At 40.5% G+C, this 71,499-nt stretch overlaps 4 protein-coding genes across 6 annotated transcripts; all 4 read left to right on the top strand.

Moving 5' to 3' along the window:
* Positions 1-2,728: 2,728 nt before the first annotated feature.
* Positions 2,729-6,736, top strand: rcan1a (regulator of calcineurin 1a). The gene is made up of 4 exons (XM_018757740.2): positions 2,729-3,448; positions 4,169-4,342; positions 5,007-5,166; positions 5,789-6,736. Exons 1-4 carry the CDS (start codon positions 3,362-3,364, stop codon positions 5,953-5,955), a joined length of 588 nt encoding a protein of 195 aa, XP_018613256.1. The 5' UTR covers positions 2,729-3,361; the 3' UTR covers positions 5,956-6,736.
* A 2,148-nt stretch (positions 6,737-8,884) lies between these two features.
* Positions 8,885-11,044, top strand: dnajc28 (DnaJ (Hsp40) homolog, subfamily C, member 28). Its single transcript, XM_018758158.2, has one exon. The coding sequence runs from the start codon at positions 9,399-9,401 to the stop codon at positions 10,551-10,553; it is 1,155 nt and encodes a 384-aa protein (XP_018613674.2). The 5' UTR covers positions 8,885-9,398; the 3' UTR covers positions 10,554-11,044.
* A 6,852-nt stretch (positions 11,045-17,896) lies between these two features.
* Positions 17,897-24,564, top strand: mab21l3 (mab-21-like 3). The gene is made up of 7 exons (XM_018757997.1): positions 17,897-17,944; positions 18,711-18,917; positions 18,996-19,067; positions 19,964-20,255; positions 22,583-22,764; positions 22,879-23,073; positions 24,152-24,564. The coding sequence occupies exons 1-7, from the start codon at positions 17,897-17,899 to the stop codon at positions 24,383-24,385; spliced, it is 1,230 nt and encodes a 409-aa protein (XP_018613513.1). The 3' UTR covers positions 24,386-24,564.
* Positions 24,565-45,301: 20,737 nt separating this feature from the next.
* On the top strand, positions 45,302-71,131 carry atp1a1b (ATPase Na+/K+ transporting subunit alpha 1b). Of its 3 annotated transcripts, none has more exons than XM_018758296.2 (22): positions 45,302-45,481; positions 48,041-48,145; positions 48,395-48,454; positions 48,748-48,951; positions 49,459-49,572; positions 49,984-50,118; positions 50,219-50,336; positions 50,519-50,787; positions 51,107-51,415; positions 51,646-51,780; positions 51,887-52,079; positions 52,665-52,840; positions 52,932-53,068; positions 53,297-53,447; positions 53,747-53,915; positions 54,000-54,154; positions 54,260-54,383; positions 54,841-54,986; positions 55,103-55,233; positions 55,376-55,477; positions 56,010-56,101; positions 56,352-56,582. In XM_018758296.2, exons 1-22 carry the CDS (start codon positions 45,470-45,472, stop codon positions 56,378-56,380), a joined length of 3,066 nt encoding a protein of 1,021 aa, XP_018613812.1. In that variant the 5' UTR covers positions 45,302-45,469; the 3' UTR covers positions 56,381-56,582. The 3 variants fall into 3 exon arrangements, with proteins under 3 accessions (XP_018613812.1, XP_018613803.1, XP_018613796.1); XM_018758287.2 differs by lacking the exons at positions 45,302-45,481; positions 48,041-48,145; positions 48,395-48,454; ... (17 more) ...; positions 56,010-56,101; positions 56,352-56,582 and adding exons at positions 56,750-56,954; positions 61,380-61,493; positions 61,598-61,657; ... (17 more) ...; positions 68,535-68,626; positions 68,876-71,128; XM_018758280.2 differs by lacking the exons at positions 45,302-45,481; positions 48,041-48,145; positions 48,395-48,454; ... (17 more) ...; positions 56,010-56,101; positions 56,352-56,582 and adding exons at positions 56,750-56,954; positions 61,380-61,493; positions 61,598-61,657; ... (16 more) ...; positions 68,535-68,626; positions 68,876-71,131.
* The last annotated feature ends 368 nt before the right edge of the window (positions 71,132-71,499 follow it).

Genomic DNA, 71,499 nt, shown 5'->3' with positions numbered 1-71,499 from the left:
GGTAACCTTTGGTCAAGCCTTACGGGGTCAGTTGTTTGCATGTTACAAATTTGTCATAAAATGCTAATGGCTCAAAGTGGGAATATGGCTGGAAATACTGAGCGTGTTAGCTGGGAATTTGGGGAGAGCTGCAAACTGTGATTCATTTCCTGCTTTACGAGAGGGCGGCGCGGTGGCACACCGAGTAACGTTGCTGTCTCACAACACTTGGGTGCTGCGAGAGGACCTGGGTTTGACCCTCCCCTTAGTCTCTGTGGAGTTCAGATGTTCTCCCCGTGTCCACGTGGGTTTTCTCTGGGGTGCTCTGGTTTCCTCCCACACTCCAAAGACATGCTGTTCAGGTTCCCCATAGTGTGTGAGTGACAGAGAGAGTGTGTGTGTGTTCCACTGATGTATGGATGAGTGACCCAGTGTAAGTAGTGTATCTAGGACTGTAAGTCACTGCGGTGAATAAGGTGTGTGGGCTGATGACACTACATAGAGTTCATTGGAAGTCGCTTTGGAGAAGAAGCGCCTGATAAAGGAATATATGTAAGAGTTCGGCAGGGGGTGCGGTGGCGCAGTGGGTTGGACCGCAGTCCTGCTGTCCGGTGGGTCTGGGGTTCGAGTCCCGCTTGGGGTACCTTGCGACGGACTGGCGTCCCGTCCTGGGTGTGTCCCCTTCCCCCTCAGGCCTTACGCCCTGTGTTGCCGGGTAGGCTCCGGTTCCCCGTGACCCCGTACGGGACAAGCGGTTCTGAAAATGTGTGTGTGTGTAAGAGTTTGGGTTTTGATCTGAGCATGGCTTGGTAAAGGACCTGTACTATGTTTATTACTGCCACACACTTACATACATTTACAGCCCACAGATGACAGAGGCAAAAGCCGCAAGGAAAACGGTGGATAAGAACTGTGGATGTTTCGGTGAGCAAAGCATTAACCGTTCACATCGGTTATTTTTGCACAGTCTTTTTACAAGAAGGTTTGTATCAATATACCGCACACAATAGAGGGGCAGGAGTGTACTGTGCATTCAGTGACACACTAGATGACTCACCGTTACTGCGGCACGCAGAGCGCTTCTCAGAAAGCACCTACATTCCCTCGCCGGCACGAGGAGCCAGGCACAGTCCGAAAGGAAGGCGCACTTCGCTCTCCGTAAAATAACAAGGTCTCCGAATGCTTCCGGGCCTCGGAAAGCCCACTTTTAAACCTTCTGCCCTTGCCATCGAAAGATTTCAGTTGCTCATGTGGTGGGAGGTTCGGCCGGTTACTGGTAGTCTAACGTTGTTTCCCCTGCAGTTGCTAAAGACGAGGGTGGTTTTCGTGTGGAAGTGAGTTAGGAAGCGTGTTTGAGCTCAGTCCAGACTGTGTCATGGGCCAAACGGGCCTAGCGGGTGTCCTGTTTTAGTGTCTCATTCATTAAAGACGGCAGGTCAGGTTACGTGGAAAACGGCGAACTACATTTTTTATGCCGACCGGTTTCCCACAAGTTTAGTCTGAGACGTGTTTGCGAAAATTTCGGTCAGCCGGTGCATTAATTAGAATAAATCGGCTGGTGTTTACCGGCTGAATAATACACCGGTATTCAGTCAGGCCTTAAATTCTGAATAATATGGAAAGTGGAGAGGTGCCAGTACAAGCAAAAGAAAGTAAACCAATGACTGCACTGCTTTCCTCATGGCCATGTACTTGCATTTCACATTATTTTACCTTCTTTCCAACCTTAATGACGATTTGCTTCCCCCGTCGATGCAGCGAGGCACACAGACGCAGTAACGATGCGCCCGTCGAATCGGGAGGATTCCCACACGCACGCACACACGCTAAGCACAGGCACTCCGAGGCTCACGTTTGTTAGAGGCCTGTGATGTCTGAACAATTTGCCTTCTCCCCTCACGCACACAAGTGCTTCATTGTGGAACATAATCTTTTTTGTGGGTAATTTGTCACGATCCTCCTTAAAACCTCATTGAGAACAGAAACGCTGTAATCCGTGCGCTTCATTCCTTTATAATTAGCGCGCCACTGTTGTTGTTGCCCGGGGCGCCACGCTGACGTGTCTGCGCCGGTGCGATGGAGCGACGCGAAGTGTGAGAAGCAACGTTTCTGAGGGTAGCAGGCAGAACTCATCTCGTTCGTCTGAACGCCCGACTGCCACTCCCCGAAACCTGCCAGAGACCACCGGCTGGTGAAAAAAAGACATCGGTCCCAGTAAAATGAGTCGGACGGTGACATGTCACCACCTTTCAAGTGTAATCTAACCCTTTACCCCATTCGTAACCGGTTCCATTTACACGCTCGGCCAGAAAGAGACATACGTGAAATATCATATCTGACAATCTGTAAATGCTGCCGAAAGCACGATTCTTTTTTCAATTTTCCATTTTTTTCCTTTTTTTTTTTTTTTTTTTTATTTTAGACATTGCCTTCTGCTTTAGAAATGCGGAACAATGCCAGCGTGTGTACAGAACAAATTCCAAGAGAGCGCGGGTCAAGAATGACTGTAGTCACAGCTCATGGAAAGTGTGCTGGCAGGCACCTTCCTAACAGCTGACTCTCTGTATAGCTCAGCTGATTTGGATTTTCCATTCGTAGGAAAACATGTGGGGGGGGTGCGGGGAGGGGGAGGGGGAGGGAGGTGACAGAGATTAGCGGCGGTGATGATGAGGTCGTGTCACTTTTTTTTTTTTTTTCCCCTGGCTGTCTTGCCTTTCTATCGCTTCCTCTTCCTCTATTTCTACAGTAGAACTAATTTTCATTTTTTCTCATTCTCTCTTTCAGCCTGTGGTGTGTGTGTGTCTGTGTGTGTGTGTGTGTGTGTGTGTGAGAGAGAGAGAGAGAGCGAGAGAGAGAGACAGAGAGAGACCGTGTGTTTCGATAGAGAGCTCTTCCATGCGACAGCCACGAATCGCCGCCCCTGGGGGGAGGAGAGCGGCTGTCTCCGGGTGAAAGGGGTGGGCCTCCCACTGCCTTTTGTATAAGAGGCGGACGGCCGAGGCCTGCTGAGGATGAACGCGGCACCATCCTGTCACTTGTCGGCAGCGTAGGAACCCCTCTCCGGAAAATTCACGAGACGTATATGTGCCGCACGGCCTCGCCGCTGCAGAAGACTCGGACGAGACGCGACGCGAGGCCTCCGGTCAGCGGGCTGCAGCACAGCTGGATTCTTGGCACCAGGAAAAAATCCCATCTCTAAGAGACGGCTGCAGATATTCTTTTTCTCACTGATCTGTCACTTGTGCCAAAGGTGGCCGCGCAGCTTATTACTATTATTATTATTATTACCGTGTAAAGCAGAGCACTCGTCTCTGCTACCTTTGCCTCCCGCAACCTTTGACCCGACATACAACCAGGAGAGCGGTGTGCCGGAGCACCAACCATGCACTTGAAAACCATGAAATGGAATCGCCTCTGTCTCATCGGCTACACGGAGGACCAGGAGGTGTTCACCAGGCCCGAGGCCCAGGTACAATAGTAACACAGAATAGTCCCAGCATAGTCAAACCTGTGTGCTTTTCCAACAGATGGAGAAGAAAAATGATCTCTTTTTATTGGGTGCCGAGAGAAGATGAGCGAAGGGAGACCTGTGACTATATACGTGATGAATAGGATCGGTCCGTCTCGTACACGCGCGGAGGTGCCGACGTTGCACAGCCACGTTTGCAGACAGGTGTTTGCAGACAGGGCCGACGTTACAGCAGCTGACCGAGCAAGGGATCGAGAAGCCAGCGATTACTGATGACGACTGCTCTGTTTTTTGGCAGGAGTGTTTTTACGTCCAAACGAAGGACGCACATTTGTAATTGCGGTCAGGGACTCGGGAGGCCCTGTTTTGGAGAAGGTGGTAATTTTGTATTTGCGGTAAAGCCGGCGGTCGATCCTGACGAGCGCACCGTGGTGATCCTGCTGGCTTAGCGCTGACTCCAGCGCGCTAGCGATGCGGACCAAGCGTCCTGTCCCCGGCCAGCAGCCTGATCCGATCTGATCTCGTCCGTGACCGAAATGTACTGTACGGTTCAGTCATTTTCTCGCTGGATCCCATGCCACTTCACATAACAGTTTTATTAACAGGTGTCAGACGAAGTAAACGAAAATTATGAGAAAAGAGAAGGCGGAAGCTGGTTGGAAAAACATCTTGGTCAATGTAAGGTGATTCACTTGTGTTTGCGTGTGTGTGTTTTTTCAGGTCAGCTTCGAGGCACTGTTCCGCTCCTTCGACAGCAGTGTCACGTTCCAGTTCTTCAGGAGCTTTCGACACGTGCGCATCAACTTCAGTAACGCGTTGGCTGCCGCAGAGGCCCGAGCGAAGCTGCACAACAGCGCATTTAACGGCAAGGTGCTGCGCTTACATTTCGCCCAGGTTCGTGTTCTGCGACTCCTCCGCTCTACGGCGCTCCGCCGGTTTGAACGATGCTGCTCAGGTGCGATGGGACTTCATCGTTACCGCTCTGTGCCGGTCAAGGGCATCTTGTTATCCCTATCTAAGGAAAAAAGATTTTTGCGATTCCCATAATTTACACATCTAAGTTAACTCGTATATTTTTGACACCTTCATTTACATGGGTAGGGTATGTGTTGCTGCCCTGCTCCAGAGGTCTGGAGAGCTTTGATACTGACCTGCTTTGCAGGACACGTCTAGATATTTCATCTTCCACAGAACAGAGACATATTACATTACAGTCCTGTACTGTATAACTGGGTTTTTTTGTTGTTGCTTCCTAGCTAATTGCTTGCAATCAGATATTTAGCGGCTCTGTCTGTAACTGGATTCCTAAAAACTATCTGCGAAAGATAACGGATTCTGGCACGATACTAATTAAGTGAATTTTAAGAATGTGTTTTTGGTTTATATGAATCATAATTGCAAGAGTGATTCTAAGTGAAAAATACCTAAATAAGCAGGATTTTCCTTATTTGATAAAAAAAAAAATCTACATCATTATTTATACTTTGAAGTAACAATGACTCGGTGGCAAGAACTGCATAAATGCTTATTTGACCCTTTCTCTGTCTGGTTTACCCAGTACGTATATATAGGAAGCCCTCGACTGGCACCCCCGAAGCCAGATAAACAGTTCCTCACATCCCCTCCTGCATCACCCCCTGTGGGCTGGGAGCAGGTGCAGGACGCAACGCCCGTCATCAACTACGACCTTCTCGGTGCCATCTCAAACCTGGGTCCAGGTATTATAACACACACATCAACAATCACTCCTACATAATAAATAAATACAGAAGGCATGAACAAGTGTACAAATAAAGCCTGCATACACAATAGAAGGCAGGCCAGTGGTGTAATGGCTAAGGAGGTAAGACCTAAAGGTCTACCCAAGTCCAAACCTTATTTTCCCTGCTGTCTGAAGAAATGTACTTTCGTTATATGTAAAAGATGACATGTAAAATGTGATATATGTGGGGTAGCTGGTTGTGTAGTGGTTCGAGCTGCTGCCGTTGGATCCAAAGGTCACAAGTTTTAATCTTACCTCCAGCTGTAGTACCCTTGAGCAAGGCAATTACCCTAAATTGTTTCAATAAAATGACCTAGCTCTATAAATGAGTCAATAATTGTAAACAGATTAACATTGTAAATCACTTTGAATAAAAGTATCAGATTAAATGTATAAACTCTATGTTGCTGCTCGATTTGTATAAAAATGGACATTGGAATAAAAAAGTGAACAGTTAATCCATTTACACGCAGCTTCTATGAACACATCCTGCTCTACAAGAGATCTTAAATCGCTCCTCTGAACTCCAGCGACATCAGCTTGGTGTTTCAGCATTGCTCTTCATCTCTTTCATTTAGGTGAGAAATACGAGCTCCACACTGGGACTGCCACCACCCCAAGTGTGGTCGTACACATCTGCGGAGGTGACCAGCTGAATTCTGAAGGCCAGGAGGAGGGGAAGCAATGCCCTTCCAAAATCATTCAGACAAAGCTCCCTGACTACGTGCCCTCAGCCGTGCACTGAATCTATCCCACAGACGGCAGGTTAAAACACAGACCTCAACCCAGCAGTGGGAAGGCCTGCAACTGAGATCCAGCTGAAATGCTAACACTACTTACTGCCACAACAGGAGCTTTTCCATAGCATCTCTGCATTTGGATCAAATCGGCACTAGCGAAAGGACAGTTCTTTTTTGCCGACTTACTGTTAATACTTCTCTATCTTGCATGCAAAACACAAAGATGATGCATGGGATTGAATGGAGAGGTGGGTGCTGACTGAGTGTTTCGGATGATGATTCCTCACTTGCGTGACGAGATCGTGGGATTCCAGGAGGGGTCTGAATGGAATCAGGGAAAGGACTTTTGCTGGTGGTAGATTTATGTATTTATGTGACAAATCCTAGATGTCTGTACAGATTACACGTTCATTTTAATGAAAAGCTGCAGCTGCAAAAAGATCAGCTGAAAATGGCATTTAGAAAACACCTTTTTTTTAAAACAGATCTTACTCATACTTTCTGTACTCCACACAACAGAAGAACTTTTTAAAATTATTTTACACACTTTTGTACCCGCAGAACAATTCTAGTAAGGTTCAAGTAATGCATTTGGAGTTCTAACTCATTTTGTCTAATACTAAAAAATAAAATAGATGTACTGTAAAGATGTTTAGATGAATAGTTTGCATTGGAAATGTATGAAAACATTTGGATTTAATTACTCTGTATTTTAGAGTCTAGCAATGGTGTGTGCATTCTGAAACATGTGCAATACGCTTGAAGTAAACAGCCAATCAGATAAAACAAAATTTGGACATTTTGTGTGCATTGTTAATATGTAACCAGCACATAAACATAGACAGGAGCTCAGGCAGGGCTGCCTCCACTGCCATCCTCACCTAACCATCAAAATGCTGGAGAACACCTTTGAGCAACATCACTGATACACAGAACCAGGACATTTTCTTCACTTAGTTGATGCTTTTTTCCAAAGCGACTTGCAGTGTTAAGCCGTACGCGAGCCGGACAATTTTTTTATTGGAGCAATTTAATCAAAATATTAACAAATACAAAGTCCAAGGTGTTAGTTATAATGACAAAAGCCTGTAACAAAAGGCATTATACTGCCCTCATGCTGCAGCAGTGTACCGCACAGGCACGTAAATTGCTGAAACACCACTTACTGCAAGGCTCTTATAACCAACACACAGTCCTTGCACAAAAGCCCATTTTCTCCGAAGGCTCAAGCAGCAATAACATACTGATTTTGTAATGCCTGCAAATTTAATAAACTGAGCAGTGACTGGGTCAGGATTATTAATTTTTTTTTTAAAGAAAGTTTTTTTTATTCTGACCATCAGTCATCTGTCTTAAATTCGTTATAAAGAACCATGTTGAAAATTGAAAGCAGAAGAATCTGAAAAGAATCTCTGAACTTCTTTCACATTTATATAATCAAATGCCATGTAGTTTATAAGTGTTCAGTTCTTTGAATAGGGTACTTCACCTTAACAAGCAACAATCTCATTGCTGGATTGTGCTATACAGTATTGTCTGTATTTCCACAGTAACAAGTAGGATATTTTAGTGAGTTTTTTTTTTTTTTTGCAAACAGCTTTTTCTCCCAAAAAGTAAACTTTAGAACTGGCCACAGTACTTTATTTAGTCCCAGCAATTGTAAATAAAATGCATGTAATCCAGCAAGGTAAAGATGCAGTTTTGCAGGAGTCAAAATCTCCTGAACTAAATAGTGATTTTCAGCAATAAAACTTTTTACAGTGATAATCTTCACAATACTGAACACACCCAGCACTGTTAATGTGCAGAGATGAAACCGATTTCATTGAAATAGCTGAAAATTGCTGTCACTTTATAAAAAAAAAAAAAAAAAAAAAAGACAAATACTAACAATATGGGAGTATGGAAATTAGAGGTACTACTGCTTCTGCACCTTAACAGAGGCCACCCATCGCGCATTAAAGTATTTCTGTAGAAACACTGTGCCATGTGCAAAAGGCGCTCCTGACCCCGACCACACAAAGGCATGACGACAACGGACTGCACGAGCGGAGAAAAAGGCGGCGAGCTCGAGCGCGCGTCACGTGCGCCAGTGTGCGGCCAGCAAGCTGCGCTCCTCGCGCTGCCTGCGTTTGCATCTGCAGCTCTCGGGCTGTTGTGAAATGCACTTTGGAGAAAACTGTGCAAATAGAAGAAAACACGCGGTGGCATTACCGCCACATATATAAGTTTACACGCAACGAGATCGCACCTGGTAACGAATCCTGAGTAAAATTATGTAAGCAAGAATTACTTCGTGCCACAGTAAATCCAAAACTAAATAATAATAATTCTGACTGACTAACAACAACGGTAACATTTAAACAAATGAAGCGTTCTAGAATATCTCCGCCCTACAATCCCTTGGGAAGCAAAGTGGTCTCTACACGCCAGTCTAAGGAATTATTTCAAGCCTCAAGGGTCTACTGACGAAGAGGAAAGCTACGGTGCTTGAAGTACGTCATAAGTTGTTCTTCATTCCAAATTTTCGTCGAGAAAATGGAAAGATATCTATGACCTGCGGTCAGCGACTGCTATTATTATGACATAAACCAAAATAAACTTTAATACATAACATGTAATCAAATTTTACGTTCAAAACCGAGATCAATTTGATCAATCATGGATTCATATGATATTGCTGAGTAACAGTAAGGCAGTCTGAGTCTCTGAAGCCGCGAGGCCACCGATTATACCATTTATTAACGGGCTATCAGTAAAAGCTGTTCGTTCTGCCAAGCTACACATGTGCTACAAAAACACTTTAAACAAAGGAGGACGCAAACGCGCGACCTCCACTCCTTCCAAGCAAGCGCGCTCCCACAATGCACCGCGGCTCGGAGGGAAAACATATCCCATCATGCATTGCGTCTCCCATTACCATAGACGGAAAATCTGAGAAGTGAATCGTGTTTTTACCTACGTCTCGAAAGCGGCGGCTTTAAGGTTACCGAAAAATGTGGTAGAAAAGGGTTGTGGGAGGGGGCCAAGCTTTGGAAATACAGGACGAAAACACGGCTAAGCAGAGAGGGCGTCGATATTATGTCATATTATGAGCTCTCACTGTCTGCGCTCACAGAAAACAGCCAATCGGACGTCCTTCCTTCGATTTACTTACTAATAAAGTTTCCTTCCTGGGGAGACTGGGCATCAGTTTACCATGTTCCAGCCTATTAGTGTGCATTCGTAGGCATCTCTATAGTGTCCTTACTTCCAGTAGTGTAAGTGTATACACTGCGAATGTGCAGACTCTGTCACAAGTTCTTTTTGCAATGCAGGGAGCCGAAACCAGGCGTGTCTTTTAGTACAAAATAGACTTAGGGGTACTTGTCCTGCGAAGGAGGGCTTCTGTGGTCCTCGTACTGAGATCTGAAGCTGCACACAGGTGTGTCCCTGAGTGTCGACGGAGATGAGCCGCTGTGTGCTACTGCGGCTGTGTGCTGGAGAGCCGTTCCGGGCCCTGAGACCCCCAGGGCCCATGAGTGGCTGCCCCATGCGCCACGTCGCCTACGCTCACCGCATAAGCCACAGCCTGAGGGAGAGCTACCGCCTGCTGCAGCTCCCTGAAGGTGTGGAACCAAGCCATACCCAGGTGAGGGAGGCTTACCACCGCCTGGCCAAGCTCTACCACCCCGACTCGGGGGTACCTACGGCAGATGCTGTTGTTTTCTCCCGAATCGAAGAGGCCTACAGAACGGTTATGGCCCACTTGGCAAGGCATCAGAAAGCCTGGCAACAAACCAAAGGTGTTGGTGAGGCGGAGGAGGATGATAAAATGAGAAGGCAGTCTCCCCAGCACCGACAGTACCTCAGTTACGAGGGCGTGGGCTTTGGCACGCCCAGCCAGCGTGAGAAGCAGTATCGACAGTTCCGCATGGACCGGGCTACGGAGCAGGTGCTGGAGTACAGGAGACGAGGATTTGAGGGGGCAGCGGCGAACGACGAGGGTGCTATGGTGACGCGGGACATGCGCAGGCGCAGCCGTCAGGTCAAGATCACTCAGGCTGTAGAACGGCTGGTGGAGGACCTCATCCAGGAGTCCATGGCTCGGGGAGACTTCTGCAACCTCCAGGGCTCTGGCAAGCCCCTTAAAAAGTTTGATCACAACCCATACGCAGACCCCATGACCCACAACCTCAACCGCATCCTTATAGACAATGGCTACCAGCCACAGTGGATCGTGGCACACAAGGAGATCCGGGAAACGGCAGACAAGCTGCGGACAAGGCTCTTGGAGTCCAGAGGGAAAATGGGGGATCCTCCGAGTGCAGCAGAAGAGGTTGAGTGGGAACAGTGTTGCCAGATCTTCAGCAAAGAGCTGGTACAGCTCAATAAGAAGGTGGACAGTTTCAACCTGATCGTGCCCCTGCTCAGCAGGCAGATGGTCCACTTCAGCCTCCAACGAGAGCTGGACCGGACCGTGAGACTCGACCGCGAGAGGAGAATTGAGAGACAGAGGAAGCGAGAGATGGAGCAAGAGAAAAGGAAGCAAAGTGAGAGCACTGGGATGTCCCAGAAATCCAGTCCAGGACTCTTTTCTTGGGTACAAAATCTTCTCAGATAATCATGTCTTTATTTGCACATTCATACACTGGTAAGATTTGCACTGAGAAAATGTGGTTTCTTGCAGTTTCTGGCACCTTGCTATTTGTTTTCAGAGGAATTGTTGTGTTCCAGTTGCAGATTTGAAAATATGGTTTTTCTTTACACAAGCCCCATTTCCGGAAAAGCGGGGATAATTTCCTAAAATGCAATAAAAACACAAATCTGCAATTTGTTTATTTAATATTGTTAATTTCTTCGACTGACAGAAGTACAAAGAAATTACTTAATGTTTTGGGTGACCAACTTTATTGTATTTTGTAAATACGTATAAACAAATTTAGAATTTGATGCTTGCAACACACTGAAAAAAGTTTTTTATAGAGGCAAAATAAGAGTGAAAAGTTAATAGAATATTCAAGTAACACCATTTTGGAAGATTCCACAATAAGCAGGTTAATTGGTAACAGGTGAGGGAATCACAGGGCGCGGTGGGTTGGTCCAGGTCCTGCTCTTCGGTGGGTCTGGGGTTCTAGTCCCGCTTGGGGTGCCTTGCGACGGACTGGCATGCTGTTCTGGGTGTGTCCCCTCCCCCTCCAGCCTTACGCCCTGTGTGCCGGGTTAGGCTCCGTTTCCCCATGCCTCGTATGGGGCGAGCGGTTTGGACGGACGGAGGGAATCATATTTGGCTATAAAAGGAGCATTGATGAAAGGCGCAGTCTTTGCAAGCAAGGATGAGTCTTGGCTCATTGCTTTGTGCCAAACGTCATGAGAGAAGAACATTTCTCAATGCAAGATTGCCAAGAATGTAGGTCTTTCACCATCCACAGTACATAATATTGTGAAAAGATTCAGGGAATCCAGAGAAATCTCAATGCATAAAGGTCAAGGCCAGAAACCACTAATGAATGTGTGTGACCTTCGAGCCCTCAGATGGCATTGCATGAGATGTGATAAATATAACCACATGGGTTTGGGAGTACTCCGGAAAACCGTTGTCACTTAACACAGAATCCAGAAATGCAACCTGAAGCTCTGTTACGCAAGGACTGAAGCCATATGTCAATTCTATGCAGAAACGCCACCGAGTTCTCTGGACCCAAGCTCGTCTCAGATGGCCTGAAGGACAGTGGAAACGTGTGCTGTGGTTAGATGAGTCCACGTTTCAGCTTGTTTTCGGGAAAAAACAGACATCGTGTTCTCCGTGCTAAAGATGAAAAGGACCATCCAGACTGTTATCAGTAAAAGGTGCAAAAGCCAGCATCTGTGATGGTATGGGGGTGCATCAGTACCCACAGCATGGGTGACTTGCATATGCGTGAAGGTACCATTGACATGGAGGTGTATATTGGGATTTCAGAGAGACATATGCTGCCATGAAGACAACGTCTTTTCCCAAGAAGTCCATGGTTATTTCAGCAAGACAATGCCAGGCCTCATCCTGCACGTGCATCAACAGCGTGTCTTTGTAGACACAGAGTGCGTGTGCTTGACTGGCCTGCCAGCAGTCCAGATCTGTCTCCTACTGAAAATGTATGGTGCTTCATGAAGAGGAGAATCGGACAGCGGCGACTACAGACTGTTGAGCAGCTGAAGTCTTGTATCACGCAGGAATGGGCAAAATTCCATTTGCAAAACTACAACAAGTAGTATCCTCAGTTCCCAAACGATTAAAAAGTGTAATTAAAAGGGAAGGTAATGTGACACAGTGGTAAACATGGCTTTGTCCCAACTTTTTTGAGTGTGTTGCAGGCATCAAATTCTAAATTTGTTTATATATACAAAATAATATTAATTTGGTCAGTAAAAACATTGAAAATCTTTTCCTTCTCCCTTTGTCGGTTAAGTAAAGGTTCAAGAGAATGAACAAAACGCAGATTCTTGTTTTTATTGCATTTTAGCAAATATCCCAACTTTTTCAGAAATGGGGTTTGTACAGTGGTTACTTCTCAGCCATTAAACAACAAACAGTCCTCAGTTTGACTGTGCCACTCTGCACTGTTTATTCTCTCACATAACTGTCTTTGCTGTATGAACAAGATAAATTTTAATTTAAACGTGTTTAATGTTTGTACAATAAAAGGGTGAAATGTGTTTCGAAATATGATTGAAAAAATGAGTTGATGTGTCACTTTCCTAAACTGCCTTTCAGAGTTGGGCTGTTCTGCCTAACAGAAGATGTTCTCTTCCCTAAAATATAGTAATAAAATTAGCCTGAATGTAAAAAGATAATACAGCAACTGTAATTTGAAACTGCTACATATCACACTACTGCATATTGTGCCATTCAGTTCAGAATTACTAAGGCTTTTAATTCTTCTGACACCAAGCTTTCTACTTTACCTTGACATGTTCAATATGCCCTCATAAATGCACATACTGTATCATCTCTTGAATTAAGATGTTGCCATATTGAGTGTAACTGGTCACATTTCTGTTGAATGGACATATTCAGACAGCTTTGCATAATGAGGTTGTTGGTTGTTCACTGATGTTATTTTTAAAAAAATCACTTGTCATTTGATGGCCGGTGCAATAAGGAATTTGGAATAAAACAGCTGTAAGAGAATAATAATGGCCAATCCAGATGTTACCTCTATTTACACTTGATACTTTTACTCTGTGTGAAGCTACACAAAGAATGTCGGGTCATACTGTATGTATATCCTCAGGGTGTAACATCCAATTAGGATTTTCTAGTTATTTGCAAGTCCTTCTTTATATCATCTGATGACCATTTCTAGGCATCCCTGAAACTTTAATGTTTCCATAGCTTGTGTAACATGAGAGAATTCTCGCAAAATCAGTTGAGCAAATCAAAATGTATATTCAAGTTTTGAGTTTTTATCATATACAGCAGCAAGCAAATTGAAGAGTTGAAAAAATAAGTAAGAAATGTCTAAGAATCAGAAATAGCCAGCCTGACTATGAGCACTTTTCTGATTGACTCCGCAGCAGAAAGACAGAGAAACTGCTGACACTTTTAAGCCCACTCTGCTTGCAGTTTGCCTGCAGATGTATCATTTACTATAGTACTAATGACAGTCATGCAATATTACCCTCCTTTCTATAGAGGGAGACAAACCTCCACAGCTCCATACTGTGACCACTTCATTTGTCGTACTTCAGCTGTTGTTCTGGATAGGAGCGGATGACATGATGCCAGTGGGCAGGTCTGTCCGCTGTCCATGTGGACTATATGCATGTCATTTACCGTGTGCTCTATTCGAGATAATGAGTTTTACCTGAAGATTGGATCCGATGCAAGGGTGCCATCGAGTTTCTGCTCCTAAGCCCCTTAACTCAAAATCCTTGCTACACTCCAGAGTCAAATATAGACGTGTGTGAAAGTGCATTTGTTAACGGTGTCAGTGACATTTCGTGTGTGACAGGCTGCAGCCTATTCAATGGTGTGTTGTATTTCAAATTGTAGAGCAATGTGCTCTCTTCCATGAGAATTCTGCTGCATGAACATAGTCGCACAGCAGATGATTTTATCCAAAGGGACCTCTAAAAATATTAGACTTCACATGTTTATGCAGCAGCTACTATATTATGCTGAAGTAATTCCAGGCTTTACTCTCCCCTCATTAAATCATCCAGCTTCCCACACAAACACAAGGAAACATCAGAGAGTGGCAGCTGTGCAACAGAGGAGCAGACGAGAACAAATGAATACACACACACACACACACACACACACACACACACACACACACACACACACCTGGATATTCCTTGTAAGGAGCTGAGGAGCAATGAACAAACTTGTGTAAGATTAAAAAAAAAAAATTAAAAAACTGGTGGTAATGTTGTTGCATTTATTGTTGTCCAGCTACTGCTATATATTTGCACTTGTCTGCCTGCCTGTCTGCACTATTTTGCATACCGTGTTATAAGAGAAGTGGGAGGATGATCAGCTGCATGTCGATGTCATTGTCCACGTCAGGTCACATCACTGTGCTCCAGTTATGTCATATTTCGAGAACAATCCAGATATTTCAGGGCAGTGGAATGTGTATAAGAATGTGTGTGTGTGTGTGTGTGTGTGTGCTGTGGGGGAAGAGGGGGGTGCCTGGTTTCCATGGATATGTGTTTCTGCTGTGGAAAGAATGCAATAGCATGGGCATCGCCAGTGCCCCAAGGCAGAATTTGGAGAAATAAGGAAGAAATTGGATTAGAACACAACTGATTCAACTGCATTGTGTTGCCGCTACAATAAGTGCAAGCAAAATAACAGCATGTAAAACTCTTTGTCTGCTGTGAAATGCACTTTTAAGAAAAGTGGCTATTAAATGAGTAAATGTAAATGTAAATGCCAATGTAGAACTGGCTTTAACAACACTTCTACCGTCTGTTCAGGATAATCAGAAATACTTCGAGAAGTTGCATGTAAAAATGCTGCACAGCAATGTTTTAAAATGTGTGTTAAATGCACAGTAAACTATTGTTTTCAGTCAGACGAATCTTTTTATCCTTTGCAGTGAGAATCACAGCCAAATCTAAAAGCAGTAGTTGTTATAAGAGCAATTCCCATGCTTATGTTTTTTTTTTTTCCTGTAGCAAAGGAGATGAAAAGGAGGGAGGCAGAAAAATATTCTGAAACAGTCTTACATTACAGGGTCTGACACAGTTTTCAGTGAAAAAGAGGGCAGTCTGGATAAGAATGTCTGTGTCGTTCAGTTTCAAGTTTTATTAGGGAGTTGTATACATTTTCTGCTCATCTACGGAGCTTCTTCCTTTTTGATAGCAAATTAAGCACTATTTATTCACACAAATCGCAATGTTGAAATGACACTACAATAAACTGTAAGCAGCTGCTCTGGGGATTAAAGGATTTAAGCTGTGTTATATCTTCCGTGCTGGTCTATTGTGACATGATGCCGTGATACTACTCCATTAGCACAAATTAAACATTGTGAAATTTTGGGGGAAAAACTGCAAGCTTCAGGCAAAAATACTGTTTAATGCAGAAATTCTTTAAAGAAACTTTGTAATGCAAGAACAATCCAGTGCAGATTTCATGCTGATCAGTTCAGCAACCATAGTTGCTTTAGGGACATAGAAAATGATGGAATGTAAGGAAAGTTGGGCATCTGGTAGAGTAGTGGTTAGCTACTTTTAGACCCAAAGGTCGCAGGTTTGAATCCTACCCTTGAGCAAGGTACATGTCCATAATTTTATCTATAATATAAGTATTATGGATAAAATGTCATGACACCACACACACACACATTTTCAGAACCGCTTGTCCCTTACGGGGTCGCGGGGAACCGGAGCCTACCCGGCAACACAGGGCGTAAGGCCGGAGGGGGAAGGGGACACACCCAGGACGGGACGCCAGTCCGCCGCAAGGCACCCCAAGTGGGACTCGAACCCCAGACCCACCAAAGAGCAGGACTGCGGTCCAACCCACTGCGCCACCGCACCCCCGTCATGACACCATTAACTTTCAAAATGTGAACATTTCAAAATTCAGTACAGTACCACTCCATCACATTTGCATATGCAAAGTAGTCAGCTTTGCAGGGTATATGTCAGGTTTTTTTTTTTTTTTTTCCCTCTGAGGAACAACATGCAAAACTGAATATTCAGTTGTGTGGTGTAGTGCCACCATACAGTATGTCACAATGAGGTTAAAAATGAGAAACTGTTGTGATTTACTCAGAACGAAATCCCAGGGAAATTTTAATAGAACAAACTCAGAAAAAGAAGAGGAATGCTTCATGTGGAAAGCAAAAGGTAGAATCTGAAGCCTTGGTACCAAAATAGTCAATAATCATTTCTCCATTAACTTCTGTTCCTTCTACTCTTCAATTTCTCATAAACTTTGAAATAATGTTTTCAGCAGATCTGAATAATTTTGATGGGTTTTTTCTTCTAGCCTTACCTTGCTTTTACTATTTAATTATATGCACATAAGAAAGCACATTAGTCTGGAGGATCTCATTATGGTCTAAATTTGTACAGTGTTTGTATAATCACCTTCCCTACAAGCACAATGTGTGTAATCATCCATCAGGTGAAGCAGAGCAGCAGCAATACATTTACATAATGACTGGATGATCATACTGCACCCTCATTATCCTGATTGAGTGAGAAACTTTGATTTTATTGGATCTTAGTGAGATTCTTATACAATACTGGGCAACTCATTTCTGTTCTTTCCAATGAACAAGTCAATGTCAGGTAATCATTTTATCTGTTTCCATGGAGTGCAATTAATAGACAAGTAGTTTTTACAGTTGGATGGATGGATGGATGGGTGGGCACACACAGATACACAAAAAAATTGCCTTATTAACATGTGTGTTATATACAGTCCTGCTTGAAAGTATTTGAACCATTTGTGTCCCTTAGTTTTGTCACAAAACTGTTCTTTAACAAGAAGCACTCTTTCTCATCTGATGCAATAGGTGTGCAATTAGTAATTTTATATGTTGGTTAGAGGAATTTATGCATGTGGTAGAAAAGCAGAAATAATGCAGATGCAAAAATGAGTGAAGCCCAAACTGCACTGATAAAACCGAGTAGGTAAGTAGAATCAAGTGTGTAAATGAAAAATTGATCAACTTTGTACATTTATGTCGAGATTTAAATTTTATAAGTTTGTTTTAATATTGGGGGTGCGGTAGTGCAGTGGGTTGGACCGCAGTTCTGCTCTCCGGTGGGTCTGGGGTTCGAGTCCCGCTTGGGGTGCCTTGCGACGGACTGGCGTCCTGTCCTGGGTATGTCCCCTCCCCCTCTGGCCTTGTGCCCTGTGTTGCCGGGTAGGCTCCGGTTCCCCGTGACCCCATATGGGACAAGCGGTTCTGAAAATGTGTGTGTGTGTGTGTGTGTGTGTGTGTGTGTGTGTGTGTGTGTGTGTGTGTGTGTGTGTGTGTGTGTTTTAATATTTTATGAAAGAATAATAACCATTTCTACATTCCTATAGGGTTCACATAATTTAAAGCAACACTATATACTGTATTTAGTTGTTGGGACACTGTAGATCTAGAGGACCATGGAGGCTTTTTTGGTTTGTAAAATCAATGGTTTGAAATCAATGGTTCTATTTTAAAGGGCTCAACCCTCAGTCCTGCCTGTGTCATGTGAAATTATACAGTGAAGTGGAGAGACACACAATAATTTCTATGTGGACCTAAATGTGTCACCTGCTGTTGTTAATGGACTGAAGTAGTGCAGCGTACAGATAAAGTGGGCTCTGGAAAATGTAAGAGGTGACCTACTGGTGTGAGGAGTCCTTAGCGTGACTGAACAATTTACTTATAGAGACGAGAAAGTTGCAGAGGGAGAAAGAAGTTCCAAGAAAAACTAAATTATTTGGATGGAAGACAGGGAGCAAAAATCGAATGAATACCCAAAATGGCAGAGTTCACGGATGAAGACCTGGACCACTACTTACAAAATCAGGTAATCGTTACAAATACTAGCAATAATTAGTAATTGTTATAGCTTTTCCACACACTTCTTGAGCAGCATACATTGTATTTGGTTGTAGTAAAGATGAAATAATGTAAGTACTGAAATTCTTGAGGCAACTGAAACCGAAATGATTTTTTTCTTTTTTTTTTTAAATTTTGTCTCACAAAGTGTAGTCTCATAAGAACATAATGGAGTTCATGTGGCACATCAGTTTTTCTGCTATATTTAGAATTGCGTTCATTAGACAGAAAGCTCGAGAGACAGCCTATGCAATAGCCCAGGAAGACATTGCGATATGTGTATTTACTGTCTCTGTGATTTGGACCCAGGCCCCTTTGGGCCTCATGTGGTAGAAATAAACAAGCTCCACTTAAAACACCTGAGCTCAGGTTGATGCACCAGCTGGGGTTTGAGCCCGAAAACCTTAATAAAACACGATCCAGGTGGTTTAAACCTGTCTCAATTAACTTTGGGGCATCTTTATTTGTTCATTTGCTTTCACTGCTGGGATTCAGATGTTTTGATTGATTTAGGTATTTATTTGAGCCTGCTAAAAATAACCAAATAAAGTCAGGTCATGTCCAGTCAGTTGCCTTTTAATCAATCTGGTGCTTGCTATTTAATATGCACTTCCATCATGCACCCAGATAGGATATGTAATATTTAGTGAAGACAAATCTGCAAAGTTATCAATTAGGCAGCCATGCTTTTTGTCTTCCTAAAGGTGCCAACGTCCTTCTCCTTTAAATGGTAACACCACACTTTTCCTGTTCATTTTGCAGTTTTTCGGAGCCTTCACACTTCATTTTGTTCTCCGCAGGTGGACCTCAGACATCGGCAGGTCTCCAAATCAGTGGAGGAGGTCCAGAAAATCATCAGGGACCTGACTTCTGAGGTCAGCAGCAAGGACAGTCGCTTCCAGTCGATCAGCAGCTCGGGCATGTACAATGACAGCCTCAAAGTAGGTATTCTTCACAAAAGGTGTCAGTTTCTACGCCATTAAAAGTATACATATATTTATTTTACGTATTCTTTTCAGGATCAACCTGCATTAGTAGCCAAATGGACCACTTTGCTTAGGGGAAGGTGTACATACAGTCCTGCTATTCAGGTAGGTGGAAACAGCATTGCTAAGCAATATCCTTGGAGAAAAAAAAGTTGTTCCTTTAGTGATCTGATACATTTAACAACTGAGAAACATTATGAGATATACAGACAATGGTCATCATATCTTACACTCTTTGAAACAACCACTGGGATGCACATTTTCAGAACATTTTTCAAAATCTTATCCCTTCACGATATTCCTTTTGGGTTGAAACAGATGCATAATCCATAACTGTTTTTAACGTTGCTCAAGCATGTCTTGCATGTATTCACAGTCCATACTCAGTTCACATTTAATCTTTTTTTTCTGTATAAAAGAGTTTGGATGTTTTTTTAATATTTGTGAGATATTCATGTTTTTGTACATGCATGTGTGTAAATTAAAAAAAAAAAAAAACCTACCTTTCAAACAGTGGTCCTGTAATAAATTCTAACACCCTTACTATCTTTACAGTGAGTATTGTTAGGAGAAATTAAAAGTAGAAGAATTACATTAAAGAAAAATTTTAAAAAAAAAATTGTTTCAAATCAATGTCAGGATTATGATTACCACATGGTCTTTTTTCAGTAATGAATATGGAAGAGTATTGATGGTAGAAGGTTAGACACTGAGCATCCTGTTAGACATGAGATATAACAAAAACACTTCCACAAAACCTACTTCATCAAATGGAACAATCTGGCGGGAGACCCAAGAAACAAGCAGACAGTTTGCTCTGTATCTTTCACTGGCACCCTGGTAACCGCTAAACAAAGAACAGTTTGTTTGGGTACCTGCTGGACTGATATGAGACACGAGGGTTCTGAAAGAGGGATCAAAGTCCATTTTCTTGGATTGCAGTGTTTCATAAGTCTATACTTATTGATTCGTATTAGATAATTCACTGCATATTCCCCCAGGTGCTGACGCCCACCTTGTACCTCATCACTGTACCGCTGCGGGGGTTGGTGGGATACAGGGAGCGCCGCGCCCAAAAGTGGCGCTACTACACGCTAAACGGCTCGCGACTGCTGTCCCCCGTCAGAGAGCCCGAGAAGCTGCACCAGTGGCTGGAACTGGAGTGTTTCCTCAACTCCTCCCAGGAATGGCATGACTCCCATGTCACGATTGAAGGGGACATTGTGCCTGCCAAGTTAGTGAGCATCTTTAAGGAGCACCTGGAGGAAGCCATCAAGGCCTGCAATATGTCCAGTGAGTTGCCCAGAGGATCCAAACCCCATAACATACACACACATTGACTGAAACCGCTTGTCCCAAGTGGGGTCACGGCAAACCAGAGCCTAACCCGGCAACGCAGGGCGCAAGGCTTTGGGGGGGCACACCCAGGACGGGACACCAGTCCATCGCAAGGCACCGCAACCGGGACACGAACCCCAGACCCACTAGAGAGCAAGACCCGGCCAAACCCGCTGCGACACCGCGCCCGCATCTTCCCTATAACATGCTGTATTCAAATCTAAGACATAAGGATGTGAGGTTTAAGTGTACAGTTGACATTTCAGTTCTCCATATTGTTTTCCTTTAATGTCCGTACATTAATATTGTCTCTTAGAACTGCATAAAGCATAAGGAACATGACCTATAGGGAAGACCAGGATGACTGATATGCAAAGAAATGGGCCTCCATGGGTAAACGAAGTATATAAATAGAGTGGACTGGGGACACAAACCTTTATGGCTAAGCTCAAAAAGCTTTTAGCAGCACTGGATTCAATTTCAGCCCTCGGGAGAGTTAAAACGAAGCTGCGTTCACCCAGTATTCCTATGTGGTTTGTGTTAGTTCAGTGGTGCGAGAGAACAGTATCTATTGACTGACCCTGACAAGTCAGTGTGATCACTGTGGATGTGTGAACTGAGCAGCTCAAAAAAAAAGACACACACACACACACACACACACACACACACACAAACAACGAAGCACAATGAGAGATTTGTGTTCCGAAAATATGATAGAATCCTAATTTTATTCCTTCTAACCTCAGTAAATGGCTTCATTTTTATCGAGCACACTGCGAACAAAGAAAATCCGAAACAAAAGCCGGTTGTCAGGGATGACGCGAGCAGAAAGGAAACCTCAACGTGTACAGACACTATGCTTTACCAAATGCGAAAGTGTTTGGTGCCCAGTATAGATGTGCTTAAGAAAAGTTTATCCGAGTGATACTGCAAGTGCCAGATCTGTTCACATTTGGGTTCCTAGAACCACAGTGTGATCTCTAATAGGAAAATCGAGTTCCAAAAACAGTGGGAGGTGCAGCTTATTCACTGCATATTTAGAGCACATCCTGCTGTTTCACACGCCCAGTGCAGGGAGCGGTGCAATATGAACATTTCAGGTCCTGTTACTTTTGTTTGTTTTATTCTGTCACAAGCTATAAATCATAACAATGAGCAGTGAGGGTGAAATAATGTGCAACCCAGAGCCAGAGTGGTACAGTAGAATCAAATAAATGTTCCAGGCACAAATATGTGATCTTTAATTGCACCGTGTGTCAAAGTAGCATCAAATTAAGTGTGGTCGTGCCACTTTGTGCATTTTATCTCAATATTTTTCTTGTGGCGTACTGCTCAGCCTCAGGGAACATTTAGTCGAACACCGCTAATGAAGTATGCTGGTGTCCCTCATGGTCCCTCTCACAATCCATATATCCTCATAAACACATTCACAATTTATAGGTCCCACCACTGTGTGCCAGCGTCAGCAAGTCCAGAGGCATAAAGCCAAATATACCTACAAATATAGCACTATATACTGCAACATACTAGTTATGTATATATACATTTATGTATAGATGTGGTCAAAAGACCACGTTAATTAAACACATTATTTGAAGTCCTTGAAAGTAAAATGGCAATTTAATCACTCAATCACAGTTTACTCCCAATTTACCCCATAATTCCAATAGGTGCAGGATTTCATAGATTCCCTAGCTAACAGGCTACCTGGTTGATTTTTTTGTCGGTTGACGATGACCAACGAGACAACCTTTTATATTCTAGATGGCAAATATTGCTTTAAAAAGAATTCAGGTGCGCAAAAGAAGAAATATGGAAAAATAGGTTGAAGTTTGTCCTAAAGGAGAATGATTAACTTTTGTCTTTAGTTATTGTTCATTTTCAAAATGCTCACTGAAGTTCAATGGGGAAGAATTAATAAACCGTTTCTGACTGGATACCTGTTTACATTCACTAAAAATAAGCAAAGCTGAGGTTTTATTTAATAAAAGTCAGCTTTTTGGTGATTCCTCTAATTGGTCACAGATGACCTTCTAGTGCTGGTAATGCTGTGCAGATTATGTAATGCTGAGAGAGAGTACATAATCTTAATAAGATAATCAAAATACTTACCACTAAGCTTTTGATTTAGAAGCACGCACACACACACACACACACACACACACACACATACACACGCACACCATGCACAAATGGTTGATCCACGTGCAACTACATTCATGTACTGACACACTGAATATCATAAATGCATAATAATGCTAATGGCTTCATTTCTCCTCAAGACAAGGTCACCATTCTGGAGACATTGGGCTCAGTGGTCCGTCTTGCAGTGGATACATCTGAGGCTCAAATTGAGGTGGAGTTGGTGCCAGCTGTGGAGCTGATCAACTCTTGGCCTCGAAAGGCTCACTGGCCCAGACTGCTGAAACGTTGGCCCTCTATGGAGCGAGCTCGCTGCATTAAGGTAAGAGGATGCATATCCAGTCAACACTGAACAAATGTTCCTTATCAACCAACATTGATTTTCTCACATGAAAGCAAATGAATGGTTGTACTTCATTGTACTTTCCCCCCACAGTCTTTCGGATTCAATCTGTTGGCCACCTCCAACTACCACTGGCTCCTGTCCTTCTCCCGAGCTGAGCAGGTACTCCTGGGAGGCGCCGATGAAGATGGTGGTTGCCGCAGAAAGTCTTACCGTATTGTTCGGCAACTGAAAGAGGACATCTGGTGTCCAGGCAATAAACCTGTCATCACAGCCTACCACTTGCAGGTATCTCACAAGCTTTGGTCATGAAACTTCAGTCCTTGAGGGCTAGAGTTTCTGCATGTTGTTCCAGTTACCTTGAGCTGCATTCTGCAACTGGTTCCCCCAAGTATCTGAAGATGATGTTAGTTCCCAGCAAAACCATGATTCTGACAGCAGTCAGGGGGAAACCAGCATGCCCATTGCCCCACTGTAACCGGAGCACCCACAATGTAGAGCTTTTACACTTACTCCCAGAATTACATTTACGTGTGCATTCATTCAGTAGGCACTTTTCTCCAAAAAGGTGTACAAGTCAGAGTAAGCAAAAGTCCATTTAACAGACAAAGTGCTTTAGACATAAACACAGCATTATTAAAGCACAGCTTGTTTGTTGATAAGGGTATGACTTTAATTTAATAGACTAATTGGGGGGAGGGGTTGTCTGATATTGTTAAATGTCGGTTAAATCTAAATGTTTCCACAAGAGTCTATATGAAATCTAAAGTCTTTTAAATAATATTTTTTTTTGAAGAGGAATGATACCTACATTTTGCCTAAGTGACAAATGACAGATTTTGCCACGCATATTACGTATCGTTTACTTGAAAATAATAATAAAAAAAATAAATCTCTGTGCTAGATATGCATCACATTGACAGCTGGCGTGACAAAGTACATATCTACTAACATATCAAATGGACTATTACGAAGAAGTACCTAAGTATCAATATGAAATAATGGGAAGTAGCCTGCAAACATATTGACTATAGAATTTTGTCCATTACATGCGAAATCCATTTAACTCTGATCAATTAAATTGAGGATCTACTCTTCTGCCACTTTCCTGCAACACATTGCTGCATTAGCTGCTTGTAGGATTGAGTCACATAGAAAACACCTAGATGATCTCGGCAGATACTGTGGTACAAATTTATGTAACTGTTAGGAAGCACAAGCTAAGTAGGCCCAAAAGAGATGAATTATGGTCGTCATTGTCAAACCCCTCCAGGAACCAATACAAGGATTCATGGCACCAAGTCTACTCTTAGAACACAGAATTCATTGGCCACTAGCCTTAACACCAGTCCCTTTTCCCTGACAGAATCTATTATTCTGGACCTGTGAGAAGTACCCCTGCTCCAAGGACTGGAGGAGCCTGAGGGAGAGCGTACTGCGACTGACCAGAAAGCTCTTCAAGTGTGTCAGCCAGCGTTACCTTAGGCATTATTTTGTCCGCTCATATAATCTGCTTAAGTATACCAACACCAATGAGCTGGATGATGTAGCCAGTAAGATCTCCGTCTTCCTGAACAACCCAGGTGCCTATATACACTGAGTCCTCTAGCATCTTTCAATATTCCTTTCCTGTTTCCTTTTTTGCTTCATAATGCCAAATATCGCTACCCCAAATCCAACCAATATGACAGGATTAAAGACAATCATTCATTTGGTGAAACCCTTCTGGTCCTTAAATTGGTTCTCAATTTAATGAAATGTGAATAAGTGAAAAAGCAAGAGCTCCACAAGGTCAGAAGTGCAAAAGCTTCATCTTGAAACACTGATTATGCCAACTGTTGCATTAATGGTTATGATAATAATTATTCTGGTGTGGTCATATATATATACTATTTGGTCCACCTATTATCGCTCAATGTCATGTACGTGGATTTGGCTAAAATCTTCTTCACTGATTTCATACATTCTTTCCCATAACTGTCATGTGCTGTCTGTAGTTTTAGTCAGCAGATTGTAGCTATCTGCTTGTATAACAGCCAGGCAAAAAACCATTATACTCTGACACCATGCATGGAGCATACCGTTCACAGGGTTATTTATGGATGGCTCAGAAGACATCATGTAGGATCATGAGCTGTATTGCACTTAGGCATGGTTCAGCAATGACACTCACAACTTACAGAAATATGACCATAAAGAGCAACAAGTTGGTCAGCAATCCTCCCATAACTGCCCAACACCAGTTGCACATACTCTAACTATTTACAATCACGGAGCACCGTTACATTATGGCAGAGCCACAAATCACCCACAACTGCTGGAATATTAAAACCCAGTGGTTGATATATAGTATGCATTTTGTTTTACATTTTTTTTGTTTTGCCCCATGTGAGTATGTACATAATCTAGGTCAAAGCTGTCCTCAGGGAATTTACTGAAATTTGAAAAGGTCATATGTTCTTTGCGTTTACCATGGAATGATGATACATCTATAATTGGTTGTTGTATTCTCTTAAGTACTGGTCCTTTCTTTGTTTCTGACAAAGGACAAACCTGGAAGTTTGCAAACTCCTGTAATAAGTGAGCATTTTTATCAACTACACTATACTTTTTCTTTTGATGAGTTCAAGAATAAATGTGAAACCGAGGCAGGAAACCTAGAAAGTGACTTTCCTTTTTAAAGTAAATGTATAATTTAAGAATTCTGTTGTAACATAAATGAAGACATTAACTGACGTAAGAAAACAAGGATTGCAGGTGAGATACCACAACATATTATGTAAATCAATGCATAAATTCTGCTTCCCACTGAAATTCAGAACCAACATGAAAGAAATTTCTTGCAAAGTAATTCTCTAATCCAAGAGCATTTAAATTCCATAGTATTTGTACAAATCAATGTGATGATGAATAATACTAATCATTTTTATGTGAAATTCCTGTTTTTAAAACCTGTGGCATAAACCCCATAACCAAATAATCAGACAAAAGCTACCAGTATCTGCTGTTAAACACAGGGACAGCAAAAATTGTTTTTTTTTTTTTTTAAATTTGATCTTTATCTAATCACGAAGCTTCCGGGGCTGAGTAAATATTAATACTTTCTATGTTGCCGCGAATAAAATTACACCTGTAAATAAATGTACTGAAAATGATGTAACACCATATAAAACGTAATACCTGATGAGTTTTGCTCAGTGTTTAATCCTTTGAGACAGTGCATAAGTTCAAATAAGCAGCAATTGCGGTGAGCACTCATCAATTCTGAGTTTGAAAGGATTGATGGACAAAAAGGAAAGTTTTATGTATTTTAATATTTTCAAGGACACCTCTCCAATCAAAAATGAGTCAAAGTAATTAAAAGGTTAAATTCTGCTAAATGTATTCCATATTTTATTCCCATAAACACACAAAAAAAAAACACAAAAAGAAGATACATAAAAACACAAAAATGTAGAAATACAGAGAGCTGAAATACTGATATTAATATAAATATTGTTATTAATATATCTGCTCTGAATTTAGATTTAAAAGCTTACAAATTTCATTTTGTTAATTAATTAATAAAAGACTAGCTTTATTTTTATACAAAATTGTAGCTGCTTGTGCATTTTGAGATGTAATGTATTTTTGTCCCCTGGATTGGAGTGTTAATCCCTCCAGGTGTCATGACTTCAGTGGAAGGTGGAGACAAAAGGAAGGGAGGATGCTGTGCTCAGCGTCAGGTAAAAAGGCATTAATTACACCTTCTGTTAGCAGAATAAAAATTTTTGATTCAAATTTTGCTGGACAATGCAATCATTACCCAAACTAGTATACAGTCAGTTTTACACAAATGGATAAAAGTAGCATATTAGTGAAATGTATATTTACTGCATAGTTTCCTGTTGAACTACATCTGGTTTGAATTAAGAGCAGAGATATATGGGAGACGACCCAGTCAGAGGTCATCAAGGGACAGATAGTGGGTTCCCATTAATACATGAAGTCACAGTCACAACAAGGAAGCCAGTATGAGCTGTTCAGACTGGTATTCCAGTACAGTTCATGGGCACCACCAGTATGAACTTTGAGCTTATATATGGAATTCCAGATGCTCCAGTTTCCTCCCACAGTCCAAATAAAACTTTTATTTGCTATGCAATAAAAACTTTGGTGTTCAACATCCCTTACCATAGGACATATTTGTGTAGTGTTTTTTTTTTTCTTCTTTAAAAATCCCTTTCCCACTTATCTGAAAGTATTTTCTCTTTTTGTTTTCAAGTTATTCTGTTGTTTTTGGGGGCCATAGTGTGTGAATCCGCCTCTATTTCTCCCTGCCTTTGTGTGAGCTTTCTCCAGTAAGTCTGGTTTTCGATTACAGTCCTGACGTGTATTTTGTGTGAACTGTTAAGTCTAAATTATTTATAGTTTGTGTATGCGTGTGTAAATTACATGTTCCAAGCAAGGAGTACCCCGCCTTGTGGCCTATGCTTCTGTCATAAGTTTCAGAGTACTGTAATTCTGCACTGAACAAGCAATTATTAATAATGGAAGGATTCTACTGATCCTTTCTTGTAACGATAGAATTTATTTTTTGCATGTAACTCCAAACTCTTGTAGAAGAACCCTGTGTTATAGAAGGGAAGCCTGCAATGTTTTGCCAGAGATGGCATGGCTCTACCCAGATGTCCACTAGGTGGAGCAGTGAAAATCTAGCTAACGGTATCACTACCTGCCGAAAACCATCAGCTGACCGACTAAATGGACTCAACACAAATAGTAATATTAAGACAAAGTAATGGAAACCAAATTACTCTTGCAGAAATATAGATGTATGCTACTTGTTTACTTGAGATAAGAAAGACCTTTTTTTACCATGGCTACCATCACTGGCATTTTGTATGCTTCTTCCAGACATCAGGGAGCACTATGATGCAGCAGGTTAAGCCAATATCTCATGGCCCTTGAGCTGCTTGGTGGGTGGAGGCTTCAAGTCTACCTCAGGGTGTGTGGAGTTTGTATGTTTCTCCCTGTTTACAACCCCCAGACATACATGGGTGAAGGCACTGACAGACCACTTTTGCTCCTCCCTTGCATTGGAAACCAAGTGGTCCCATGAGTTGGATTCGATTATAGACTTATCTAAGAAAAACATATGCAGAATGTCAAAACCAGAACCAGCAGTTGTAATGTATTGTATTAAAATCAATATAACATTAATATCAGGTCTCATTATTGTGATGTAAATAAAATCATTTAATTAAATTCATATGTACTTTGCTTCAGTTTCTTTAGGTGTTTATTCTGAAATAATCCCTTAAGAAACATCAAGGGTTAATTTTTGGCAAAGTATACAAGTACATTTAGTGTATAAATATTTAGTTTAGTCAAAATGTTAATGCATTCATAGTATTTGAATTACAAATTGTTTCTGTGAGTATGATCTACTGCTGTGTTTTCAGTTGGATTCCAGAGGCCAGGCAGTGGGCCAGGTGAAGAGGCAGCCACCTCGCCTATGGGTCTAAAAAGGAAAGAACAAAATCTAGTGAGCACTTGACTGGCTGTTCGAACCTTCAAATGCAGAGTGTAACCAATTTGGCAGAATTGCAAAAGGTCATTCAACGATACCCTTGTTTCGCTCATCAGAAGGAGAGACAAGGCACACACCGCAGTCAGCCAGCCCTCAGCAAACAAGGACGAAGAGGCACAGTTCAGCCATTCACAGAAACAGCACAGAAACAGCAGAAAGCTGGCTTGTTTTAGCAAACCCAGTCCACCCTATCCATGCTGTTACGCCCCCAGGCAACTAGGGGTGACTAGGGCATAACATCAGGTGAGTGATGATGAGTGGTAGCAAGGAGCCACCAAAAACATACATACAACAAGGAAGTGCTTACATGCAAGTTTTTTTTTTTTTTTTTTTTTTTTTTATTGTACAAGTAGATGCAGATGTCCAAGTGACTGTTTACAATATTTACAGAACACAAAGACGCTGGTGAAGGGAAACAGGAACTAAGACAGTACCAAAGCAAACTAACTTAAGTTGGTAGACTACCCAGCTATGAAACAAAACAAAAGAAAAGGGTCTTCAGCATCTAGGATGTAATAACTAACCTGCTCCATCTACCAAAAATCAAATGTACGGGGGGTGGGAACCACCCCTTCCCTAATGTGTCTAGACAGGCGGCTAAAACCTACGGTTTTTACATACAGTATTTACAGTAAATGGATTTGACCAACTGATGAACAGTTGGCATTTTTGGTGTGAATGTCTAACTACTGGTCAACAGAACATTGTCAGCATGTGGAAAGTTATAAAGGGGAAAAAACTATACCCCCACATTATATGCACTATAGACCCGATACAACGCGGGATCACATATAACGCGGTCAGAGCTTGGACCCCAAATATTTTTTGATCAGTTCTTTTTCAGTTCTTTGTTTCAAATCTGGGTGGTTCCCAAACACATTTCCTAAAGTCAAAAGGTAAATTTATGTAATATATCAATTAGCATAATACAGACCTAAGGTGAAAAAAAAATAAATAAAAATGTTAATATTTTGAGAAAACCTTTTGAACGATACCAAGCAGATCTGTGTTGCTTTTGTCACTCGTATTGTAAAGCGTTTTATTTCTGCGATTGTTCGGTGTAACTTTACTCTTTTGGTCCAAAGCAGTATGGCTTGAAATTGCTCACATGTTGGGATACTAATTTGCAAAATAAAAACAAGAATTGTTGAATTGCACTTTATTCAGTGTTTTTTGTAATTACAAATGCTGCAACGTATCACTTATTTTCCCTCACACATCTGCATGGATGGATGCTTTTACTAACCTTAATCTTTTCTCAGCAGCAAACTGAAGTTAAACTTTCTTCAACCTTCATCAAAACCGGAAACTCGTTACAACATGGACTCACTTATAACGCAGCATGAAAGTTTGGGCTCCGTCATCCGCGTTATATGCGCTCTACTGTGTACTTCTTACCTTAGCTGAATATGTGGATTAATATTATGGTTCAACAGCTGGTTTTTGTCTTGCTTCTCTCTGATCTCTACAATCTGTGTATTCTGTTTAGATCTTGGCTTCTGTTTCTCTTCTCTCCATTACTTTTTCCGTTTCTAGAAGTGAAGAGTCACACACTGAGCAAAAGCTTACCACTGTAACAGTTACTGTTAGGTCTGAGTAGGAGTGGATTACCATGAGGTCATCGCGCTAAGTGCATTGCTGTTCATTAAGAATGTATCTCACTTAAGTGATGTACAGAGTTGTAAATCAAAGTTCTTCGCCTGCAGTGAATCACTGTCATGACCCCTGACCATTCAGAGAGGGCCTTGTATCTTCATTACCTAACCAGTGCTATAGGGGTCAATGAATTCATCGTTATACAGGCCAGGATTCCAAGGGTATGGTATTTATTTCTCCATTTGTGTACACTCCTCACAGTGGAAATATGAAACATTATCTAGCCAGCAAGGACTCTAAGGAACAGGGTTTGTGGAGATGCAAACATTTTAAAACCAAAAGAAAGTGTGTGAAAAAGCCTGCCGTACAGTGTTTACTCATCTGCTTTTCTGCGATAGTCATTTCTAGGGCCTTTGCCACCGGTCTTTGCATTCTCATGGCCTACAGTTGCACCGTCGCAATACTGCTGCGGATTTCCTGCAGCATTCACATTTTCATACACAGGCATTACGGAAAGATGAGGTCTTTCTCACACAGCAAGCTGTTTCAGGCGTTGTGGACTCTGTGTCTATGGAAACTCCTGACCTTGGGTCAAAGCCATTCTCAGAGGACAGGATGTTGTTTGAGGAACATCCAGACTATCTGCAGCTAAAAAAAAAGACATCTGGGAGTGAACAGAAACATGTTTACGGGCACAGAATTACCTAGAGAGATAAGCAGAAGCACCTCGTAACACTAGCATACGGTATATCATTTGAAATAAGACAGTAATGTGAGAAGAAAGAGACATGGAGAAAAAAAATGAAATCACCACAGAAAGTTATTAAAGGTAGGCTGTAGGCAATACCAGGAAGGCCATAACAAAATGAATTATTTAGTATTATACTGTGCCTCCAGACTAAAGCAGGCAGTAATTAACCATGGAATGAGGAAGAATAATTTTTATACAAAAGGTGAAATACCAAGAAGTAAAGTTTATTATGTAATTTCAGATGCATTTAGAGTTAGTCTTTTTACCTACTTAATATGTAGATTAGGTTAAGAATTTAAACGTTAAAATGTTTATATTGTATATTTTCTATATGATGTCCTTACAGATATTCATTTACTATTCAGTGAATGGCTATACCCAAATAGACAGAGTTCAAATGGCCTATGAGTTAAAAAAAAAAAAAACAAAATAACACAGTGCTCTAGTTATTTTGTCTTTTTTACATATTTGAAGCCATTACATTGCATAGAGGCAGCAGCACAATGCAAGCAAAAGCTCAGGCAGTGTCACAATAAAATTTTACACACTGTAAAAATTGCAATGCAATGTTGATATCAGTTCCCTTTAGTATACAAATACAGTTGTCGTTAATTTGTCATTTGCTTTCTAACTCATTTCCTATCTCTGTTCTCCTTCCCGATAGTCTGAGATCATAATGAAATAACAGAATCATCTCTGTATGTTGCAGAAAGGGAGGATTCAACAAGATTGTTTTACTAGCAGTCTCTAATCTTGATGTTCAGAAACCATAATCCCATGAGTAAATTCTCAGACTGCATTTCCATGAGCATATTTTCTGGATTAGTGCCAGTACATGAACTCTACCAACTGTATCTGTTGAGCTGGCACCATTTACCTTTTAACCCTCTAATAACTTAATTTATAAGCTAAATTCGTAAGAGCTTTTTTCCAACCAGTGACTATACTGCGTTTGATAATATATGATGAGCATTATATATACACATGCACACACTTCCTGAACCACTTGTCCTATACAGGGTGACAGGGAACCGGAGCCTAACCCAGCAACACAGGGCGTGAGGCCGGAGGGGGAGGGGACACCAGTCCGTCACAAGGCACCCCAAGCGGGACTTGAACCCCAGACCCACCAGAGAACAGGACCTGGTCCAACCCACTGCACCACTGCGCCCCCCACGTTATATATAACAATATAAAAATATGCAAACAAAGTTATATACCTATTCTGCACATTTGACATCCTAAGAATGAGAAAATACAAGCTACAAATGTGAATTTATTGTTAGATGTATTGCTTTAGTGGGATTTATCAATATGTAGTGTTTATACATCAGGTTTGCATAAAATGTATTGTATCTGGATTTGTAAATTCAAGACAGTATTTACTGGTCTCATTGCCAGAGATCCAACGATTAATATCATTTACATGAATAGCGAGTTCTGAATTTTTCTCATTGATTTAATTTACTTAAGTAATAAAATCATTTTGGCAAATGCCATTAGTACCATGACTAAATAATTTATAATGATTATTTACTGCATTACTTTTACTAAATCCTAATCACGTTATGGTCAGCCTAATGGATAAATATGACATTATAAAATGAATAAATATAAGATCATGCCTGTAAATAGTACATATTGTGACTGTAAACTGTATTGAACAAAATAGATTAAACAAAATAGTTCAGCATCAGTAATATGAACTCCCCCCACAGACTAGCAAACAGATACTTGTTAGTGTGCTGGCTAGGATTGTATACACTGAAGGCTGCTTGTTTGAACCCCACTCTTCTTCAGTACGCTAGGTGTATCAAGGTGCTTAATCTGAAGCACTCCATTACAAATGGGTTATTAAGTTATTCTAGGCTTTTTGATAAATGCATATGGCCAATAATATAGGCATCTGGTAGCATAGTGGTTAGAACTGCTGTCTTTAGACCCAAAGGTTTTAGGTTTGAGCCTCATCTGTAGCTGTAGTCTTCTTCAGCAAGATAATTATCCTGAATTGCTCCAATAGAATTACCTAGCTTTATAAATGGCTAAGTGATTGTAAATAGATTCACATTACAAGTTGCTTTAGTGAAAAGTGTCAGCTAAATGAATAAATATAATAATTAAAGCTCTCAGGAGGTGTGTAATTTGTGGGAAAAAAAATGTTTTGTTATTTTAGATGAGAAAGACAGAAAGCAAGATGTGTTCACAAGAAGAGTCAAATTATTGTTAAATAAATATATGTGGAAATGACACCAGAGACAGCTTGGACAGGAGAAGCCACTCGTTCGATGTCTCACAATAGGGTAAAGTACTGGCATGGATCTTGGCACAGTGAGAGAAACAGGAATTCACAATGGTGAATGTTTACCATTGTACCACAAGCTATTTCCCACTTTGAAAACTGCAAGCATGTTGTGTTCCTTTGAGTGAATGTATCTGCTACATTAACTATGAGTTCTTGTTCAGCTGTGTAAAACTGAGAATTTGACAAAAAGGGCTGTAGGCTGGTGGCAAAAAGCACAAAATTTTTGAGTTTATGGCTCGGTAAGATCATGTTCCCCACTGGCACCACGTTTCGACCATTAAAAATAATCTTCCAGTGTTGAAATTTATTTCATTTACATGATTTGCTTGCTGACATAGAAGTAAACAAATTATAATTTTGTGTGGATTTAACAGATATGATCTTACATTTGTTGACACATAGATTTAGACACAAAATGAAAGAAGATGGAAATTTAATACAGATGAAACATTTACTGGAACCATTTTTTGACAGCATCAATTTCTAGAAGTTAAAGGAAATGATAAGGTAAAAAAGAAATGCTGCCCTAATGTTGACTCTTCCCCTTTTGCCAAAGAGACAAAGACACAGCAATCGACTCCCTTGAACTATGAGTCAACTCCACAACAACAACAACACTCTCTGTTTTTATTTTAACACACATATTTACTCTGAGCCCTGAACTGTTGGCTGTCATCTTCTAAATGCAGCCTTTGGCATGTGGGTGACGTTGCCTAGCAACAGTGAGGGCTCTGGTATTGGGGCCTTGGTACAGATAGCTCTCTCTCCTCCTTTCAGTCTTGGCGTTAACTGCCCCATCACGCCTAACACTGCTCTGTCGGGTGTCATGCAATTTCCCCTGCCCATAGCTCTTGCAGCTTAACCATCTGGAAGGATCTAATACTCACAAATTCGTCACCTTGTGGCAGACACACATTCACACAAGTGCACGATCGGTGCAGTCACACACGCGCACACTGAGAGTAACACATTCCACTGGTCTCCTCCTGCCATGGTCTGTTAGAGTTGCTCAGCGGGGTTTCGGTATCAGCGTAACAGCCAGCAAAGTGAAATTCAGCAACTGAGAGAGCTGCACATCAGCCAGCAGCAGCAGACATTGGTGACTCAGATAAGACTAGACAAGACAGGAGTGGCTGTCAAGGAGAAAGAAATTATTCCACTGATATTATTAGCCTCGAGAATCTGCCAACATCAGCATGCACAGTGTCGCGGTGTAGCTTCAGTCTCGTGTCACTCTGAATCGTTTCATTGTTGCATGTGCAGCCTGTGGGAATATACATTCAGTCAAGTGTAGACCGAGCTAAGATTTGTCTTCAACATTTAACGCATGTGACTATCTGCATACACAACTTTAAATATTCTTAAATCCTTCATTGTCGTTCACTGCTTAGCTAGGCCATCTTGCACATTTTTAACAATCTTCTGCAGGGTTCTCAAATGCTCTGGAGCAGATCAAAAGAGGAATGCTGCCGTCTGTAGTGTACATAAAGGGTGAATATGTAGGCACCAGGCCGAAGAGATTAGTGGTTGAGAGGGTTTGGCATTTTTACCTCATTCAGATAGACAGGAAGGGTGAGGGAGGGTGATGTGTACTGATGTCCGTTGACACATGGCACAATGACTGCTGACTAGAGCCAAAACTGATCTTACTTCTTTAAAATATCACGAGAAAACTATAATCCTACGGATAAACGAGATTAATGAAATTAAACTCTAAACTGTGTTTTTCAGTGTATCATAATGCTCACAGCCCAACCCACTTTGATATAGTATGTGCACTACATCCCATCCCAGGAACTATCAGAATAAATTACTGTATGTAAGTCAAACTTTTGCGACTCTTATGTTGACCTTCTGACTCAACAGTAAAATAAATTTAAACATTTAGCATGCATGATGTAAATTGCACAGAATTCTGATGAGGTGCAAATCAGTTTTTAAAAAATAAAATATAAAAACGGAGTTCCACAAACATCAACAGAAGTTTAGTCATCTTTATGAGTTTAATTTGCTTTCCTTTTCTGGTTGTTGACGTGATCTCAATGGAGTCAAAGGTCAGCACCCCCATCCTGTGGCTTTCCAGACATTGTGGTCAAGAACATGTTCACAGGCAGGAAAGTCTAAAGATGTCCATGAGAGAAGCTCCCATCCAACCAGCTGGGAAATTGTAATATTTGCTTACATTTGCATTTATTTATTTAGCGGATGCATTTCTCCAAAGTGACGTACATCTCATAGAAGATACAATGTGTGCATTACATTAGTAGAAAGAGAGACTGAACCAAAAACCTTTGTGTTTTTGCTTTTGGACCTTTTGGGCATGGGACCACCAAGGGGGCAGAGGTGGAGGAGCGTAGCAGTCTGGTTGGGGTGTAGCAGATGACCAGGTCTTGTAGATATCTGGGTGTGCTTCCATTGATGCTTTTCTAGGCCATAACTAGAGTCTTGAATCTGATCCTTTACCTAAAAGGAATTTATTTAATTCTCCTAAGCTTACATATTTTTCTTATTTTTCCCTGGTTTCCTTTCTTTCGTTCATAGTGAATATGTTTCACAACCTCTGTGACTTTGAAAAGGAGATCAGGATGCCACACAAGTACACTGGCTTTGTTTAGCATAACGCATGAGTAATACACCTTATTGAAAGGTCAGACTACCAGGGCGAGAGTGTGCAGGCCTTCTTCAGCAGCTACCCCCGTTGAGACAGTTCACTGTTGCTCTCCCTTTCTATTTTAGTCATGTGGAAAATTTACGTGCCATGGCATCATAACTCACTCATTCACTCAATCACTCACTCACACACATTTTCTGACCCGCTTGTCCCATACGGGGTCGTGAGGAACCGGAGCCTAACCCAGGAACACAGGGCGTAAGGCTGGAGGGGGAGGGGACACACCCAGGACAGGATGCCAGTCCATCACAAGGCACCCCAAGCAGGACTTGAACCCCAGACCCACCAGAGAGCAGAACCCGGTCCAACCCATTGCGCCACCGCGCCCCCCCTGGCATCATAACTTTATGTCATAATATTGTGGCTTCATAATTATGCCACATTTCAACAATATTCATTAAATGTTTCATCAGTAAATGTGCTGTAATGCATATACTTATAACATCTTCATTGCTAGGTCAAGGCTTAGAAGGAGAATGATGCTGCACCTTTGAATAGGATCCATAACAATTGCTCTGATGATGATGATGATGATGATGATGAAATTTCCAGCTGTAAACATAAGTAAAGTCATTTCTGAAAGAATTCATAAGAAGACTACAAGCGTACAAAACAAAATAAAATGAAAGATTCGGCTTCAAGGAGATCATTTGTTTTGCTATTAATCATTACAGACAACCATTTTTTTCTCTAAGCAAAATTTCTAGCTCACCAACAGAATATGGGACACCTCACTGGGGGTAAATAGAAAGTCTAAAATTTTCAACAAAAATATGAGGCCAGCTTGTGACATAGAATTATGCTCAGCCCACATACATATTATTCCACATACTGTAGGAGTTAACTCATAGAAGAATAAATAGTTACCTTTACCTAAGAGTTCAGCAGCTAGTAGTGCAGTGGTTAGCACTGTTACTAGTAGACCCCAAGATTACCGGTTCAAGTTCCACCTCTAGCTGTAATGTCCTTGTGCGAGGTGCTTATACCGAATTGCCGAGGTAAAATTACCCAGTTTCATCATTGGGCAAATAATTGGAGGTAAAGCCTTCTAAGTTGTTCTGGAAAAGATGAATAAATGTAATACAAGGTTTCTCAAAACTTGGCAATATTCTTATGAAGGACTCCTTATGGAAAGTTGTCCACCAATTGTGACAATGGAGGTCGTTGTGTTGATCCTGCATGAAATTTCAACCAAAGGTGAAAAGCATTTAAATGAAGAAGAAATGGTGTGACATTTGTAATTGCTTATAAAAATGATCTTTTATTTTATGCCAGATGTTGTCCTCTGTACTATAAGTGTTTATGCTTCTTTACTTACTGGACATAAGAAAGCTTGTTTTTTCCTCAAAAGAGGCACAATAGTAAAAATGGGGAGTTTGTACCATGTGCATGTGAACTAGAAAAGAAGTAAAACTGGTTCTGCAAGCTGAGTGGCTACCATTGTTGCAGCAGGAAGTGTCTGTATAGGGAGAGATTTGTGTGGTCTAACAGAAAACTATTGTACCCTCGCCCTACTTCTATGCAAGCTTCCTTGTAGGTTCATTGTTCTCAGCTCCTACCAGCCTCCGCTCGCGGATTTCCACTCAGAATCAACTTTCTGTTTCAGTCCAGATGGACATCATGAAGAATGATGCCACTATTATTATTATTATTCTTATTCTTATTATTATTATTATTTATCTTAAAGGCTACTTTATTTTTTCATGTTTCATATGGATGTGTCTAGAGATGGGTGCTAAAACCCTGGAAAAATGTTGAGATATACTGAAAGGTTCAACCTAGAAAATGCATTATGGTGAAAACTGAAAAAACCTTTACTTTTTCTTTGCTTGTATCTAAACGGCAAAAACCTGGTGCTTACAGTTATACAGTCGGTTTACACTAATTGGACATTTATTCGTGTCTCTTATTTACTTCTTTAAACAGGTTAAGTACTTAATAGTGTCAGATTTGAACATTGTAGGCTCCATATTACGTCTGATTTACTTAAATACCTTTAGTTGTCCTCTTGTGAGAATTTAACTTTTAAAAATTCTTCAGCAAACACTGATTATTATATCTAAATAAATACATTCATTTTGTTGTTTTGTCGAAAATTTAAACATTTGTGTTTGGTTTTATTAGTCCTGGGATTCTAATTAGAAATAAAGATTACAGTGCACCTTCTCAGCCCACAAGGTCATATCAGTAGTAAAACTCCAGCACAACCTGGCTTTAGCTGGGTCATCCTGTTGCTCAATACCTAATGAAGGGGAAAGGAAACCCTCCAGCACTCCCAATACAAAGAATTGCAGTCAACTTTTTGGAATACACAGGTCAGACAGTTTGACCCCTGACAAGGATAGAAGCAGAACAGACTAGTTAAAGGGCAACTAACGACAGACAGAAGGGAATGTATCTGAAATTCAAGAGCTGCTGCATGTATTTCTTTGACACACTGTGAAGAGGTTCATCCTAAACCGGTACTTACGAGTTCCCACATGTCCTTTCTGCACGGCTCTGTGAAGGTTGGGAACAACAGTGGCTCTTTGTCGTGGGGTCGGGCCTCTGCAGGTTCCACTGATGCATGAGCAACGAGGCTCTCAGGGCTCACTGGCAGGATGAAACACAAATCTCCGACTCTGTCTCTGTTTTCTCTCTCTCTCACTCTCTCACTCTCTCACTCATCACTATACATCTCCCTCGTCCCCTTTCTGAGTTTTTTCCTCTCTATTATTCCTTCTCCTCTTTGCCTCACTCTTTCTCACACAAACTCACAGAGACACACGACGTAACCAGTGCTCTTGGCAGCTCTGACTGGAGGAAGGCCCTCAGTGCGACGCAAGGAGAAGGGCACGAGCTGCCAGGAACTCACTGTTCTGCTCTCTGCAAGGCAAGGAGAAGTGCAAAGGCTGCCAAGAACTTGATGTCCTCCACGCTGCAACCCAGGGAGAAGTTGCCGGCAACCAGAAAATCACCGTCCTCCTCACCCCAAGGCAAGAGGAAGGACGAGTCTTCTATGAACTCACTATTGCCCTCACTGCATGTCAAGGAAATCAGGCAGAACTTCAAGGTATTGCTGTGCTCCTCACTGCAAAGCAAGGAGAAGGATGTGTGCAGCCAGGAACTCACTGTCCCTGCTGCAGAGTGTCTTTGTATAGGACTTGAAATGCGAGGAGGTCTCCAGCCAAATTCCCACCTTTCCCTTTAGGCCTCAATGACATAAATGGCATGAAAAGCTGACATCTGGGTCCTAGATGTCTGATAAGGACTTAATCAAATAATCTCCAACCATATTTTTTACTTGTCCGTTAATATCCCTAATGGACTTTACCTAAAAGAAACTTTTTGAGATGTTGTATTTGCTTTTTGATTATTTAAATGTATTTAAGTGAAATTGTTACACAAAAAAAAACTGTGTTTTGTGCACTTCACTCATAAATATGCACATTATATAAAACATGTCAGAATGTTCAGGTTTTCTTTCAAGTTACTTAATATGTTGGATTGTGTGACAATCACCTTTTGAGCTATTTGAAGGAAGATGTGGATTTTATTACAAATGTTTAATAGCACTAGAAATGTCATGTGCGTCGAATAAACAAACTTCTCTATTGAGGTTACTGTCAAAGAGGGAAGAGTGAAACAAGGAATGCTGAAACATTTATGTAAATGTTTCTTTAATCTTTTTACTGAGCTAGTATCTGTTTTTTTCCTCTTTATCCCTATTCTCAAATTTATGATTTAGAATTATCTATTAATTTCTTTATTTCTTACAAGAGAAGCAGCTAGGAAGCCTTTACAATGAATCACAATGTTTCTATAGTAGTTTCATCACAAAGTCATGAATGTATAGCAGAAAAGTTATACAAGAGTAACCTGTTCATCAGTGAGGTCTTCCCTTCACCCATTGCATTGCACCAAGTCTTTTTATTACAGTATCAGAAAGAGTTCTGGCAAAAAGTGCCTTTTCCAGCCAAACACACTGCAAAAATGTTATATGCTGAACTGGTTGGATTTCACACAAGAAGAATGCTGTATAATCGTATAGAATAAAAGCTGGGATTTATAGCAAAATAAGCAACAAACTACTAATGATAATACAAAGCAGAGAGCAGGCTAAAGTCATGATCCTTTAAGAGCAGTGCAAAAGATGGAGAAGAGAGCCATGAAGGGAAGTAGAAAAGGTGGAAAGGTTCAGGTACAACCTGAGCTAGACCATCCTGTGGCTCGAGATGTGACAAAGGGGAAAGAAAAACCTCCAGCCCTCCCAGTACAAAGGTTAAGTGCACTTTTTATAGAAATCTACGGGTCAAGCAGGGCGGGTCCCAGTCAAAGAGGGAACTGGAAAATACCAGCGAAAGGCCAACTGACTGCAATAAGGGGAAAGCAACAAAAATTCAAGAGTTGCTGTGCGTATTTTTTTTTACAGGTGATGATGGAGCTCTTGCTAAGCTGATACTTCTGGATCCCCCCTCATGTCCTTGCTATGTTTCTCTCTCAAGGTTGGAGCAACAGTGGCTCTTTGTTGTATGTGCCAAACCCCAGCAGGTCTCATTGACGCGAGACCAAAGAGGCTGTCAGAATGCGGCACAAAAGTCCCTCTCTGGCCCTCTTCCTCCCTCTCTCTGTCTTTCTTTTCCACGTCCCATCTCTGTATACCTGCACCTTCGTGTTTTGCATTTTAGAAGGAGAGACACCCTTTCAACTGGATGAGTTTTTCATTCCTACTTAGGTCAGAGACATGCCTCTTTCCATGTGGCATCCTTGTTGATTTCAAGGAAGCTTGAAAATGACCCTTATAATACACTTCATATTTAGCTGACACTTTCTCAAAAGTACCTTATAATGTTAAGTTACTTACAATTATTTTCCCATTCATATAGCTGGGTAGCTTTACTGGAGCAATTTAGGGTAAATACCTTGCTCAGGAATACTTCAGCTGCAGGTTGATTCAAATATGCAACCTTTGGGTCCAAAGGTAGCAGCTACACTACCTGCTACACTGCCAGCTGTCCCTCTGCTTTCTTTTTATTGATGCTCATTTCTGTCCAAATATGCAGTTTTCTGACCAGCAGGGCAAAAGCGATGGGGAATACATTTTGACTGAAGTATGCCAGAAAAATCCCAAAAACTCATAAATTCCATGCTTCCTTCTCTATTTCATATGGGCAGCGTGGAGGCACAGTGAGTAGCGCTGCTGTCTCACAGCGCCTGGGTGGTGTGACAGGATGGGGGTTCGATCCCCGCTCAGTCTGTGTGGAGTTTGCATGTTCTTCCTGTTTATTCTGCCTGCTCTGGTTTCTTCCCACAGTCCAAAGACCTGCTGTTCAGGTTCCCCCATAGTGTGCAAGTGACACAGAGAGAGTGTGCTCCACTGATGTATGGATGAGTGACCCAGTATAAGTAGTGTATCTAGCAGTGTAAGTCACCTTGGTGAGTAAGGTGTGTGGGCTGATAACACTACATAGTATCCATTGTAAGCTGCTCTGGAGAAAAGTGTCTGCTAAGTGTATAAATGTATTTTATTAGAGGAAAACTAGAAATTAAAGAAATTGCTTTCCAGTTTCAAAACAATTTAATGTGGTTTTCCAAAGAGACCAAAGAGTTAATAGAGAGGAGAGCCAATAATAATAGAAACAGCAGCAGAACCATTTACACTGGAAATGGCAAATGTTTATACTAGTCTTTTGTAGGGACACATACTTTATTTTGTAGGGCACATACTTCACTGCAGTGCATGCCTTACTCCTGCACTTCATATTTTTTTGTTTCTTACAACATTAAGGCAGTAGTCACCAAAAGCAGTTTTGAGCTACCGTTAAAGCCAAGAGTGATCAAAACAACCAAAAATCAGCAATCATTTATAGATGAAAAGCAATTGTGTTTGTCCTTCATTTTTTTTTCAGAACGTCACACATAATTTAGCCTGTTTAGTATGTTAAAGAGAGACAGCTTGGTGGTGCAGTGGCACGGCAGGTTTGTCCAGATCCTGTGTGTGGTGGGTCTGGGGTTTGAGCCTGGCTTGATTGCCTTGCAATGGACTTGTGTCCTGTCCTGGGTGTGTCCCCTCCCCCTTTGACCTTGTGTCTGTGTTGCTGGGTAGACTCTGGCTTACTGTGACCCTGCTTGGGACAAGTGGTTGTAGACTGTGTGTGTATGTTGAAGACCTTGATTAGATGCTGCAAGTAGCGTAGTATTTATAGCTGCTTCCTTAAGTGCCACATCCACTTCATTTCAATTACTCCAATAAAAATTACCCCATTTTATTAATGGATTGATTGTCAGAAGTTGTAGTTAAACATCATTAGTTGCTCTGGAGCGCAGCATCAGCTAAACAAATAATAATTTAGTCAGCTGTGTTACAGAATTTGTGTGTGAGTTTAATTAAAGCCAGGGATCATGTATATAATCAAAGTCAAAGTGAAATTCAACTTTATTGTCATTTCCACAATATGTCTAGGACATACAGAAGAGTAAAATAGCGCTTCTCCTGGACCACGGTGTGAACATACAGAACAACATAAGCACAGAGGACAACGTAGAGAAGGCTGCAGTACGGTGCAGTGCAGTACATAATTGTAAAGGATGCATGTTATGCATGTCGCCATACAGTGTATGCTTTTTACAGTATTTCTTGCATCGATCAGTAGCATGATCATGTGAGGTGCAGTAGATTTTTTCCCTTAATTGTTCTTTGATGGTCTCTCAGCCTTTGTCTGCAGTCCCGACGGATGGCATTTTTGTGGGAACACAGAGTCTGCTGTTTGTGCACAAAGACGAGCGGATGAAAACAAGTGTGAACAGCCAACTCACTCAGCTGCAGCACAGAGACTGCAGGAGGGAGAAAGAGGACAAGGGACTCAAAAGTGCCAAAACACTTTTACCTTTCCTCTTTACCTGCCTTCTTTTGAATAGAGTACAGGCCACTTATGTTTTAGCATTGTTAAAGTGTCATCTTTATTTTTTTTTTATTTTTTTTTTTTTTTTTAGTAAGACCATGTTTATACTGTTTAAAGTGACACACAATATCAAACTTTATTTTGTAATATTTACAAATTAAGGGGGTGCGGTGGCGCAGTGGGTTGGACCACAGTCCTGCTCTCCAGTGGGTCTGCGGTTCGAATCCCGCTTGGGGTGCCTTGCGGCGGACTGGCGTCCTGTCCTGGGTGTGTCCCCTTCCCCCTCCGGCCTTACGCCCTGTGTTGCCGGGTAGGCTCCGGTTCCCCGTGACCCCGTATGGGACAAGCGGTTCTGAAAATGTGTGTGTGTGTATTTACAAATTTGCAGAAATGTTTTGTGATTTATATTTCCTTTCTTGTAAATTTTGAGTATCATCTATCATGATCTATGGTCATCATCACCATAAGATCACACAAAGTAACAAATTCTTTAAAACTAATTTGATGTTTTTTAATCAATTGCTGGTATAGCATTCATAAATTTTTAAAATTAACATAAAATTAGATGTTCCTTTCTAAGAAATTCAGCTCTGTAACAGCATGCATGGAGACCTTGACGTTGCCTGTCATCCTTTTCTCAGTCATTCTGATAAGTGGATAAGAATGACTGTTGAGCAGAGCAAGCACAAGTGAGTCGGGGGGATATCTCCCTATTTCATAGTGACAAAGTCTCAAAGAAGTGAGAAGCCTGCTTTTCAGTGTACAGTTGTTTTTTTTTTTCTTTTAAATCTCTTGTTCCAAACACACACACACACACACACACACATATTTTCAGAGCTGCTTGTCCCATATGGGGTCACGGGGGAACCGGAGCCTAACCCGGCAACACAGGGCGTAAGGCTGGAGGGGGAGGGGACACACCCAGGATGGGACGCCAGTCCGTCGCAAGACACCCCAAGCGGGACTCGAACCCCAGACCCACCGGAGAGCAGGACCCGGTCCAACCCACTGCGCCACCGCACCCCCCTTGTTCTAAACAATACAAAATAAACATCCATCTAAGGACTCAAGAGCTGCTAAACAATTAACTATTCAGTTACATTACTGTATTTAATATATATCAAAATATTGTGCCAAGCAGTAAAAAATTGTTATTGTTCATCATTTAGAAGGTAATTACATTGTCACAGGTACCGTAACTGTAAGTAATGTCATCAATTACACACACACTTGCTGAAGCCACTTGTCCCAAGTGGGGTTGCGGTGAGCCAGAGCTTAGCCCGGCAACACAGGGTGTGGGACCGGAGGAGGAGGGGACGCACCCAGGTTGGGACGCCAGTCCATTGCAAGGCACCCCAAGCAGGACTCGAACCCCGGACCCACCAGAGAGCAGGACCTGGTCAAGCCTGCTGCACCACCACGCCCATCATGTCCTCATTTCTGTTTTTCATATTGTAAAATTGCTTTCTTCCTGAAATGACTATATATATATAGTGTTTCACTTCCTAAAGCCTGAGGTTTATTATTATATTATTACATTACACAAACTGCCATATTGCTACCAGTCAGTTCTGTATGGCCGGTTTGGATTCTCTGCACTGACAATTTCCATATGTTCAGTTTCAGACATTATTAGTGAATTCTAAGTTCTCACTTGATTTATAGGTTCAAAGCCTGGAAACCATTTTGTTGTGGCACCTACCTGAATGCTTAAAGCTTCCAGTTTGAAAATTCTGTCTATTTTATTAAGTCACAAAAGTAAAGAAAAATAATTTTTAGAGGTTAAAACTCAAGGCAGCCCTTTTTCCGGTGCCCTGTTGATTCCAATAGAAACTAAGGGCTCTACTGAAAACTTCCGCTGTCTACCTGCCTCCTAGCTACAAAAGGTATGTCATGTTTGTCTCCGCTTATAGACAGTAAACATGCTTATTATTTTCAAAACAAACACTTTTCAGTCACAAAGCCCAAGTGGAGTAAAACCTTTCATATCGAAAGCGATCCCACGCCTTCCCTGGTCTTCCATCAGAAGGCTCTCCTTCAACTGTACTCTACTTCTCACCATTTCCCTTCTAAAAGGACACTTTTTCCATATCATAAGGAGAAAACATCCTGCTTTAAAATATGAAAAAGATTAAATGTGTATATCTGTATATATCAGTAAAATTAAATAAAAAAATTTAATAAGTTTTCCTATTATTATAAAGTTCATATAATAAATTATGTATAAAATACACAGTACTGTTTTTTTTTTCAAAATGGGTGTTATATATATTCTCTGAAAGAAATATAATTTTTTAATCAACTACACTGCAAATTAGTCTGTTTTTATAGGCTATACATTCATATAAATGGACCGTAACAAGGTTTTTCACATGTCCATTACATTTTGTTGCTTTATCAGAACAACGTAAAGGCAGTATCACCAATTCAGTGGAATCAGATTAAGTTTGACTTCCAACAAGACCACACATGGTACAACTCAACTGCTCACAGGCGGCCCTCAACAAGTACAATCCAGTCTTTATTTAACGATTTTTTTTTTTTTTTTTTGTTCTTTGAACTCCTTGATGTTTACTCTGTAAACCATTTAGTCATGACTTGTTTAGAATTAAAACTTTCTTTCAAATGCCTTCCAGCTTAATGAGGGTTAAATAAATAAAGGAAATGAAACCTTGTACCCCTATAAGTATACTGCCACACCTCCCCCTGTCCTGGTAAACATAGTATATAAACAGGTGAATGTAAGATGAACAGCCAGGGAGCTTCAGAGCTTCACAGAAGAGCTGGCTCCTTGATGGGGCAGAGCCAGAGCCAGTGAAGTACAAAGGACTGACAAAAATACTTTATTCCTATATTTATCTGTTTTTAAAGATTTTTTTTCCACTTAGAAATTAAAGAAGAACCAGCAAATATGGGACTTGGCGTAAGTGTTTATGCATTTATTCTAAAAAAAAATACAGTTTTTACTGTTTTGTGCTGTAAAAAAGTAAAGTCTATCCACACAGTTTTCTTGCAAAAATCAATTAATTATAAAAACTGCAAATACATTTCAATATCTGGCCACATAAGCGCCAAGGGTCGGCTTGAAGAAGGGACAGTGTGAGATAAAAATGTGGCCTCACTGCACTACTGGATGAATCAGGGAAGTGACAGTGACACATTTGTAGATACTAAGGTGGCAAGTTAGTTCTTACTAAAGGTGAATGGGGTCAAATAAAACACCCATCAGAGGTCACACTTGCAGTAGGCCAGTAAAAACTTTTTGATGGCTAAAGACATCAAAAATTAATCATACATCTCAACATTGTTTGCTGAAACCCTTCTTAACCATCTTGCTGTTTAACTTGATAATTAAAAGACCATCTTACCTGCTCATTAGGTGTTAATATGCTTCTTCCCTGCTCTAGTATAAGACTGCAGCTATTTAAAACCAAGCTTGGTATTTTGAACTCATTTTAATAAATGTGGACTTTCACTGTTTTTACCAACATTTGTCAATTTTGGATTATACATTTACATTACATTTACATTTATTCATTTAGCGTACATTGTACACTTCAATCATAAACCTGCTTGGTGACCTTTAAGACAAATCAGTTTGGTGAATCCACTCCAGATTTGAACTTTGCGTGAAAAGCTAAATTACCCTCAGATGGAAACACTGTTCTCTCATGCCGAAATTTGTCTAACTCAATCTATATTTTATTAAAAACAAAATTTAAAAAATTTAATTCAAACATAAACTAAGTGAAAGTGTTTCTGACTAGGTAGATGATAAAAAAATCTGACTCCAGAAAAGTAAGAGCTGTTCTGTATCTGGGTGCTGAAAAGTATGATTAATCTAATACCTAATCTTTTAAGAATAACCTTCTGGTACAGACAGTATAAAAGAAAGTGTGGCCCATTGGTCTGGGCTGCTGTGGGCAGCAGGTGCTGCAGTGGTTAGGACTACTACCCTGCTATTTCAGCGCTGCTCTCTCATAGCGCCTGGGTGGTGCAAGAGGACATGAGTTTGATCTCCGCTCAGTCTGTGTGGATTTTGCTTGTTCTCCCTATGTCTACATGGGTTTCCTCCGGGTGCTCTGGTTTCCTCCCACAGTCCAAAGACATGCTGTTCAGGTTCTCCAATAGTGTGTGAGTGACACAAAGAGAGTATGTTCCACTGATGTATGGATGAGCGACCCAGTTTAAGTAGTGTATCTAGCAGTGTAAATGACCTTGGTGAATAAGGTGTGTGGGCTAGTAACACTAAATAGTATCCATTCTAAATTGCTTTGGAGAAAAGTGTCTGCTAAATAAATAAATGGAAATCCCACCAATCCTGTAGTATCCCTGATCAAGGTACTTGAAAGTGATACCATAAGAATACCTTGCTGTTTAAAAGGGTAAGTCATTGTAAATTTGCTCATATAACATCATAAGGTGACTTCAACAAAGGTGTTAGGTGAAAAGAGCATGTTACTGAAATAATAGTACTGGGCTCCATATTGTGAAAACAAAAAAACGTCCATTCTGTTCACATAGCCTCTGAGAAGGAAATTTCAATTTTCTTGAAGGGACACCAGTACCCTTGTTCATTTATTGTGCACACAAGGTGTCAAAACACAAACAAAAGCAAAATGGCCCAAAATTCCATGCACTTCATGTACTCTCAGTTATCCTGACTGGCCATGAATGAGTACAAAGCATGGCAAAATAGTACAAGCTCTTTGGAAAATGAATCCTGGTGATTAAGTGAACTGCAAAAAAACTTAAAACACCTTCAGACATGTCTTTTCCTTTTCTGAATAGATTTTTTACTCCATATGCTATTGGGTCAATATAGTTTACATTTACATTTACTTTTTTAGCAAATGCTTTTCTCCAAAGCAACTACCAATGAACTCTATGTAGTGTTATGAGCCCACACACCTTATTCACCGCGGTGAATTACACTGCTAGATACACTACTTGCAATGGGTCACTCATGCATACATCAGTGGAACACACACACACTCTCTGTCACTCACACACTATGGGGGAACCTGAACAGCATGTCTTTGGACTGAGCTGAAACACTTAGGGACATTGGGGCATTACTGGTGTGGCTGAGTCAAGCCTGACCATGAACTTATAACTGTATGTTTTCACTAAGCCAGTTTTTGTGTTGCTCTTAGACCTAATCTCACTTATGGTCCAGTCCTAATCTTTTCAGTGTTACTATCATATGAAATTAGTGGGGGAGGGAAAAGGCTTACAACAACAGCATCTATTAACCAAGTGAAAATCCATCCATCCATCCATCTTCCTCCGCTTTATCCGGGGCCGGGTCGCGGGTGAAAATCATAATAGTAATGTTAAAACAGAAACATAATGTACAGGCGGTCCTTATTAGGGAAATGTATTTTAGAGCAGAATAAGTCAGTGCATTTGTTTTTCCTTGCATTGTCACTGTAAAAGGTAAAAAAATATAAATTTGTATTCCGTCCTCTATTTGAAACAGCATGGAAGCAACTACAAGCTGGCAGCTAGCTCTGAGAATGCGCCCAAGGAGAAAAAGAAGCCCAAGAAAAGGGATATGGAAGAGCTGAAGAAGGAAGTTGATATTGTAAGAATAATCATTCCTGGATATGTAGAAAAATCATATTTTTTTGTTTGTTTGTTCCTTGGTCCTATACTCTGTTTTGCAAATGACATGCATATTTATTCTAAATAGACTCAATCTGACATAAACTGAAGAAAAAGCTTTTCACAATCAAAATGTTTTCTATCACTAAATCATCTACCTTCACATATTTTATTATATAATGATGCAAAAATGATAAACAAGTAATAACTTTTCTATAACACTTCTCAGGATGATCATAAACTGTCCATAGAAGAGCTCCAACGTAAATACGGCACAGACATTATTAAGGTCAGTGACTTTTCTGGTACAATTATAGCCAGGAGTTTCAGAGCCAGTAGCCTGATCTGAGTACAGGTCCTAACTCAGCAGTGATCATACTATATGTATGATTGCCTAATTGCTCTATGGATTCTTCTTTTACATTATTTCTGCTATGAAACCTGTTTCCCTTGTGTTGATTCTGTAAATTGCAGAGAACATCTGCATTTATTTGTGCACACGAAAATTAAAAATACAGTAAAAGAAAAATAGTAAACTATCTATGCTAAACTAACATTTGCAATACAATTTGCCTCATTTAGGGATTATCTTCTGAGCGTGCGAAAGAGATCTTTGCCCGTGATGGCCCCAATGCCCTCACTCCCCCTATTACCACCCCAGAATGGGTCAAGTTCTGCAAACAGATGTTTGGTGGATTCTGCATGCTCCTATGGATCGGAGCTATGCTCTGCTTCCTGGCATATGGCATTCAAACCGCTTATGAGGAGGACCCAGTAAATGACAATGTGAGTACGTAGATTATAAACAGGTCAGAACGTATAGAACTCACAAAGACAGCAAGGTGTATGTTTCAGCAGAGGTTTTATTCAAGCAATCACACAGGTGAGAGTCAGCACAGTTCTGGGATACTCGCAGGACATGATCAGACCATATTATATATATAGGGGCTGAGCATTTCATCTTAGCATAGTAAACACAGAATGGTGTTTTGATCACTAGTTCTGCATTTGTCTCATATTCGTATGCCACGTTCCAAAGACCCCTAATAACCTTTAATTCACACCTCTCATCACACCATGTCCATGGAAGACATGCCCGTTAGGTTGATCAAGTCATTTATGCAAGGCCACCGGTGGAGGTTCGCTTACACTACGCTCAAAAATAAAGTATGATTGTAGCATATAATTGTGAATTTCTGGAAACCAATATCTGGATAGTTCATTGTACTGACTGCATGTTTATGACAGATGTCACGTTCCTATTATGATGAAGAGTTCTCCTTTTTCATACAGCTGTACCTGGGCATTGCACTTGCGTTCGTCGTATTTGTCACTGGCTGCTTCTCATATTATCAAGAAGCAAAGAGCAGCAAAATTATGGACTCCTTCAAGAATATGGTCCCACAGGTTTGAGCTCATGACTGTTGAGAATTTGGAAACCTTTATTAACATTTGTTAAATTTTATATGTATTCATTATTTAAATTTACATTTACATTTATTCATTTAGCAGACGCTTTTGTCCAAAGTGACATACATCTCAGCAAAAGTACAATTTATGCATTACATTAAGAGAAAGAGACATAGCTGCAGACATGTGACTCTAGTATTTACAAATACTGTTGATTTCAAATTCTGTTGTATACCACAGTGATGCAGATTTAGTCCTGAATTATCATGTTCTGTAAACACATGAAGTCCATACCTACCTCCCGTACAGAACTTTCTGAGAACATTCAAGCATTGTTTTAACAGCTTGTTGGTAATGTGAGATCAAAGATGATAATCTAAACTTATACAGTTTTTCTCCTTTGTCTAGCAAGCAGTGGTGATTCGGGATGGTGATAAAAAATCCATCAATGCTGAGGAAGTTGTACTTGGAGATCTGGTAGAAATAGCAGGAGGAGACAGGATTCCAGCTGATCTGCGTGTCATTTCTAGTCATCGCTGCAAGGTACTTTTGATCAGGTCCTTGTACACATCAAATCCTTGCCAAATGCCATGTCTGTCACTTTATAAGAAATAAAATGTTTTTGCTACAATTTGTGTCTCAGGTGGACAATTCTTCCCTTACTGGGGAATCTGAGCCTCAGACTCGTTCTCCTGAATTGACCAATGAAAACCCCCTGGAAACAAGAAATATTGCCTTCTTTTCCACCAATTGCGTAGAAGGTATGGGAATATAAAAAAATCAAATAATTAGCGTTTTAACACAGAACTCCTAATTTTCCTGATTTGCATTTTTATTTTGCACAGTACAATTGATAATGGTGAAAATGATGTAACAAATTATTGTCTTTGCAAAGCAGAAGATATGAAATATTCATCTCATAACTTGTAAATTATATTTTTAGGCACTGCCCGTGGTATTGTAATCAACACCGGTGACAACACTGTGATGGGGCGCATTGCTACCCTTGCTTCCAGTCTAGAAGTTGGACAGACTCCCATTGCCATTGAGATCGAGCATTTTATCCACATCATCACAGCTGTGGCTGTGTTCCTTGGAGTGACTTTTTTCATCCTCTCACTAATTCTTGGATATGGCTGGTTAGAAGCAGTTATATTCCTCATTGGAATTATTGTTGCCAATGTACCAGAGGGACTCCTAGCTACTGTCACTGTAAGTAAAAATATCTAAAAATGAACGTGTCTGAATTTTTTTTACCAACATTATGTAACAAAAGCCAATTATTTGTGTCAAAATATGTTTGGAGGTTTACCTCAAAAATCACAATGTAGAATAAACATGTTCTTAAGTTTTTATTGCTGCAGCGATTTATGTGGAAAAAAACAAAGACATACAGAGATGTTTACTGCTATACAAACAAGAAAGGGTTGATAAAGTTCATGTACCGTGTTGAGTTTGCAAGTAATCCAGCATATCCTGTTTTCATGCATGTTAAAATAAATATTTTGCCTCCTCTTCTGGACCTTTCCAGGTGTGCCTAACCCTGACAGCTAAGCGCATGGCCAAGAAGAACTGCCTGGTAAAGAACCTGGAAGCTGTGGAGACCTTGGGTTCTACGTCCACCATCTGCTCTGACAAGACCGGTACCCTGACCCAGAACCGAATGACTGTGGCCCACATGTGGTTTGACAACCAGATCCATGAGGCCGACACCACGGAGAACCAGAGTGGAACCTCATTTGACAAGAGTTCTGCTACTTGGGCTGCACTGGCACACATTGCTGGCCTTTGTAATCGTGCATTCTTCAATGATGATCAGAACAATGTGCCTGTCCTCAAGGTAACCAGCTTTTGCAAATGTTAATTGACCAATACAATGTACCAAAATTTAAACCCATAAAATAGCTGTGGTTTGGTTTTTTTCCTTCTTTTTTGGTCTTTCATCAATTTGTCTGTAATACGATAAGAGGACTGATTCTCATTTATTCATTTTATTGACCCCGTATGGGACAAGCGGTTCTGAAAATGTGTGTGTGTGTGTGTGTGTGTGTGTCTCTTTCTCTATTGCAGAGAGATGTTGCTGGTGATGCCTCTGAATCTGCTCTGCTAAAGTGTATTGAACTGTGCTGTGGGTCTGTAAAGGAGATGAGGGACAAGTACCCTAAGATTGCAGAAATCCCCTTCAATTCCACAAACAAATACCAGGTACACTGGTCATATCATACAGTGTTTGTTTAAGTTTCCTTAAACTAAGATAATGCATATTTTAAGGAAATACCTCCTGTTTCTTCCATCACTTTACTTTACATAGCTCTCCATTCACAAGAACCCCAACTCCTCTGAGCCTAAGCACATCCTGGTGATGAAGGGAGCCCCTGAAAGAATCCTGGACCGCTGCTCCACCATCCTGATTCAGGGCAAGGAGCAGCCACTAGATGATGAGATGAAAGATGCCTTTCAGAATGCTTACTTGGAACTGGGTGGTCTTGGAGAGAGAGTGCTGGGTAAGGTTTATATACATAGCATTAGAGTATTCTTTGAACTATAAACTATCGTCATGACATCACTGCTCTGTCTTACAACACTGGTCGTCACCTTAAAACTCCTTTGATCCATAAAAACAGTAAGTCATATTTTGGTGAAAATTTAGCTAACCCATTCTCCTATTCAGTCTAACTACATTTTACTACCAATTACTGAAGTACACACACACACACACACACACACACACACACACACACACACACTGTCTGAAATCGCAAGCTGGAGCCTAACCCGGCAACGCAGGGTGCAGAGCTGGGGGGGAGGGGGCACACCTCGGACGGGATGCCAGTCCATCGCAGGGCACACCAAGCAGAACTTGAACCCCAGACCCACCAGAAAGCAAGCCCTGGCCAAGCCCACTGCTTCACCACACCCTCCAAAACACAGTATATAGAAAGGAAATTATTTACTATTGAATTCACAAAATTATGAAATATTTTTTCAAAAGCTGTGGATAAATTAGCATTAGTTATGTAAATAGAAGGAAGGACTTAATTTACAGATTTTTTGTTTTCTTGTTCTCACATTTTTTTTCATAATTGCAGGTTTCTGCCATTATTTCCTCCCTGATGACCAGTTTCCTGAGGGATTCCGTTTTGATCTTGATGATGTAAACTTCCCCACTGAGAACCTGTGCTTTGTTGGCCTCATGTCCATGATTGACCCTCCCCGTGCTGCAGTGCCTGACGCTGTTGCCAAGTGCAGGAGTGCTGGAATCAAGGTGTGTACATTGATGCGTTTGACCATTAGTTCTTATTACGGCATTTCCATGAATCCAAGACATTTACTTCAACCTAACGGCCTTAATCCAGGTTATCATGGTTACTGGAGATCATCCAATCACCGCAAAGGCCATTGCAAAGGGTGTAGGTATCATCTCAGAGGGCAACGAGACTGTTGAGGACATCGCTGCTCGTCTCAACATTCCAGTTAGTGAAGTTAACCCCAGGTAGAGGATAAAACTGAATGCTTTCATTACAGATTTTATTATTTCTGTGTCTTTATTTAATATTATTAATATTGGGTCATATAAATTTGTCACATGAACTTCATTTTATGTAAAGCTTATGTCGTACATTATACAAAGTGCCATCTGTAAAACATTAAATATAAGAGTCATCATTGTCTGGTCTGAAGTAAATAAATTTCCTTAATCTCCTTAATTTCCTGTCTCCAGAGATGCCAAGGCTTGTGTGGTGCATGGTGGAGAACTGAAAATTATGACTTCTGAGATGCTGGACGATATCCTGAAATATCACACTGAGATTGTCTTCGCTAGAACCTCTCCCCAACAGAAGCTGATTATTGTTGAGGGTTGCCAGAGACAGGTAATATTATGCCTTTTTTGTTAAACTTTGAGCATTATGTGCTACTTAAAACATTCAGTCCCAAAGTTTATTTTTTATTTGGTCTTAATCTAGCACTGTGCAGCCTATACCCACCCTTTCACCAGCTTCCTATGGTATTCAGTAAAAAAATATTAGTGTTGTAATGTAACCATATAACTTCATGGCCACCAGGCTAACAGGGATTGTTTTCAGATGTAGTAAATCTGACTGTCCTAAATATTTTGAAGCAGCTGTTGGTCTAGAAAGTTAAGGTGACTCTGTGTCTTTCTGACCCACAGGGTGCCATTGTAGCTGTAACAGGTGATGGAGTGAATGACTCCCCTGCCCTGAAGAAAGCTGACATCGGTGTTGCTATGGGCATTGCTGGGTCTGACGTTTCTAAGCAGGCTGCTGACATGATCCTGATGGATGATAACTTTGCATCCATTGTAACTGGTGTAGAAGAAGGTAAAGCAAGACCTTGAATGATTACTTTAATATTTAATGGAATTTAATAAGAGAATTTCCTAAATTTTTCTTCTCTGTCACCAGGGCGTCTGATCTTTGACAACTTGAAGAAATCTATTGCCTACACCCTAACTAGTAACATCCCTGAAATCACTCCTTTTCTGATGTACGTTGCTGCAAATGTCCCCTTGGCTCTTGGAACTGTCACCATTCTCTGTATTGACTTAGGTACTGACATGGTGAGTAAATGAATGGGTACCTTTGACAAAAGTCATGTAATTCAATGCTGGCATACAGACTTTTGAAAATTACTGTATGGCTGATTATCCCCTTCTCTATTCAAGATTCCTGCCATCTCCCTGGCTTATGAAAATGCTGAGACTGACATCATGAAAAGAAAACCTAGAGATGCCAAAACAGACAAGTTGGTGAATGAACGACTTATCAGTATGGCCTATGGTCAAATTGGTAAGAGCTCTCAATTTGTAATCCAACAACTGTAACAATGCCTTCTTGTGATTGTTGATAATATGAACAAAAAGCTTGACTTATTCTATCATCTCTACTGCTGTAACACACAAACTCACATCTCACAGATGCACACGCACACGCATTAGCTGAAGCTGCTTGTCCTGAGTGGGGTTGTGGTGAGCCAGAGCCTAGCCTAGCCCAGCAGTGCCGGGGAGGGGACACACACAGGATGGGACACCAGCCCATAACAAGGCACCCCAAGCAGGACTTGAACCCCAGACCCACCAGAGAGCAGGACCCGGCTATTCCCGCTGCACCACTGCACCCCCCTGACACATAAAATGATATTTGCAAAATATGTGAAATAAAGTATAATTCTGAAAAGAACAGTTGGGGCAGGGAGCTTTGCTCTGTTCGATCAAAATGGATCTCTGATTACTGTCTTTTTCTCTAGGTATGGTACAGGCAGTCGCTGGTTTCTTTACTTACTGCGTCATCCTAGCTGAGAATGGGTTCATGCCCTCCATACTGTTAGGCCTGCGCGTTAACTGGGAGGACAAGTTTCTGAATGACCTGGAAGACTCCTATGGGCAACAGTGGGTAAGTAATTAGATATCTGAGCTCCTTCAGGCAACACAGGTGACAGTGATGATTGCAAAGTGAAGGTCATCAGCTGATCCATTCCATCTCATTCTTTTTGTCTCTCTGTGTCCTAGACCTATGAAAAAAGAAAAATTATAGAGTACACGTGCCACACTGCCTTCTTCACCTGTATTGTTCAAGCACAGTGGGCAGTCTTGATTATCTGTAAAACCAGGAAAAACTCTATAATTAAGCAGGGCATGAAGTAAGTATCTGATAAATGTTGATCATCTTTTTTAACAACAAAAAATAATCATATTTTTGCATTTTGCTGGGTTAACATTATTCTGGGCTTTTCATTTTTTTTTTTTTTTTTAATCAACCGGTCTTTTTACTTTCACTCACAGGAACAGAATTCTTAACTTTGGAATATTTGAGGAAACATCTCTCGCAGCCTTCCTTTCCTACTGCCCTGGAATGGATGTTGCGCTCAGAATGTATCCACTCAAGTACGTTGAACATTTTTTTTTACCAGTTACATAAATAGTTATTTAACATATAGATTTTTTAAAAACTGTGCTTGCAAATATTTAGAGTCATAATACCATCAGGGGATGAGGAGGCAGCATATATTTGCCTTCTGTATATCTACTGTAGGTAATAGTTGGTGCACTGTTTAAATCAATATGGGATGATTTTTTTTTTTTTTTTTTATTAAATGGACAAATGCCAAAGTTTATACATTAGCAAAAGCCACTTTATATCCCATTCTCTGTTGCACACTTTCTTAATCCACTTCAATTTCTTTTGCATTCTTAGTATCTTTCAGATGCAAATATCTTTTGCATTCTTTGTCTTCAGTGAAAATGTACAAATTGTCAGTCTTAAAATGTCAAACAAAAGAAAAATTAGCTTTATTTACTTTCTGGTTAGTTGATTAGAATTGTTTTAGGGATAAAAACTGAAATGCTTAAAGCAACCCGGCAACCATTGTGATGTTTAACTTTGATTTTATAAATTTCTGTCTTTTTACCTGTTCAGATTGTGGTGGTGGTTCTGTGCGCTCCCTTACGCGCTCATCATTTTCGTGTACGATGAAATAAGGAGATACCTTCTACGCCGGAGCCCAGGAGGTAAAACATCTTCTTTTTACTGTACCTTTCATTCTGAACAGAATTTCAAAAATTACATCACCTCTTTAACACATTTTCCTCCATCTGTGTAAAGGCAGCTCTACAGAGAATTTAAACATTTTTTTGCTATGCACAAAATTTAAGTGATCTGTTATTCTGTAACTAAATTCTTTTGCTTGTTGGATTGCATGATTTTACAAGTGATAATACAGTATTTTTCTAAGCCCTTTTTATTTTTCCTTTTGTTCAGGATGGGTGGAAGAAGAGACATACTACTAGGCAAAAGCTTTTAAACCACAGTTTTGGTTTTTACAAACAAATTAATCTTCACGCCACAGTTTCATGAACATGTTTAATAATTGTGTAATTTGAAATAAAATGGTGGCAACCTAACATCATGGTTACTTCATTTGAACGTTATCATGAAAGTCACGGTGCTCAAACACAATAAAAGTCACGTCACAAACACGAGATGAATCCGCTTATTCACAGCTCCGGACATCATAACGGTCCCGCTGCGGTTTATCAATGGCAGGCGCCACCTACAAAACTTTGCGCTCAACGAGCGCGTAGGCTCCTCCCTCTCAGGTTACCGTGGAAGAAGCGGCCTACGTCACGCGGGAGCGCGCGCCGTATATAAGTACAGTACCCCACGCCAGCACCGTTTCTAACGGAAAGAGGGCGGACCTTAGGGGGCTGCGAGTCGGCGGCACGTGCGGGTCCCTGACAACTGCTGCAGCGCGAGGAGCGGGGAGCTGGATAGCCGCTACGGTCACTGTAACAGTATCCTAGACACCATTTTATCGGTTATTAAAGAAGACTTGCTGCAGGAATCAAAAAAATGGGGCTTGGGGTGAGTACACCTTCCCTAGTTCGTCTCTTTTTACTTTTCTGTAGGTGTTTTACTACGTAGACTTTACTACACACATACAACAAGTCACACTCACGGCTGGTTCTTTGGAAAAAAAAAATGAGTACGAATGACTGAAATAGGTTTTCTGTCAGACTTTTCCCGTTGCAGTAATATTATATGTGGTCATGATTAAATTCATTTCTTCTTTTGTACCGTCAGCTCCTGAGGGAGAAAAATGCGTCGCGCTGTACGCAAAATACAGTACACGCTGAGGTAAATTTTCTTGTGTGGTGGTGCCGAGGAGGAGGAGGCGCGCGCGTTCCCGCTCCCCCAGCGCTTTCTTGGCAGCGGCTCCTCCTCAGCCGCTCCGTGGTCACCGTGTGTCCCCTCAGCCCCCTCTTTGCCCCCCGCGGGGCCAGTGGCCTGTGGTCACCTCTGCGAAAACAGACTAAAGTCCATAAAATGAAACACGACGGTGCTGCACAGACGCTTTTTTTAAACAGTGTGTTGGCGGACGCAGGCACTTTTCCAAGGAATGCCTGCCTGCCCAGCGCACTGACTCTGACTGACGGATTTTGAAAAGTATTTTTTAATAAATGTGGATATGTGGAATATAGAAATATTTCAGTTTTAAAGCAGCAAAGGAACGGAACGGTGTAGAGAAGACAAGAAGAAGCAGGCTGTTCTGAACTGTGTGGAAAACAGTTTGAAAGGTGTCAGGTTATATATGGTACAGAGTATGTTACTCGTGTACGGGGTGTTTTCCTGTGAATATACTGATTTTTATTATTCTATTCCGTATTATTAAAAAAATATATTCTATATATTTTTTTAATTTTTTTTATTAATCTTCGTCATGCGAAGCTGCATCTATTGACGGAAATGTAGGAATTTAAAGATACATTCAGCTCAGATCCGTGTTTCCTGACTTCACTAGAAAACTGGATCGTTTTAAACATTAAACTTGCATGCGTAGCCTACATTTGCACATCCTTCAGTTGTACTGGTATATTAATTTAAAATATGATTCAGTCGTTTTCATATTTACCAAATGAGAGTCATAAGACAGAAAGAAACATCACTTACAATGCATTCATGAAAATGTTGCCCTTTGGCTGTCATCATCATCATCACTGGCATCCATCAGTCTAGAAAGACCATGGATCATGGCCCTTTGGCTGTATGACTGAATAAACCACATGAATTGTTGCAGTGGTGTATGTGATGTTGAGCTTCGTTCATTCTTATTTAATGTTCCCCAATATGTGTATAAAATGTAGAAAAGGTTTTGGGTTTTGGTTTGCCGCACCTCAGGGTTTTCCATACAAATGGGCTGTTCACGCTGCCCTCTGAACCCTTACAATTTTTGGCCAAGGTGAAAGAGATTTCAACTCACAGGCATTCCATTATAAATACCTTGAAATACTTTCATGGAAATGATGTGCTCTTCGTTTCCCAGAAACAAAACCAGTTCAGTTCAGTAAAGCTTTATGGATTTAAGTGGTTTCCACCATAATGGCAGTATCAGTTTCTTAATATAGTTTCAGATTAGAGTCCCCCAGAGTGCATAGCTCAGGCACACTTTTCAAGAGCGTGGGCATTCTTTCTACACAACAGATACTGTGCAGTAAGACAGGTCACTTCTTCACTCTTATTTCCATCTTTGTGGCAGGAAATTAAAGTGTTAATTTCTTTGCTTGCCATCCAGAAGCAATGAAATAATTTTGAACTATAATGAAGTCTCATGATGCAAGGATTATAGCTAGTGTGAAGTTAGGTGTGTGTGTGTGCGTGCGTGTGTGGTGCTGTACTGAGCAGTCGAGTATCTGGGATGCACAAACAAAGCAATCAAAGTAATGAAATCCTATGAAACATTTGTTGCTGCCTGCATAGAGGCTGTGCAAATTCTTTGGCCCTTCTGTGTTTATGGTTGCTGTTGCCTGCTTAGAAAGGATTTATTCCATTAATCTTATTGTAAGAACAGCACGTACTTGCTGTACGATGAAGACAGTCCTCCAGAATGCGCAGTGGAAGTCGGTTGGAAGCAAACTTCATTCCAAGGTGCACACAGAGGAAAAGTAATAAAGTTTCTTTTGATAGGAACTGTTGAGTTAAGGTGTTACTTTAAAACAGCTTCACCAAATTTAAACACCCTTAGAGTGTAGTTTAGAAAAGCCCCCAGAGGTCTTCATACACAATGTAACTATTTTATTCATTTATTTATGTTGCTAACTTGATAACCAAGGCCCCAACTCCCTGGTGTTTGAGTGCTTCAAAAGTTCTTTTGTTGCATTGCAGGATACTCAATGGAAAAAGGGAGCGTAATATATCTTCTCTGTGTGCCTCAGATGTCTGTGAAATTCCATGAACCCCTTTGTCCTCTTGATTAATTTCATGCTGCTGAGTACAGCTTTCGGGGGGGGGGTCAGATATTAAGAGATATCCGCAGGTTGCTGGGTAGACCCTTGTAATCCTGTTTTGGGATATCTTCTTAGAACTATTAAATACAGAGGAAACTGAAAGAGGTTCATTTATTTTATGTACTTTATTAATGCATTCTCAATCCTAGCAGTGGTTTCTTTTTCATGAATCACAGTCACTTGGTTCAGCCAACATCCAATATGTTTGCAGTTTGGCTACATAAGCGTGGTAAGTGTCATAAGAAGGGTTGAGGGGTTTTCTTGTTTTTTGTCCCATGATGAGAAAAATCAATAAACCACAAATGAGCACTAACATCTTAAATTCAAAAAATGGCCTGTTCTCTCAGATATTTTGAAAAGCAGAGAGAGCAGAGGTTTTGTATGTTGTCTGAAAAACTGTTCTGAAGCTAACACACTACAGCAACACAACTCAAAAAACCAAGAATACTTCACAAAGCAAAACTCAATGAAATCCTTCCATAACTCGTTACCAGAGTGCTTAAAAGAGAGCCTGTTAAGGTTCAATGGGCACACAAGCCTTTCTGAAATAGTTGGCATAGGGGTGCGGCCTAGGCTGTTTGTACCCACAGTAAAGTTAAGAGATTGGTAGTGCCTTTGGCACTAGTCCGAATCCCTGCCTTTGGGTAGTGCAGAGATCTGCTGTAAGTTGACCAGCAGTAAAGTACACTGGGGAATGTGACTATAGTGTCCATTATAGCTGGTATCCAAAGTAACAATTAACTCTGCAATTTAAATACAGCCTCCCCCCACCTTAAGAAGGTAAATGTTCAGAAATCTTTTGTAAGGTGAATTGTCATAAAGATGTTATCCCCATTAGTTTACATTTCTCTGAAGCGACATATGACTACTGTGTAGCATTTAGCTGACGCTGTTGTCGAAGGCAGCTTTCAATGCTAGACATTGCACAAAACACCCTACGGTTATTAACTCACTTATACATTAGAGGTTTAACACACACATGCATACACTAAATGACATTTAGAGTGGTCACCAGTCCACCTGGAACACACCTTCAGGAAGGAAACCCACATATGTGTAGTGAGGGGAGTAGGAGTGAGACAATACACTCACAGCTTATTTTGAAAGCCAGAGTTTTTAAAAATCAACCCCAGACATGATCCATTTTTATTCCTAATACTCCTGAGAAGTTAGACTTGTTTAAATTATTTAGCAAGTACATGAATTGTGAAGGTTCTGTTTTGACTCGTATTTTACACAGCACATTTACAATAGCATGCATAATCTTTCTGCAGTCTTCAATATTTGGTACAGCTGTTCCTTCAGGAAACCATTCCACAGTATCACCAATATCCAAGGGTGCCCACACCGTTTGATTGAAGAAATGTTTTCCGATTTATTTACCATTCTTAAATTTTCCATTCCTGGCTTTTATTATGGAGAAGGAGCAGTGACCCCACCCTTGTGGACAGGTTGACATATATGGTCAACAAAGTCATGTGCTTTGGCCCAGAATGTTGGCCTGGAGAACATCATCCATTGAACCACTTATTCCATAGTAGTAGCAACAAGAGTCTTCAGATATTCGTTGCACTCTTAAGTGTTTGCTCCTAAATCTGGGTCAGTTGTTGTGTTATGTAACTGTGAGAAATATCTTCATAGCTACTGGGACTGATGCACTCATTCAGTTCTTTGGTTCAGTGGGGATCAACCTAAGAAAACATGAGCTTGAACATTATATATTAAGCGCTTTTTCATCAGATACTCAGTGGGCTAGAGTAGGTAGCATGGGTAGTTTTCTTTTTTTATTGATTCCACAATAAATTTTCCCTACTTTCCCTGCTGACTTTTGTTTTGGGAACTATGGGACTTAATGGTGTGTTAAGCTGTCTCCTGTTAATGATGTTTGTATTAATACAGGACTTTAAAGAATAGTATTCAGCCCTCAGGTTCTTTTTGGAGTCTGGGAGATTTTGGTCCTTTCCAAGTTGGATATTTGTAGAGATATCTGCTTGGTTTTCTGCAGGATGGACGGGACCAGTATGAACTGGCGGCAACCTCAGAGCAGGGGGGCAAGAAAAAAGTCAAGCAAAAAAAAAAAGAAAAGGACATGGATGAGCTTAAAAAGGAAGTAGATATGGTATGTTATAAGAGTAACCTATTCATGATCAACTGTTTAAATGTTTTTAAAATTTCAGTAAGACTTTTTTATCTTAATTTTGTTTTTCTATTGCTTATCTCCAGGATGACCACAAGCTGACGCTGGATGAACTTCACCGCAAATATGGCACAGATCTGACGAGGGTGAGTTTTCCATCAAACATTCAAACTGTGCAAGAAGCCTCAGTTTTACCAGTAATAATACATTCATTTTGTGTTTAACTTTCTCCTATTATCAGTTTTCTGTGAAGTATGACAGAACAGTTTGTATAGCCCAAACGTCTCTTATGTAGCACCAAAACAATAAAAAAGTAATCTTTTGCCTTGTTCCTTGAAAACTACAGAGCTGGATAAGCACATACCAGCCCATCTAAAATTGCCATGCCTCTTTTTTTTTGAATAAATTATTGACCTGGTTTATTTCAAAGCACATAGTCAAACCAGCCAGAGCAGTAAAAGAAAACCACATAGCTTTTTTGGGTTACTATTAAAGAGAGCTCTTTTGACAAACTGTGCTGCACAAGTATGTCCACACATTTAAATTAAAACATATCCAGTTTGTCACTGGTATGATTTTAAAAACCAAACAAAATTTTAAGTCTAGTTACAGCTTCTTAAGTTAGACTTACCTTGGTTGAAAGTATTTTGAAAGCAGGAAGTGAGTTTCTCAAGTTAGAATAGAGGGAGGTAGCTTTTATTTGGTTATTACTACTTTGTGACAGTCCATTCAAACACAACAAGGAGGAGGGACTGATTTGGAGTAGGGAAATATTGGTGGTCCTTATATTGCCTGAGAGTTGTATTTCCTACCTCATGTGCAAACAGATGGGCAGAGAAAGCCTGAGTGACTTTGCTCCAGTGTTTATTCTATGTTCTTTCTCTCTTACTTTTTCTAGGGGCTGACGACAGCACGAGCTGGAGAGATCCTGGCTCGTGATGGTCCCAACGCACTCACACCACCACCAACCACCCCAGAATGGGTCAAGTTCTGCAAACAAATGTTTGGTGGCTTTTCCATGCTGCTGTGGACTGGGGCTGTCCTTTGTTTCCTAGCATATGGCATTCTGGCAGCCATGGAGGAGGAGCCAGCCAATGATAATGTAAGAAAACACAATGTACAATGGGAGTGCCTTTCTGATTCTTGGCAGTTCATGATATTTGAATTGTCTCTTTTTTTTTTTCCATTCTACACAGCTGTACCTGGGTGTTGTGCTCTCTGCTGTTGTTATCATAACTGGCTGCTTTTCATACTATCAAGAGGCCAAAAGTTCCAAGATTATGGACTCCTTCAAGAATTTAGTCCCGCAGGTGCAATATCTTACACTATGAATTTTTAGCCAATTTGTTCTTACAGTTTATGAGTGTCACTCGATTTTTGTCTGACTCTCTTTTCTAGCAAGCTCTTGTGATTCGCGATGGTGAGAAAAAGAGCATCAATGCTGAGGATGTAGTAGTTGGAGATTTAGTTGAAGTTAAGGGAGGTGACAGGATTCCTGCTGATTTGAGGATCATCTCTGCTCATGGCTGCAAGGTGATTTTGGTCAAGATGTTTCTCATTAGTTTTATGTTTACTTGTTTGTCCCCTATTGTATTTAGCACATTATGGTTTTTATGCAGGTGGACAATTCATCCCTCACTGGCGAATCTGAGCCTCAGACCCGTTCTCCCGATTTCTCAAATGAAAATCCCCTGGAGACAAGGAACATAGCTTTTTTTTCTACCAACTGTGTAGAAGGTACATTTCTTGTCTTGCTGCTTTGAGAACACTTACATTTAAGTGGAGTGAAAATCTGATGGATTAATTACGGGGCCAGTGTCATATTTGTGTCTTTGTTTTATTATTATTATTATTATTATTATTATTATTATTATGATTACATTGGTTGGTTGCTTGCGTAACCATTAAATGATGCCTTTATCCAAAGCAGCTTGCAATGTTATGTTTCCAGAGAAACACTTAAAAATGTGGATTTTTTGATACATCTGAGTAATTTTTATTATAGCAATTCTGGGTAAACACCTTACTCAAGAATACTATGGTGGAAACAAGATTTAAACCTTTTAAACTCCTTGATATCCAAGGCCATGGGTCTAACCACAATGTTCAGGACATATTTCTGTCTTGAGGAAAAAGTAAGATGTATAATTTATGTGTTTTTATTTCAGGCACTGCTCGTGGCATAGTTATCAGTACAGGAGACCGTACTGTGATGGGACGCATTGCCACCCTTGCTTCTGGTCTGGAGGTGGGACGCACCCCCATTTCTATTGAGATCGAACACTTCATCCACATCATCACAGGTGTAGCTGTCTTCCTTGGAGTTTCCTTCTTCATACTTTCACTCATCCTGGGCTACTCCTGGCTGGAAGCTGTCATCTTCCTCATTGGAATCATTGTGGCAAATGTGCCTGAAGGTCTTCTGGCTACAGTCACAGTGAGTAGAAGAGTCATCCTACAAATATGACCAATTCAGCTGTATGTTCATGAAACAAAGCAATCTTATAAAAGTAATTGGAATCTCACATAGTTACAAAAGGAATTGTTCAGACAAATTGCAGATTCTCCAGTAAATAGGCTTGTGTTTAATTAGGTATCCAAAGGAGCTTTTCACATCCATATTTGTACAGATACACACACACCGTGACTTGGATTAATGTTCGGTTATGACTGACAAAAATGTAGCTCCTGCTGTACAGTATTACCATATAATTCTATATGGTACTTATGTCAGTTATAAGAATGTTCCCTTAGTCTTTAGACAGGGGACACTCAATTTCTGCATTGTTCTTAGGTGTGTCTAACCCTGACTGCTAAGCGCATGGCCAAGAAGAACTGCCTGGTGAAAAACCTGGAAGCTGTGGAGACCTTGGGCTCTACGTCCACTATCTGCTCTGACAAGACCGGTACCCTGACCCAGAACCGAATGACTGTGGCCCACATGTGGTTTGACAACCAGATCCATGAGGCCGACACCACAGAGAACCAGAGTGGAACCTCATTTGACAGGAGTTCCTCCACCTGGACTTCTCTGGCACGCATTGCTGGACTTTGTAACCGTGCTGTCTTCCTTGCTGAACAAACTAATGTACCCATCCTCAAGGTATGTTCATGTTCACGTGTCTGTTTAGTCTTTTTTGTATCAAAATCAGAAATATTCCACCACAAGGGACAGCTGGTCCTTAAAGTGATTATTGTCAATATTTTATGAACCATACACTTTGGATGAAAGATTAGTATGTTATCTGAAAAATAATTACATTTCTGTTTTTAGATGTTTTTTGATTGGAAAAAAATTCTTGTCTTTATCGTCATTTTATAAAGTTTTCCGGAGTGGCTCATACTTGATGAAAAAAATATTGTATATTTGTTTGGTCAGCCTAGATTTCGTGTTTGTTCTAGGACAGTGATTTGGGTCAACATTATTTTCTTGTTGTGTTTTTAATAAAGGACATCAACATTTATGAGATTATTTGAAATTATTAATTGTGACTGCGAATGGCTAAGAAAGTTTTGGTAACTGCAGTCATATGATTATGGTTGGCATAGAGAAGAGTATTGGGAACGTCGTTCACCCGTGTTTATTTCATGTCTTTTATTTTCCTCACAGAGAGATGTTGCTGGTGATGCCTCTGAATCTGCTCTGCTAAAGTGTATTGAACTGTGCTGTGGGTCTGTAAAGGAGATGAGGGACAAGTACCCTAAGATTGCAGAAATCCCCTTCAATTCCACAAACAAATACCAGGTACACTGGTCATATCATACAGTGTTTGTTTAAGTTTCCATAAAGTAAGATAATGCATATTTTAAGGAAATACCTCCTGTTTCTTCCATCACTTTACTTTACATAGCTCTCCATTCACAAGAACCCCAACTCCTCTGAGCCTAAGCACATCCTGGTGATGAAGGGAGCCCCTGAAAGAATCCTGGACCGCTGCTCCACCATCCTGATTCAGGGCAAGGAGCAGCCACTAGATGATGAGATGAAAGATGCCTTTCAGAATGCTTACTTGGAACTGGGTGGTCTTGGAGAGAGAGTGCTGGGTAAAGCATTTCATACCCAATTATGAGCTGCTAGAAATATTTCATTCAGAAAAAGAACTGAGATCATTTCAGTTGGATTTTCCTTAACCACATCTGATTAAAGGATGTCTTCATTGGGTATTCTTAACTTATGCAAACCCCCAGCAGAAAGTCTGAAAAAAACTGTTCAGTACAGTACAATATAACAACATCTTTACAGGCGATGCAATCCTAGAGATTGTTTTATTTAGCTTAAAATTTTCAAGATTACTATTATTATTGTTATTATCTGTATTATTACTGTAACAGAAAGGTGAACTTTTTTTTTTAATTTGGGAAGGGATTTTTTTTATTATTCCAGCTGAACTACACTGAGACCTTGACATGATATTTAACATTACTCTTCACAAATGCCCATTAATGAAAGACTGCTAAGCAGAAATAAATCAGAATGCAAAAAATATTTTACCAAATGTTTTTTTTGTCATGGTCTAATATACTGCTTTTGCTTTATAGGATTCTGTCATTATTTTCTCCCTGATGATCAGTTTCCTGAGGGATTTCAGTTTGACACTGATGATGTGAACTTCCCCACTGAGAACCTGTGCTTTGTTGGCCTCATGTCCATGATTGACCCTCCCCGTGCTGCAGTGCCTGATGCTGTGGGCAAGTGCAGGAGTGCTGGAATCAAGGTGTGTCTGTTATTTTTTTGTTAGTTCCTGTTAAACGTATTTTACAGTATACAAGGTCATACAATATAGCTTGCCTTCTTAACCCAGGTTATCATGGTTACTGGTGATCATCCAATTACTGCAAAAGCCATTGCTAAGGGTGTAGGTATCATCTCAGAGGGCAACGAAACTGTTGAGGACATCGCTGCTCGTCTGAACATTCCTATAAATGAAGTCAACCCCAGGTAAGGCTGGTTGAGGGAGTCCTTTTTAGTTTGTTGGAATTCTCTTACTTCCTGTGTAGGATTTGCAATACAGGAAGTAAAATAGAATCACTGTGTTTTAATTGTAGATCAGAAATGTGGAAGTTAATGGTTTTGAAATTGATTTGTGTGCTTTTGTCTGTAGAGATGCTAAGGCCTGTGTTGTTCATGGAGGTGACCTTAAGGATCTGACCTCAGAGCAGCTGGATGATATACTGAAACATCATACTGAGATTGTTTTTGCAAGAACCTCTCCCCAACAGAAGTTGATCATTGTGGAGGGCTGCCAGAGACAGGTATCATTTTTCTTTCCTCCAAATTGCCCTCAAAGAATCTCATGAAATTTGATGGAGCATATTGATGAGATTTTGAACCATGTATATACTGAGGTGTGTGGTTTTGGTAATCTGCTTAGAGTCAAAAAGAGATATGAAGAAGGTGTTGATCTACGCATATAAAGTGTCTGCTTTTGTGACCCACAGGGTGCCATTGTAGCTGTAACAGGTGATGGAGTGAATGACTCCCCTGCCCTGAAGAAAGCTGACATCGGTGTTGCTATGGGCATTGCTGGGTCTGACGTTTCTAAGCAGGCTGCTGACATGATACTTCTCGACGACAACTTTGCCTCCATTGTAACTGGAGTTGAAGAAGGTATAAGCAGCTCCAGAGGATTATGATCCAGTGTTTTAAATTTGTAGCCCTGTGTCAGCTCAGAGTTTTTGTTTCTTTTGTCTTCAGGGCGTCTGATCTTTGATAACTTGAAGAAATCCATTGCCTACACCCTGACGAGTAATATTCCTGAGATCACCCCCTTCCTTCTCTTCATCATTGTTAACATCCCTCTGCCTCTGGGAACAGTCACCATTCTCTGTATTGATTTAGGGACTGATATGGTGAGTATTTTAGAGTTTGTTTTGACCAAACAGTTTTTATTCAAAAAAATATTAATACTCCAATTTTTACTCTACAAGGTTCCTGCCATATCTTTGGCCTACGAAGCTGCTGAAAGTGACATTATGAAGAGACAGCCCAGAAACCCCAAAACGGACAAACTAGTGAACGAGCGACTTATCAGCATAGCATATGGCCAGATTGGTAAAAAAAAAAAAAATTAATTACAGTTTTATCCTCTTGATGAAGATATGATGGTATTTTACATCTTTAAAATGATTCCCTTGGGCAGCTGGTCCTTGGTTATTCATGTGCCTTTTGATGAATTATGAAAAAGGAGCCATGTTTTCCTAACGGCGTTAGACAAGATATATCCTTACTTAGGTTTGTCTCTCTAGGTATGATACAGGCGCTGGCTGGTTTCTTCACTTACTTTGTCATTCTTGCTGAGAATGGGTTCCTGCCCTCTACGCTACTCGGAATCCGCGTTGGGTGGGACGACAAGTACTTGAATGACTTGGAGGACAGCTATGGTCAGCAGTGGGTTAGTATGCAGCATACACTTCTTAGTAATAGAAAGAACAATGTGAACGACACTGTTAATTTTTACCTTTCTTTTAGACTTATGAGCAAAGAAAGATTGTGGAGTTCACCTGCCACACAGCTTTCTTCACCAGTATTGTGATAGTGCAGTGGGCTGATCTTATCATCTGTAAGACCAGAAGAAACTCTGTCTTCCAGCAGGGCATGAAGTAAGTACTGTAGATCATTTGAGGGGGAGTGCAATTAAATCGATCTGTGGGCAGAATAATAGTATACTCCTGATGAACCATTTTTTTTTTCCATTTTTCGTTCAATTTTCCATCAGAAATAAAATCCTCATCTTTGGACTGTTTGAGGAAACTGCCCTGGCCGCTTTCCTGTCCTATTGCCCTGGAATGGATGTTGCTCTAAGAATGTACCCGCTGAAGTAGGTTTAGTGCTCATGTTTTTGCACTGTAATATGTAGTAGGATAATCTTTTATCATAATTTTTTAAGATAATCTTTTATCAGAATTTTTTAATTAAAAACATTTTGAATAAAACCAGGTTTTTGTAACATTATGTGCTCTGCCAGGCTGCATACATTTATGTTAATGTTTTTCATCTCATTTGTCGTTTTAATGTCTTTCCAGACCTAACTGGTGGTTCTGCGCTTTCCCCTATTCACTCCTCATCTTTATTTATGATGAAATTAGAAAACTTATTCTTCGACGCAGCCCAGGAGGTAAGATAAAATGCAGTCTAACTTTTTTCATTAAGCAGTTGTACCTATGCTATAGAATTGTGCATCATTTTACAGTCTTTACACACCTACATTTTCTCTATAGGTGCTTATATGGAAAGTAGTACTTTATATGGAAATGGTACTTTACTTTGTTTTGCATTTTTCTTTACATGTTTAGTTGAACTGTAGACTGAAGTAGAACAAATTAAATTAATTGGATTCTGAAGCCTTTCTTTTACTCTGTTTCAGGTTGGGTGGAACGAGAGACATACTACTAGCACCTTCTGTATAACACATTTTTTGCATGTTAGTCTTGCTGCTCTGACTTAATATTTGTAACTTTGGATGTTTTTATATAGAGAATGCTCAACACAACTCAGATCGTAAAACTAAGACATTGTGTGCCTTTGTTTTGGAGCAGGGCATTTTATATGTTTTTATCTGTGTAATATGTAATAAACTCAGTCAGGTCCTCTTGGCCTTTGCCTTTTTGTAATGGGAGAATTGAACCAATTTGGACAGATGTTCGTCAGACTCAGAAGTCTGACATTTTAGTGTATTTTTCTAACTGCAGCATCCTAGTAGGACCTAGGGTAGTAGAAGATGGTTGTTACTGTAAAACATGGATATACTTTTTCAGAAGCTGCTTGTTTTTATGTAAAAGCAGTTTAGATTGGGCATATTTGCTGTGTTTATTAATTACAGTGATGTGCCTTGTTTATGTTTGTGTTGGTTCCAGCATTGGGGTAACTTTATAAGCTTTAGGAAGTTTTAGTGCCCTTGGCAGGAGTTCATATTTTTATGAGGATCAAGAATGCATAAAACCCATACTCTTCTCATTCAAGGGGCACAGAGATTTGTTGACGTGAATTTTCTCAGGATGGGGGAGCACCTCCTTCCTCATTTTTTGCCACAAAGGGACAGTTCTGCCTTTAGAAAATGTTCAGAAAGTGAGTAGGTAACCATAAAGTTATACATCTCCTAGATGTTATGGAGTAGCTTAATTTGACATTATACTCTATCTAACAATTCTGCAATATGTTCACATTCATTCCTTGGATCAAATTCAGAAGACTGAAAACTCTTATGGCCCCCTTCTCCCAGCTATTTCTAATGAAGTGTAACCCTCTGGCATTTGAATGTTGATCAGTGGTGTTCTTGTTCACGCATAACAGAAAGCAGTTATTATAAAGGGGTCCTTTTATGCAGGTCTCATTTGCCTTAAACTTCCCAGACATTTCTCAGGCTTTTTTCCATTGTCTGAAGGCCCTCCAAACAGAGCTAACTCTCTCCACTTCTACACGGCCACTGCAGGATTGGCAAGACGTGAAAGAAAGCGAGGGAGAAAGAGACCTGTAGGCATGGATACAGCCCACTGTCTTAGAGCTATTTCAGTTCCATTGAAGAAGCACTTTGTGTGAACATTAGATATTCAGCACTGAAAGCAGGCATGAAGTTCTAGAGTATTTTTCATTCAAGATATGGTTATTCTTGTCTGTTGATATAAAATCCACAACTTTAGTTCCACACTTTATTTCCTTTAGTCTTGTTCTCAAGATAATATTGGAAGAAATGATAACTGATACGTTTATACCATTTATAAAAGACACACTAGTTAATACTGACCCTTCCCCAGTACGAGTAGTTTTTCAATTTATCACGGGTTTTCTTCATAAATTCAGACACGTACAGTGGATATTTTGAGAAAAACCATAAGAAACTCCAAAGATAGGTCTTTGCAGAGCTGCACAACTACAGAACAGCTACATAATGTGACACATTTATACTTTTAATTGTATGAAATATTATTAGGTGACTCTTGCTTAGAGTCTTTGCATAAGAGATGTTACTTAGCAGTCACCAGTTACTAACATAAGCATTCATTCATGTGTATGTATTGTTTATAGCACATCTTACGACAAGGTATTTCAGGCCATTCATATGATGGGGTGCCCATATTTATCAGCCAAAATTATGATTTTCTTGGGTAGAGTTCTCATTGTACCAGAAATAACATTTTATAACCTTGTTTACTGATATGTAAATTGTGTCAGTCACCACAAACTGTCAGATGACATTCATAAATTGCTTGTCCAAGGAAATACCATTGTACCCAAGGGCAGGCTCACTAATTGTATCAAGATACGATAACCACACAGCCAATTGATTTTGACTTTGGGGAGTTTGAACAAGAATGAAGTCTAATGTACATGATGCTATAATGACAAAAATAGCTGAATGGCTGAATTCTCACTTCAAGTATTCACATTGGTATTGGTTCAGAATATTAAATAGCCAGACTTGATACATGATTAGTATCTACTCCCATTATGGTGATTTTAGCTCTGTCTTTCAGTGCATTACTGTTGTTGCAGCAAAATGAAACAGGAACATAAGCTGCAGGGCTGAGCATTCACAGAGGGTTTATAGAGAATTTAAAGAAAAGAAAACAGAAACTGGACATATGCTGAAAAATTCTAATAAAACCTTATTACACTGACATATATGATCACATTAGCCTAATGAAAATAAATGGGTGCCAGAGGTGATGATATCCAATGTTATTTTCATATGAAATTATAAAGATTATTTTTAAATTAATTGAAAATAATGAATTAAAATAAGGAAAACAATGTTTTTGGAAAATGCTTTTCATGGTCTAAGTGAAGGAGTTTAAACTAAAGTTCTAAAACAAGATGCTTCCTAATATTACTTCAATATAAACTGGGCATAATTGTATTGTATAGATTCAAGTCTGGGGACATCATTGGATTCTCACATGAGGAGAAAAATTTGATGGGTAATTTTTAATATAATTCTATAGTGCTTTTATGTCCATGGCAGTTTGTTGCTTTGATGTATACACAGGTACT

This window comes from Scleropages formosus, chromosome 12, assembly GCF_900964775.1.
Source record: "Scleropages formosus chromosome 12, fSclFor1.1, whole genome shotgun sequence".
NCBI classification, from domain to species: domain Eukaryota; kingdom Metazoa; phylum Chordata; class Actinopteri; order Osteoglossiformes; family Osteoglossidae; genus Scleropages; species Scleropages formosus.
Note: the sequence above shows the minus strand (reverse complement) of the source record. Positions and strands in the feature narration are given on the sequence as shown.

Coding starts and splice junctions, on each gene's coding strand:
- dnajc28 (XM_018758158.2), top strand. CDS start 9,399: ATGAGCCGCTGTGTGCTACTGCGGCTGTGTGCTGGAGAGCCGTTCCGG.
- rcan1a (XM_018757740.2), top strand. CDS start 3,362: ATGCACTTGAAAACCATGAAATGGAATCGCCTCTGTCTCATCGGCTAC. Junction 3,449..4,168: donor TCACCAGGCCCGAGGCCCAG/GTACAATAGTAA, acceptor GTGTTTTTTCAG/GTCAGCTTCGAGGCACTGTT. Junction 4,343..5,006: donor TGCGCTTACATTTCGCCCAG/GTTCGTGTTCTG, acceptor TGGTTTACCCAG/TACGTATATATAGGAAGCCC.
- mab21l3 (XM_018757997.1), top strand. CDS start 17,897: ATGGCAGAGTTCACGGATGAAGACCTGGACCACTACTTACAAAATCAG. Junction 22,765..22,878: donor AGCGAGCTCGCTGCATTAAG/GTAAGAGGATGC, acceptor TTCCCCCCACAG/TCTTTCGGATTCAATCTGTT. Junction 23,074..24,151: donor TCACAGCCTACCACTTGCAG/GTATCTCACAAG, acceptor TTTCCCTGACAG/AATCTATTATTCTGGACCTG.
- atp1a1b (XM_018758280.2), top strand. Junction 63,045..63,130: donor TCTCTGCTCATGGCTGCAAG/GTGATTTTGGTC, acceptor GTTTTTATGCAG/GTGGACAATTCATCCCTCAC. Junction 64,615..65,121: donor CTAATGTACCCATCCTCAAG/GTATGTTCATGT, acceptor TTTTCCTCACAG/AGAGATGTTGCTGGTGATGC.